Consider the following 70,022-nt stretch of genomic DNA (forward strand, 5'->3'; position numbering starts at 1 on the left):
AAGAACTTAAAAGAACTTAAATAAGACAAAAAAGAAGATTGCAAAAGTGGCATTGGTACAGTTGCAGCTAAGTGCAAAGCGGGCTGGGATGAGAGTCAGCACCTCCAAATACAGGGTCATGGTTCTGTGCAGGAAAACAGGGAGAGAGTCTCTACTGAGATCATGAGATTAACAGGTAATGTAGCCAAACTGCGGCCACCCTCACCTGTGGTCATGAGCTTTGAGAAGAGGTCACAGATACAAGCCAGCGGTTTTTAGACGTCACAAATAACTTCTTGTTATTTGTCTTGTTTGCTTTGGATTGTCGTAAAAAAGCAGCAATCTAATTGTAGTCTGAATTGTATCCATATAAAAGCTCCTCATGGGAGCTTTAAGCAGACTCTGTATCTTTCACAGATGTTATTTAAGGATCTGTATTTATCAGAGAGTTCACTTTGGTTTGGACAAAGTTCTCAGTGTCACACTCATTGTTGACATCCTGTCTGGGACTCTGCAGCTCCTCTCTGCAGGACGCTTCCTAACCAGCCCTCATACTTCTTCTCTTTCGGGAACACTTAATAAGGTGTCGGTGTTTTTAACATGACCATAAAATCAGAATCACCACTCCCTCAGTCTGGCAGTGAAGCAGCCTGTGCCGATGGCTCTGCTTACATTTTCATCTCTATTTTATAACATCCCTCTCTTATCTTAACGTGCAAATTGTATTTTCAGGCTTTCCCGAGCGAAGGATACTGAACTTCATCTCAACAACTCCAAACCTTTGATGATAGCAACTCAATCACTTTCAGTCGGTTCTGCTGCGTGATGGATCTTAATGAGGACAGGTTTTTTTTTTCATCCATGCAGTTAATGATGCTCTAACTTTATGTTCCTGAAAAATGAGTGAAGTTTCTACGGAGAGAGGGTAACAGACTAAACTCAACAAACTAACGACTAAACTTTCAGCTCAACTTTAGAGCTCCTGTGAGAAACTCAGCTGTGTTGATTCTGACATCTCCTGAGGACGAAGCTGTACCTCTAGTTTCTTTGCTGATCCAGTCGTGTGCATATTATAACAGATTTTGCTCCCTGTGAGTTTCAGGAATGGACAAAATTTAAAAAAAAGGCTGTAGTCCGTGCAAGCACCAAAAGTTACTGTATTGGGACAGAGGGCTGGAGGTGTGAGTATACATCACTGACACACTGGGATCCTGTCTTTCCCTCTCTCTCCTCTCTCTGCCTGTCTCTCACTTTAACTCTTCCTGTCCCATTAAAGTACTAACCAATAGACCTTTCTGGAGTCCCTGAGCTCCCTTGTCCGTAGGTTCCTCTGGATCTCTGCTGTAGATTCCTTTTTTGGGGGTCTGTCATTCATTCTTTCTTTTTTCTGTCTTTCTATTTTCTTTATTCCATTCCTTCTTTCTTTCCTTTTCTCATTCTTTCCTTTTCTGTTCTTTCTTTCTTTCCTTCCTTCTTTCTTTCTTTCTTTCCTTCTTTCTTTCTTTCTTTCTTTCCTTTCATTCCTTCTTTCTTTCTGTTCTTTCTTTCCTTCCTTCCTTCTTTCTTTCATTCATTCTTTCTTTCTTTCTTTCTTTCCTTTCATTCATTCTTTCTTTCTTTCTTTCTTTCTTTCCTTCCTTCTTTCTTTCTGTCATTCATCCTTTCTTTCTTTCTGTCTTTCTATTTTCTTTATTCCATTCCTTCTTTCCTTTTCTCTTCTTTCCTTTTTTGTTCTTCTTTCTTCCTTCCTTCTCTTTTTTTCCTTCTTTCTTCTTTTTCTTTCCTTTCATTCTTCTTTCTTTCTTTCTTTCTTTCCTTCCTTCTTTCTTTCTTTCTTTCTTTCTTTCCTTCTTTCTTTCTTTCTTTCCTTCTTTCTTTCTTTCATTCCTTCTTTCTTTCTTTCTTTCTTTCTTTCCTTCCTTCTTTCTTTCTGTCATTCATCCTTTCTTTCTTTCTGTCTTTCTATTTTCTTTATTCCATTCCTTCTTTCTTTCCTTTTCTCATTCTTTCCTTTTCTGTTCTTTCGTTCTTTCTATCATTCTTTCTTTCATTCCTTTTTCCTTTTATTCCTTCTTTCTTTCTTTCTTTCCTTTCATTCCTTCTTTTTTTCTTTCTTTCTTTCCTTCCTTCTTTCTTTCTTTCATTCCTTCTTTCTTTCTTTCTTTCTTCACTTCTCTTCTTTCTCTCTTTGTTCTGTCCATATTGCTTCGTCCTTTTTATCTCCTTTTCTTACCCCGTCCTTTCCTTCTGTCATTCTTCACCATTTCTTCTCCTCTTTTCTTTCTTCTGGTCTCCCTCTCTTCTCTCTTTTCTTAGACCTTTCTGGAGTCCTGAGCTCCCTTGTCTCGTAGGTTCCTCTGGATCTCTGCTGCTGTGGACGTGGTCCAGACTCCAGCTGCTACAACTACTACTATCCGTCTTCCCACTATCATCTCTCTCTCTCTCTCTCTCTCTCTCTCTCTCCTCTCTTCTTCATCTCCCTCTATCCCTCTCCCAACACGGTCTCAGCAGATGTGTGTCTAACATGAGTTCTGGTCCTGCTGGAGGTTTTTGCCCTGTTAAAGGAAGTTTGTCCTTGCCACTGTAACTTGCTAAATGCTGCAAAGTGCTCTGCTCATGGTGGATTAAGATGAGATCAGACTGAGTCCTGTCTGGAAGATGGGACTGGATCTGATCCGGTCTTGATGTGGGTCTTTGTTAATAATAGAGCATAGAGTACAGTCTAGACTGTTTGGAAAGAGTCTGAGGAGAACATTTGTTGGGATTTGTCGCTTTATAAATAAGATTGATGATTGACATCATGATGCAGCTTTCAGTTTGAGGCTGATCTGAGGGAGGTGGACAGTGTCACCACGTTTTGCATCATCTCATGCACGCTGTCTCTCATACATGCAGAAGCAGACAAACACTCACACACCCACCCCCAAACAGGACTCATGGGGCCGTGACCATGATGCCCCTGATAATAACAAAGACTGAGCAGTATCGCAAGTACCCTGAAATATACAGTCATGTGTCCCCGGAGTTAAATAAGTAATAACAGCTTACCTTTCTGTTGCACTGTCCTATACTTTTCCAATACGTGTCCTGAGTTTTAAATTATTAATGAAACGGCGCTGCTGTGTCTTGTGCGTCTGAACAAAATGGAAGAACCGAAGCTACACACGCCGACTGAAGCCCGATCTATGAAGTAGAAAGCTGAAATCCACTGTGTAAATAGCATCACACCTGCCTGCAGGCGCACCTGGCTCTCATGTGAAATGAAAGTGTCGTAGCTGATGTATGAATTGAACGGCACAGAGGGCTGAGACGTGTTTATTAGTGCATCACAATCCTCTCTTCAAAGTGATAGTGAAACAGAGATATTTTTATGTGCACCGTCTCGCGGGAAATGTTAACTGGCCTCTCTCTGGCACACATGTCTGTTAATGTCTTTGGAAAATATACTCTGGTATTATAAAGTATCCAGTCTTCCTGAGAACTGCAATCAAATCCAGTTCCCATGATGTTTATGAGTCAACATAGACCCGACTGTCAACGCTTTACTAGCCCGTCACGTCTTAATCTAATTTGTGCTTGAGATCGTGCGTGTTAGATCGAGCCCTTCAAGTATTATACGTTAGATAACATCATAGCTTGGTTCCAGGCAGCTAGTTAAATGTTCATGGAGTTCTCTTGTAAACTCTCCAAAAACTTGAGGTTACTGTCGTTTCAAATTACTGTTTTTTTTTATTGTTTTGAAAATATCTCATCCATGTTTGTCATGATGTCTCCGTTCAGACAAACCTTGACTTCTTCTCAACTTCTTAAATACAAATCCTTCTAATAAACATAATGAAAGGAGCAATGTGTGATTTCTCTCACCGGTGCACTTATTGATGAGCTGAGGGGAGCTGGCGTTGGCTAAAGTCTGCAGTAACAGGATGCACACTCTGTCTCTGATGGTGGCGGGTAAGGACTGACCCGCCAAGCCTCCAGCTGTCCTGAACAGTCTGAGCCACACGGACAGGACCGAGGCCTTCAGCGCTTCATCTGGGTACAGTAGGGCGGAGCACAGGTGATCCAGCAGCGGGGCTGGAGGACAGAGACGGGGGACAGGTGAGTAAACACAGAAACAAACTGAGGGCGGGTATAAAAGAGAAGGATGAATAAGTGATGTTCTTTCAGTTGGCACAAGATATGCAGGAGAGGAAAGGGTTATAGTTTGTGGGAGAAGAAGAAATTATCAGACACTGAAGGGAGACGGCAGAACAATGAAGACCGAACTGCAGAGAACAGAGCGTGTTTGTGAGTCTCACCTTAAAGAGCTCTCCAGCTATGAAGAAAACGCTTGAGCAACACTGGAGGGAGAGTTGCAATGATGATGAAAGGATCGAGGATGGGCTACTGGGGAGAAAGAGCGGTAAAATGGCATGTGGGAGAGGGGTGCAAAAGAGGTGGTTGTAAAAATACACAGAGAAGAGTCTCTTTTGGTGCAAAGCAGAAGGAAGCTGGAGAGTCCTAGATTCGCTGTCTGACGGAGGGGAGAATGGTTCAGAGTCACAAGAGGAGAAAAACATCAGAACGAGAGAAACTCATGCAGAGCGTGATGATGGAAGAGACAAAAATAAGAAGAGAGGAGCGGGTTAAAAGGACTGATTCAGTAAGAGAGAGAGCTGGAGGGAGAAGAGAGTGTAAGTTATTGAGAGAGGGCTTTCAAACCAGGTGTAATAATCAAATTAAATATCAGAGGTAAGAGTGACTCATTCCCTCTTTAACCGCTCTTTAAGGCTTCAGTACCTTCAAACCAATTTTCCTCTCGTTAAGTCAAAGAGGGTGACAGAAGTGCTAACTTCAAGTGCCAAGAATAACGGGGCGAGCCAGATTTAAATTATAAGTTTGATGAGGGAAAGAGAAGGTAGGTGTACAGCTTTAACACGTACATTTATATAAATTGTTTTTGCATTCTTTAACGTGCAGTTGACCCTAAGAGCCACGTAGTTAACAGGTTTCTTCTACACCCCCTGTCGCCACCTGTGCCATCACAGGTACATCATCATTCTGTGACAAACACTAGAGTCAGAACTAGAGTCATCATCTACATGCTCCCCCTTGGTCACATCATACGCCGCCATGGCCTCCATTTCCACTGTTATGCCGACGACATCCAGCTTTACATTTCAACCACATCCATCACCGCTGCTTCCCACACCACCCTCACAAACTGCCTCACTGAAATAAACTCCTGGATGCAAACAAACTTCTCAACTCAATTGTAATAAATCCAAAATTCTTATCATAGGCCCAAAATCCCTCACCTCCACCTGCCCGGACTTCTCACTCACTATTGATAAATCCACTGTTTCAGCATCCGCCCACATCGTAACCTTGGTATCATTTTGATCAGTCACTCAACTTTCAACAACTCATGAACAATATTTCAAAAAACGCTTTCTTCCACCTCAAAAACATCGCCCGTCTCCGCCCCTCCCTTTCCTTCACTGCAGCTGAAACTCTCACCCACGCCTTCATCACCTCAAGACTCCATTATTGCAATAGCATCCTCTACGGCAGGGGTTCTCAAAGTGTGGGTCTGGACCCTCTGGGGGGTCGCGAGACACAAATGAGGGGTCGTGAGATGTCTTCCAGAATTTTATTCTCAAAATAGTAAATTTTACACATTATAGTAGAAAATATTTAAACAAAAATAGTAGCTAACCTTGAAATAAAACCTTGAAAATAGAAAATGTAATGAGTTTTCTGCCTTTCTTTGTTGCCTGATGTCTCCTAAGTTTAGAATTAGTGAACAGTTAATTATCAAAAGCATCAGTAGCAGCAGGTTAATTCATAACAGCACAGGAAACACAGACACATGCTCATATAGGTAGGGTCATTTTCTGCAGACCAGCTAAATGAAGACACATGAACTCACTTTGAGGGACAGTGGGGGTCCCGAGTCTTTGCCACCTATATTTTGGGGGTCGCGGACTGAAAAGTTTGGGAACTCCTGCTCTACGGTTCACCCAACACCCTCCTCAACAAACTACAATACATACAAAACTCAGCTGCACACCTCCTCACTCACTCACTCCCGCTCCAGAGACCACATCACCCCAGTCCTCCAGAACCTCCATTGGCTTCCCATCCCCTCAAGAATACAGTACAAGATCCTCCTCATCACCTACAAAGCCCTCCACAATCTAGCTCCCTCCTACCTCACTGACCTTCTGCAGCCATACAATCCCTCCACCAATGCCAACCTCCTCTCCCCTCTCACAAAACCCAAGCACCGAACCTGGGGGGACAGGGCCTTCTCTGCTCTGTCGCTGCCCCCACCCTCTGGAACTCTCTCCCCCAACACCTCAGACTCTCTCCCTCACTCACCAAATTCAAATCCGGACTCAAAACACACCTTTTTACAAAGGCTTTTAAACTAGAATTGGTTGATTTTTTTCTTGTTTTGTTTTATTTTGCTGTCTTGCTCTTCTTTGCTTTTTTTTTTGCACTGCTTTTCTATTGTATAATTTTATCTTATTTTCCTGTAAAGTGCTTGGAGAATCTTTTAAAGCGCTTTTATAAATAAAATGTATTAATATTATTATTATTATTAGAGTACACATGATGTGAGGAACCACAGGCAGAGAGACAAAGAGGCGGCTTGGGGGAAATAAAGAAGAGGAAGAGAGTTAGTTCAGAAACAGAGAGAGGCTGGAAGAGAGAGAGAGAGAGAGAGAGAGAGAGAGAGAACAACGTACGAGAGCCGAGCCCAGCTGCTCTGTGAAGCAGATCAAAACCCATGTGAGCCAGGAGAGGCTCCCAGACATGTTTGATTAAACCAAAATATATGAGGCGTCCAAGATGAGAGTGGAGCTTAAAAGAGAAAGAGACTGAAGAGGGGAGAAGGGGAGGAGGGAGATAAGAGCGGGTGGTTAAAGGATGGGTGGAAAATGAAAGCCTTACTGTTTTTAACATGAGGCACGCAAACACAGAAACCGAGGCACGACAAACTGAATCCCATGAAACATTTCTTTCTCTGCGTTTGGAAACTAAGGATTTATTCCATGTTATTGTTTCATTTCTTGCTGTGACGCTCTGCACCCGCCACGCTTTGTTCCTCCTGTGATCTGCTCTCTACAATATTTCTCCTCTGATGTTTTCACTCGTTTCTTTAGCCTGATATCAAAACTCACTCTGAAGCTTTTTATACTTCCAGCTCTCATTGTTTCCTGCAAACAAAATGTGCGTTTGACGAACTAAAATATCCCTGCACACCAAACAAGTCCTTGTTTGTGTTTCTTTGAGGAGCCTTGAGCGAAAGCACTGATGTGGTGAATTAATTTGTAGCTAAAGAAAATATATTTGAATCAGTGAACTTATTTTTAATCTCCAGCTTTGAGAAATGTGAAAGAAATATGGCAGCTTGTAAAAGTGTCCCCTCCTCTCTCCTCTTTCATCCTTCATGTTATGTTTGTCTGCTTTCTTCTTTCTTATCTAAAAACCCTTCCTCTTCCCAGCTCCTGCGTTTCATCTGGATCCACTCCTCCAGGGGAATTTGGACACCAGTAATAACTAAGAGAAAGAGGAGGGAGGAAGCCAGAGGGACGCTAAGTTTTGAGACAAATGGAGTGAGTCAGAGCGAGGGAGTCATTTGTGTTGGGTGCTCTGGGCTCTTGTTATTGTTGGCGTGCTGTTGTCGTTAGTCCAAACAGCCCCGCGGAGGCACGATGAGTGACGGGCCGCAGAGAGGCACGCACAGTCAATAGTGGCGGCCCGCATCGTGCATCAGCATCACAACAACCTGCCGCTACCTGCGTCTGCTCAGGGGAGCTTTAAACTCACGAGGGGTGCACACATGTGGCACAGAACAAAACTATAACTCCTGCCTGCTGGGCTCAACGCTCACACTCACTCTCTTTTAAAGACAATCAGCTGATTAACGCCGCACATTAAACAGAGCGGTGTAATGTTTCTGCGAGGAGACATCACACAGGTGGTTGTAGCAGAGACGAGGGTGATGCGTACTCTGCAGCTCTGCAAACAGACATATAGATATAAACACACGGTGCATGTCAGGGGGGAAAGGCTGCGTGAACGTGCATTTGTAACTTCTGCAGCTCGTTCCTTTATTTGCAGAAAGAGCCGCCGCCACCGCCGCCGCCGCCGCGTCGGATATGCAGATGGAATTTAAAGTGTGGCCAAAGCGCGGATATCTCAAAGAAGCTGGAGCGTATTTGAAAGGTCGTAACAGCGAGAGAGAGATTGGATTGAAAAAGTTCAAAGAAGAGGATATTAGAAATAGAGTTCTTCTCATATCTCAGAGGCAGAGGGAGTGGAACCGGGTACAGCAGCAGCACCGGGAGAATAATTCAGGAGTGGATACAGTCGGACTACTTCTATGCATTATGGATGTTGTTGAAAAGGTCAAAATGGGCTGTTATGATTAAGTTACAGACTCTGCCCCCCACCCTCCGCCCACGATAAATAAAGTACCTCTGATTCTGAGTTGTGGATATTGAAGAAAGGATTCAGCTTCAGATTAAAGTGCTGCATTGAGCAAACATTTCATCTGTGACTCAGGCCGGTACGAATAACATTAACTTGACTTCACCCAGGGCCTGATTCACTAAGGTTTGTGCAGCTAAGCTTGTGCAGATGAGCCCAAAAGAGACGGTCTAATTCACAAACCACAGAGCAAACAGCGTCACTGTGCACCGCTGTTGTTTACAGACATTAAAGTGAGCTATTAAGTATTTCTCTGGGGTAGAATCAAGCAGCAAACTCCAGTCTAAAAATATGAGTCTAATGTGGAAGTGTTCAAAGCTGCGGTTCATCGAGGATCCAGAAGTACAGGAAGTCACATACACATGAATGGGAAACAGACGATCTCTACAGCAGAAATAAACAAGTTTACAGCCTGGTACAAAAGACCAGTGGAGTCTGTCTTTTTCATTCTTTCCTGCTTTCTTTCTTTCTTTCCTTTCATTCCTTCTTTCTTTCTTTATTGTATTCCTTCTTTCTTTCTTTATTGTATTCCTTCTTTCTTTCTTTCTTTCTTTCATTACTTTCATTCATTCTTTCTTTCTTTATTGTATCCTTCTTCCTCTTCCTTCTTTCTTCTTTCTTCTTTATTCTTCCTCTCATTCCTTCTTCTTCCTTATTGTATTCCTTCTTCCTTCTTTCATTCTTTCCTTCTTTCTTTCTTCCTCTCATCCTTCTTCTTCTTATTGTATTCCTTCTTTCCTTCTTTCTTTCTTTATTGTATTCCTTCTTTCTTTCTTTCTTTCTTTCATTACTTTCATTCCTTCTTTCTTCCTTTATTGTATTCCTTCTTTCCTTCTTTCTTTCTTTATTGTATTCTTTCCTTCTTTCTTTCTTTCTTTCATTACTTTCATTCCTTCTTTCTTTCTTTATTGTATTCCTTCTTTCCTTCTTTCTTTCTTTTGTATTCCATTCTTTATTCTTTCTTTCTTTCATTACTTCATCTTCTTTTCTTCCTTTATTGTATTCCTTCTTTCCTTCTTTCTTTCTTTATTGTATTCTTTCCTTCTTTCTTTCTTTCTTTCATTACTTTCATTCCTTCTTTCTTTCTTTATTGTATTCCTTCTTTCCTGCTTTCTTTCTTTCCTCTCATTCCTTCTTTCTTTCTTTCCTTTCATTCCTTCTTTCTTTCTTTATTGTATTCCTTCTTTCCTTCTTTCTTTCTGTATTGTATTCCTTCTTTCTTTCTTTCTTTCTTTCCTTTCATTCCTTCTTTCTTTCTTTATTGTATTCCTTCTTTCTTTCTTTCTTTCTTTCTTTCCTTTCATTCCTTCTTTCTTTCTTTATCATATTCCTTCTTTCCTTCTTTCTTTTTGTCTTTCTTTCTTTCTTTATTCCTTCTTTCTTTATTTCTTTCTTTTTTCCTTTGTTCTGTCCATATTTCTTTCTTTCTTTTATTCCTTCTTTCTTTATTTCTTTCTTTTTTCCTTTGTTCTGTCCATATTTCTTTCTTTCTTTTATTCCTTCTTTCCTGCTTTCTTTATTTCTTTCCTTTTTCCTTTCATTCCTTTTTTTTCTTTCTTTCTTTCTTCTTCCCTTCTCTGTTTTCTTCTTCCTCTCTTTGTTCTTTTGATGTTGCTTCGTCCTTTCCTTCTGTCATTCCTCCACCATTTCTTCTCCTCTTTTTCTTTCTTCTGGTCTCCCTCTCTTCTCTCTTTTCATAGACCTTTCTGGAGTCCCTGAGCTCCCTTGTCTCGTAGGTTCCTCTGGATCTCTGCTGCTGTGGACGTTGATGTTTACAGCCTGGTTCAAAAGACGAGTGGAGTCTGGATAGCTCATTTCTCGATGTGCTCTCACTGTGAGGGGGGTGAATTGTTTTCTAACGAGGCAATTTCAAAGATATTGCGATTACGATTCTTCCAATGAGAAGCACAGCTGACTGCAGGAACACTGCAGCTGTTGGCTCGGAGGCTCAAACTCCACCTCTTTATGTCACATTGGCTCAACATAAGCAATATGGCTGCCGCCGATTGCCTTCAAAACTGCTCTTCAGAAACAGATGGGTGACGTCACGGATACTACGTCCATATTAATACAGTCTGTGGGTAGAATCTGACCCTTTCTATGCAAATAACAATACAAATAGGAATTACAATCATGCATAGTTGGAGCTAAATTTGGTTGGTGGTAACTGTGCTGCAGATACCACATGTCATGACAACAACTCCACCTCTGGATGACCTAAAGATAAAGTCCGGTACGACACCCGCATAACTGCTGACGCTGTCGATCTCAAGCTCCATTTTACCCCCACTCACGAACAAGACCCCGAGATACTTAAACACCCCCACTTGGGGCAACTGGGTGAGTTTAAGTATCTCTGACATCCATCATTTGTGCGTATAGTGATGTCATGAAACACTGGTGCTCCTCTTTGCACTCAGTACCTGTATAACTGAGAGGTGTGTCTGTTGCAGAGTCTTACCGTAATGAGTAACCAGGGTGTGAGCCAGGTCGGGGACCGCTTCCACCAGGCTCCCCAAGAACTTGAAAACAGGCAGGAAGGCGTTCATACCGAACTGGTCCCTGAACTGAACAGAATAAAAATCAATAACAGAAGACAAATCAGAGGAAAGGAGCTTTTTATTGAACTCTCATTTGCAGAGCACCGCTTCAGGGCGTACAGGCTCATGTCAGATTTAACAAATGGCACACAGAGGCTGTCTGTGACACTGTGAGCTGCAGAGAGCATGTTATTTAAAGCTGATCCACTAAAACTCAAACCCTCACAGCACACCAAAGTACTTTAATGTTATTAAGGGAGGTAAAAAGTGACTTTAACTTCTCTAACTCCTCTTCTATATCAACCTTCGACATGAGCCTGTGATTCACTTTTATGTCTCAGACACAAACGTCTTCTCCCAGCGCTCAGGCAGACTGCTTTATGGTTCACAGATGGTCGCTTTAAATACATTTCCTTTGAATTTTTCTAATCAGGCTCCATTCTAGTAACATAAATGTGACCTGTCTGCACCTCCATATGGAGTCAAACCTCTGTCATCATCAGCGTAGTGGATTTACTCTCCTCCATCTGGCTCCTGATTGAGGCTTTTCCACTACTGCCTCTCCCAGAGGTGACACAAAAGAGAGGCACTCGTCTGTTTACCAAACAACCCGGGGAGGCTGTGTTGTTCCTTACACAAGTGCTGTTAAATATTTCAGCGTGTGTGATGAGCATGTTTCTGAGCCTGTGTGTGTAAACCAGCAGGAGTTTCTCTGCATGTCTGTGAATGTGTGCCTCACCTGTTCGTGTATCTCATCCAAAACAAAACGGTATGACGGCTCACTCTGGAGCTCCAGAAGCAGCTGAACCAGCACTGGAACACACAAACACATGTATACACAAAGACACACACATCAGACAGAAAACAGAAGATCCTGCATTAGAAAAACATCAAAGTTAAAGTCAGTTTCTCACATTTAGGAGAGGAAAAGAAAACAGCACAGCAGCGTTTCTACAACCTGGATATGAGTGAGCTTTCTTAAGTTGTAGATGTTTTTAAATCAGTGTTTATCTTATCTGAGTGATCCTGTCACGTGTGTTAGAGCTGATCTGATGTCAACAGTTCAGAAAGCCATAACTACTACCTGCAGATATTCCTCTGAGCTAAAATCCACCCCATAAAGTCTCCCGGTCATGTTGTTATAATTAGAGTCGGCACCATACCAGAATTTTGAACTCTGAAACAACACCAGTAAAAATCAAGTGATATTAAAAACCTGTTTCATTTCCACAACAACTATTAGTGAACTCCTGTGCACCCAAAATAGTTCACTTTGTTACCTTAGATTTTCAACCTGCACACTTTGATTTACATCACCATATCACCAGGGGATTATAGTCCCATACAAACACTGAGTAAATGCATCGAACAAATCAATGACTGGACCAGAGACAGAACTTTCTTCAGTTAAACAAAGAAAAAACTGAAATGATTGTTTTTGGAGGAAGAAAGGTTAAAGGTTACTGCTGTGATGGAATTCAGCAACAAACTGGACACTGGACACAGAAGACTCAGGAGACTCTGACGGCTTACGTTGAAATAGTTTATGTAGAACTTGGCCAAGGAGAAATAACATAACAGTACACAGGCAGGAGAGTGCAGTGCAATGCCAAGTCAGTTCTGACAGACAAAACCCTTGGCATGGTATTTATTCCCTCTGAAGACGACACTAAAGTTAGATAACCATGTTTGGACAATAGGAACACAACAAGTAAGAAGAAGACCTGTGCTCTAGTTCTGGAGACACATAGTGTGGTCTAGACCTCCTATGTTTGTAAAAGCGTCTTGAGATAACGTTTGTTGTGATTTGGCGCTATACAAATAAAGATTGATTGATAAAGATTGATTGATTGATTGATTGATTGATTGATTGATGATTGATTGATTGATTGATTGATTGATTGATTGATTGATTGATAACACATAGATAAAGACAGGAGCAGGGGGAGAGATCTTGACTACTACCCTGACATTATCTTGCCCGTAACAGATGACATAGGAATCAAGTTACTCTAAACATGACATTTAGACTGAAAGAATACAATAGTTAAACATTCTTATATACATATATAAGACTATGAAAATTCCACGACAACTGCTCAGCTCCAATCTGCACAGATGAAATGTTCAAACCAAGCCAGAAACCTTGGTGTAGTCTTAGACTCAGACCTTAATTTCAGCAGCCACATTAAGACAATTACAAAGTCAGCCTACTATTCAAATCCCAACTCGAAACTCACCTGTTCAAACTGACATATTCACTCTAAACTGGACTCTCTGCACCTCACTAGTTTTTACTTTTTATTTATTACTTTTTGTTTGTTTGTTTGTTTTTATGATGTTTTAATGATGTATGCTTTTATGATCTGTAAGGTGACCTTGGGTGATCTGAAAGGCGCCCAAAATAAGATGTATTTTTATTATTATTATTATTACGGCCGAGCAGAGACACACAGCCGTCAGGACGAAGCGTGACTTCAGCAGCAAACGGATGAAATCTGGTGTTTGTGCAGACGTGTGAATGTGTTTATAAGTTCTGTAAGAGCGTAACCGCTGTGAGATGATCTGTGAGAATAACTTGTCTTTTCTACCATTTCTTCTTCTTCTTCTTTCTCTGTACTTTGTCTCTATGTTGATCGACCTGTTCTTCTTCCCTCCCTCTCTCTCTTTCTTTTCCTTGCAGTAGCTTTGGATTGAAAGCATGTCTTCAGTAGATCTGTCTTTTCATCAGCTTTGGTGCTTTTCAATATGATCAAATGTAAGAACAGGTTGTATCACGAATCAGAGTACCTTATTTTTAATATTGATAGATCTTTGTGTCTCCTCTCCTCACGCATACATTATGACTGCCTTATTCTTAGGATGGAAATGAGTCTCAAAATGTGTCAATCACTTCTTTTAGCAATCAGCGGGAGCTGTGTCACATTTTAAGCACTCCACTAACTATTACAGCAAAGTGGTCCCCGAGGCGTTTTCCGACAGCTTCCATAAAATCACTCTGTCGTTTGCACTTAGCAAAACATGTCTGCATTTAAAGCAGTTAGCTGCAGTGAGGAGACTCCGACTGTGCATGAAAATGTGTTAGTTCACTGAGAGGAGAACGTTACGACGACACTGAGAAATACCTGCAGGTGACAGACTGAGCTGATCACTAAATATGGACAGGTAGCTGTGCACGGCTTTGAACGTATACAAACATGTGAAGCTCAAAATGTTACTCTAAATATGAGGAATCAATGCAATCACATCAGTAACCAGCTGTTTCTGTTATCACAGAGAGAGCAGCGTCTTTGATTAACAGAGGGAGCCTTTTATTTGTGCTCTGTTACAAAGTTAGTTCCAACATGAGTGAGAGGAGAATATGAGCAGGACGTCTCTGTTTGTGCTTGTGTTTGTTTATGCACTCCAACATCAACACAAATACATTACCCTGACTACAAAGAGGCATCTCCTCACCTTGCTCAACCTTTCCCAGGGTGGTCGGGTCCTCCTTGGAGCGAAGCATCCCTGGAGACAAAGCAGCAAAGGCGGGCTGGATTTAAAAAGCAGACTTCAAAAACCGTGATGTGCAGAGCTCCCTCGGAGGTCGGATAACAAAAATAAAGACACAGAATTAACACTCAGGGAGGAGACAGGGACAAACAAAGCAGAGGATACAAGGTACAAAGACATTACATGTAGAATTGTGTTGTTGATCTCATGTGAGAGTGATAAGAGGTGCATTCTTTGTAACTTTGATTAGATTTGCTGCACTTTCAAAACACATAGCTGCATAAAAAGCAAAGACAAACACGACATTTTCTCACATGCTTTTTAAATTTGTCTTTTCAGAAATTCAGATCTGAAGGCCGGCTCTTTTGTCCCCTTTGCAGCTTTATTTGTGTGGATTAGTCATATCTTGTTTGCACAGAAAGGAGTAAGCCCAAAAATTTGGATTTCTAGTTAACAAAAAGAATCTGAAAAAATGTGATGCAATTTTCAACCATTCAATTATCCCTGCACTGACAGTGTAACTACACATTTGATATGTTTCAGCTGTCATGATAGGAAAAATGACCAACAGGAATAAAATGGAGAAATGGAAATTTCTGGACATTTCATCAGAGGATGATTCCAATGAATTAAGAAGTAGATAAACTTCATGTTCTATGTGTCACAGCTTGAGCAAACCAGAGCTGATGAGAAGTCAATGTGAAGCTGAGGGTCAGTGCAACACCCTTCTAATGACGGCCTCTCTTCATCTCCCTCTATCTCTCTCTCCAACGCGGTAGGTCTCAGCAGATGTGTGTCTAACGTGAGTCTGGTCCTGCTGGAGGTCTCTTTTCTTAGACCTTTCTGGAGTCCCTGAGCTCCCTTGTCTCGTAGGTTCCTCTAGATCTCTGCTGCTGTGGACATGCCAGACTCCAGCTGCTACAACTACTACTATCTGTCTCCCCACTATCATCTCTCTCTCTTCATCTCCCTCTATCCCTCTCTCCAACACGGTCTCAGCAGATGTGTGTCTAACATGAGTCTGGTCCTGCTGGAGGTTTCTGCCTGTTAAAGGAAGTTTGTCCTTGCCACTGTAACTTGCTAAATGCTGCAAAGTGCTCTGCTCATGGTGGATTAAGATGAGATCAGACTGAGTCCCGTCTCTAAGATGGGACTGGATCTGATCCTGTCTTGATGTTAGGTCTTTGTTAATAATAGAACATAGAGTATGGTCTAGACCTAAATAAAGATTGATTGATTGGCAGAGGTAAGGAGTGAAAGGTGAGTCCAGTCCTTCCTCCTCATCCTGACTCTAATGTTTGAAGTCTCTGAGTCTCACCCAGGAGAGAAGCTGTGAAATGCAGACAGACTCTGTGGTCCTGCTGGAGCAGCCCTCTCAGGACCCCGGGGGAACACCTCAACACCCCGCTGATACTGGACAGGACAAACGATTTCCTCACAGACTGCAGAACAGAAAGAAAGGAGGAGAGAGAAGATGAGAGGGAGTTTGTGCTTCAAGGGGAATATGTGTAGGCTACTTTCTATTAATTGAATCAGGTCGTTCCTCAGATGTACCTGCATGGAGGAAACGATGATGTTTGGAGGATATTTATTGAATTAAACTGACTCTTGTGTGTTTCTTACCGCTACATCCTCCCTCTCCATCATCTCTATCACACAGGTCACACAGAGCAGCAGGCCGCCCCCCTCAGCAGGCCCCAGGCGCCCGCTCCACCTCGGGTCGTGTCTGAAGTGGGTCTTGTCGTGGATTATGTCCCCACCTGTCATGTTTGTTGCTCCACCTGTCGACAGGAACACGTCAGGTGGACTTAATTATGATGTAAACACTGTAGAAAGTGAGCAAAGGCTAGTTAGCATAATGTTAGCTTAGTCGTTAGCCTGTATCAAAATTAAAGCTCGCGATCAGGATAAACGCGGGAATGTGACGGTTCTAAGTATTGGTGAATAAAGTTATATCACATTAAAATACTCACATTCAATCTATATTGCTTAACTTACCGTTAAATAAAGGAAGAAATAGCAGTGGATGAAAACGTTAGCATTTCAGCTAAAGTTTAAAAAAAAGTTAAATTTTCGCGCCTCTTTTTTTTTAAATACAAACTTTATTGAAATGATGAAAAAACACAAACAAAAAAACTTGGTAACAAAACATTTAAACATAATGACATTGAAGCATTCTTGAAATTAATGTTTAAAATATAGAAAGCTAATAAAAATGTATTTCTTTCACATTTAAAATATTATAGGTTTCCCTAAATGTGTTTTTTCATATTTCAGGAGCAAGAGAATAACTTGTGCACAAAATGTCATTATCTTGTTGAACCCATAGACTGTATAAATATATATATAAATATATCTTGTTGGACCCTTATTTATACAGTCTGTGGTAGGACCAAGTTATTATCTTGTTCGTATTAGCACAAAATAATAACTTACTTCCAAAAGATATTTATATTGTGCACACAAGTTATTGTCTGGAAGGAATAAGTACATTATCCTGTGTGCTTAAGATAACCATATGCACACAGGATAATTATCTTGTGGTGACAAGTTATTCTCTCGTGTGCAAAATATAATTATTTCGTGCAGTTATGAACATCCCACAAGTTAATAACTTGTTCCCAGAGCATAATTATATTGTGTGAACAACTTCTGAAAAACTTCTTTTTTTATATTTGGTGGACTAGATAATATCTTGTGCACACAATATAAAGAGATGTGTCTTTGGGACCTCAGTATGATTATACTCAGGGCCAGGGTTTGGCTTGCTGTTACTGTGCCCTTAGATTTCAAATAGTAGGCTTTCTCTAAGAAACTGTTTCTATAAACCGTTAATGCATTGATGTTTTTTAGAAAAAGAAGACAAAAAAGTAAGGTAAAATACCAAAATTAGATTATTTTCAATCATATTTACTCTTACTTATTTCATTGTACTACACTGTCACATTAAATGTGTCTATAGGTAAATACACATCTGAGGGGATGAAAATGGGGTGTGGAGTACCTCAGGGATCCATTCTGGGGCCTCTGCTATTCAACATCTACATGCTCCTCTTAGGTCAGATAATAAGAAACAACAAAATAAAATACCACAGCTATGCAGATGACACACACATTTACATCACCATATCACCAGTCCCATACAAACACTGAGTAAATGCACTGAACGAATCAATGACTGGATGAGCCGGAACTTTCTTCAGTTAAACAAAGAAAAAACTGAAATGATTGTTTTTGGAGGAAGAAAGGTTAAAGGTTACTGCTCAGCTCCAATCTGCCCAGATGAAATGTTCAAACCAAGCCAGACACCCTGGTGTAGTCTTAGACTCAGACCTTAATTTCAGCAGCCACATTAAGAGAATTACAAAGTCAGCCTATTATCACCTTAAGAATATATCAAGGATTAAAGGACTTGTGTCTCAGCAGGATGCAGAAAAATTTGTCCATGCATTTATCTTTAGCAGACTAGACTACTGTAATGGGGTCTTTACAGGACTCCCTAAAAAGTCCATCAGACGCCTGCAGCTCATACAGAATGCTGCTGCTCGAGTCCTAACAAGGACCAAAAAAGTAGACCACATCACTCCAGTTCTTAGATCTCTATACTGGCTTCCTGTCTGTCAGAGAATAGACTTTAAAATCCTGCTGATGGTTTATAAAGCACTGAATGGTTTAGGCTGATCTGCTGCTACTTTATGAACCACCTCGGCCTCTGAGGTCATCAGGTCCTGGTCTGCTTTCAGTCCCTAGAGTCAGAATGAAACATGGTGAAGCAGCGTTTAGTCATTATGAGCCACATATCTGGAACACACTCCGTGAAAGCTGCAGGTCTGCTCCAACTCTCACCTCTTTTAAATCAAAGATTAAGACTTTTTTATTTGCCACTGCCTTCCTATCTTAGCTCATTTTAACCCACTTTAAATTTTAATGTAATTTTTAATATATTTCTAATTTTCCTTTTCTTTCCTGTTTTATTATATTTGTCATTTTAATTGTGCTCTTTTATGCCTGTCTGAATGTTTCCAATGCTTTTAATGTTTTAATGTAAAGCACATTGAGTTGCCCTCATGTATGAAATGCACTATACAAATAAAGCTGCCTTGCCTTGCCTTGCCTATCACTTTCAATGTAAAATAATTAAGCCAGTGCAGAAGTATCACGGACTGCAGTTCCTCAAGTGACCACTTGAGGCTGGCTGCAGGAGTGAAGTAACCCGCATTAACACCCATGTTAAAATGCGCTTAGTTACTGCAGAATACAGCCAGTTAACAGCTTGGTTCAAAGAATGGTTTTTGGTCTGAATAACGAATTTCTTCATTCACAAACACTCAGATATTAAGACTCAGAGTTGTGCATATATTTGCACAATTAGGGTCTGGGTTGAATGGGTGTACAGGCGGGTGCTGTGTGGCTGTTTTCCAGGCGTCTTACGGCTCACATTAACTCCACCTCTTTTTCTGTTTCTTGGTTAACAGGAAGGATGAGTCGTATATGAGGACCACCATCATTGGGTCCTCCTCAGAAACCCATATGTGATGTCACTAAGACCCCGTCCATATTGCAAAGTCTACATGTATCACCCTCTAAGAAATGTCATTGCTGAAAACTGTTAAGTGTGATGATGAATGAGTTTTTTTTAAAGCAGTTTGCAATGAAGGCCACAATTTGGTTATCACCATGACAACAAAGGCCTCAGGGCAACCGAGCAGCTATCCAATGACAGGAAGTGCGGGGGAGAATTATCAGCTGCTACCAACTTTTCAATTCGTCATATCTCTCTTCTAATTCACCAGAGTTCACTGCACATCAAAGTAGAGTCTTAAAGTGCAGCCGGTTCAGCTCCGTCTCAGTGTGTGTTTCTGTGTGATGATGAGTCGGCCGATCTCTCACAGAGCAGTGTGTGCTGCCTGTGACTGATCTGTTGTGCTCCACAGAACATATTGGCAAAGTGTTCTGCAGGAAGTTGTCAAAGCCTTATTTGGCTGATTGAAAAGTGCTGCAGGTGTAAAATATTTGTTTTTAAAGTAATCTGTGCCGGGGTAGGAGCTGGATCCATCAGCTTCAGAGGTTTATTGGCCCCTGAGAGATGCAGAGAGCCTCTCTCGCTGCACAGGTAGGAGGCAGCGCATATCTATCAGCTTTATTTGACAGCTTCTCACACAGACGATTCCTCAGGGGCCAATAAGACGACACAAATGGACCCACCTTCTGTCCAAGCATAACTGGAGATGCTATGCACACATTTTTCACATCATACCTGGGCCTCTGCTTTCTCACTTGGCGTGGTGTATGTTGAACCACTTCCTGTGCATAACACTCCCCCCCCCACACACACACAGATCAACCTGCAGTGTGAAATAATGATGCAGGAATAGATCAAGAATATATCCTGTTGATTTTATTCCACTGATGGTTTACTAAGCCTCCAGCAGCCCTCACTGGGGGTGTACAGCTGCTCTAAATATAGCTCCATACCTTCACAGTCACCAACCAGAACTTCTCTCTGATCACATGATTGTTTCCATGGGTGACGACATTTACAGGTCAAGCAGCAGCTTCCTTTTATATGTTCCTCCTGTTATTAAAAGCCTGCATGTTTCACTGAAATGAAGACTGAAACAAATAACAAAGGTTAAAGTTATGCAATGTTTACACACCTTTAAATATAAGAGATTAGATGAATTTTAAAAGGGCATCAAATATAACCATGGATTATAAATGAACCACGTATCGTCTACATATAAATGCCTTTATGTAACTATTAATATTAGAGAACACCACTACAAGTTGCTCTCTTGTGACAAATCGAGAGAACCCTTATTGAAATCGGATTGGCCACCTCTAGGACTACCCAAAAATCCTTCACTGTGATTGGTTAATTGCCTTTTGAGAGGCGGGACTTATGTCAAAATGAATTATTTGTGCTGTATTATTGACTGTATTAAGACATTGACAGCCACAGATACGTCACACATTGGTTTCTGAAGAGGCGTAACGAAGCCCAAAGATGGCGGTCGCCATATTGGAAATACCAACTCCAATTACTTTAGGATTATTCTACAAAACAGGCTAGGTGGATAAATAAGAAAATTAATGCATCGCTCTTAGGCCTGATACAATCAAAAAGGATAAGCTATAAGACAATAGAACCTCAAAGTATTTACATATAGATAAATAAGTCATAGAGAGGATAATGTTTTTGTTCTGGTTTAATTTTGCTGTAAAAATTAACATTTTAATTTTAGACTCAACAGGGAGTTATTTAGTTTTGCAGCCAACTTCAAATGAACATTTAGAGAACTACATTTTTTTTTGCATTGGTGTCATTTTTCAACACCAGACATTCCTACTTGACTTTATCATGGGACCTATAGGCTTAAAGCTTTCCTCAAGTGGCCACTTGTGGTATTGCAGCTTTTTGCACTTCTTTTTTTTAAGTTATATTTTGGGGGTTTTTGTGCCTTTATGATAGGACAGGTGAAGAGACAGGAAATGTCGGGTCTCTGCGACGAGGACCACAGCCTCTGTATGTGGGGCGCTTACACCGCTAGACCACCAGCGCCCTGGCTTTTTGCACTTCTACATTGGCTTTATTTTTCAAAACAAGAGGTTGCTGCTTTCTTGTAGCAGATTTCTTGAGGTGTAAACTTTTTTTGCATTTTAAGCACTGAGGTCAACAAACCAGCTGCTCCTGGATGTGCCTAAAAGTCGCCTTAAAACCTGGGGAGACCGAGCCTTTGCAGCAGCGGCCCCCAAGCTCTGGAATGGCTTGCCACTCCAATTAAGATCGGCCCCAACTGTTGAATGTTTTAAATCTTTGTTGAAGACCCATCTCTTCTCTTTGGCCTTCTACTCGTGAAGAGGACAGTAATATCCTGATATGTTGTTGTTTATTGTTGTCTTCATGTAATTTTTACTTTTTACCTTGTAAAGCACTTTGGACAACACTGGTTGTTTTTAAATGTGCTATATAAATAAAGTTGACTTGACTTGACTTTAATTTGACACATTTTCTTTTGTTGGTACTTTAAATGGGGAATTGGCACAAAGATCTCGTATTTGAGACTATTTAAATGTTGCCATTCTGACGCTTTAGTTTCAAGGTATAAAGGAAAAACACACACAGGGATAAAACATCTTTCAGATACTTCAACTTGTGGCCAGCTTCTGTTCAAGTTTTGGGAAATATGCACATTGAAGATAAAAGTGTAAATGATTGAATTCATCAAATCCAGCTTTATTTGTGTAGCATCTTTCATGCATACAAGAACACAGCCCAAGATGCTTCACATAGAACTAACAGACAGAAAAGTTACAGCGATCAATTAGTGTTAAAAGAGTAACGCAAGAAAGATTCAGATAAAATGCTTTACAACAAAATAAAATCCAAAAAATAAAAATTGTTTGAAAATAAAGAAAAAGTGAAGGACATTCTTTATATGGAGAGTATAACTGCAAGATTACAGTTAAAAACAGATCTTTTCCAGATAAGGTGGGCGCCTGTTGCTTTGTTTCTTTTTGGCTGATTTGGGATATACATAATTATTACTATTTTATTGACTTATTTTCTTTGAAGTTCACTGTGAGGATTTTTGTATTATTATTATTATTATTATTATTATTATTATTATTATTATTATTTATACAATTATTCATATTATTGTTATTATTACTATTATTAATATTTTTTAATTTTGTGTTAATCATTGCAATCTAATATTATTATAATTTTTTATGTTTGTATTCACTTATTTTTAATTGTGTACTATCTATTTATTCATATCTTTACTTTCTGACAATGGACAAGGTGTTTTCAAAGATGTTGGCTGAATCTAATAAAAACGTTCAAAAGATAAATAAAAATAAAGGAAAAGTTAAAAAAAAGAATAAATAAATGCCTTCCAAAAAAATAAGTAAATAAACAAATAAATGAGAGCACATACTCCTCCATAAATTAAACCCCCTGTTGGGCCACTCGGTCCTACAGTCAGGCTCCGCCCCTGCATTCATGACGTACAGTAGGAAGGGGGCGGGGCCTGCCAGAGGAGTGTGTGGTTGTGAGCACTCCCTTGCGCGTGCGTGTTGCTGCAGCAGTAACTCTGGTCTAACTTTCAGGTGAGCTTGAACAAGAGAGATGAAAACTCCTGCAGTCTGAAGTCAGCATGATGGATTATATCTGAGGTTGAAACTCTCCGGAGAGAAAGAACAGAACTTTAAAGAGTGAAGAAGGTAAGAAAACACTTCTTATAAAGTGACTCCCCGGGCTGCTGGTCACCTGCTGGGTCCTAATAAAGAAGCTGCAGGGTGTCGTGATATTAACTTTAATGTGGAGTTAATCAGAAGTTGTTATTTTCTTGCTTCCTGTAACATAATAACTCTTGTTTTGACTTTTAGAGTTGCCACAGTTTGTCTGCTTTTAAAGCTTCTTTTTTTTTTTTTGACAAATATTTTTATTGCATTTTCTCAAAACGCAAAACACACAGAACTGCTCAGACACGACAGAAAAGAGAAATGTGGGTACAGTAAATAGAAAATAATTATGAAAATAAAGATAAATGACAGTGGGCACATTCTCCATCCAGCCCCTTTCATTCTCCTGCAGCAAGACAGGGCAGCTTCCAGATGACAATCAATACAGAGCATACACACATAGCAAGGCTAGAAGGTGTTTGTCAAGTAGTGAGCACTTAAAACAAAGTCACAAAGACAGGCTAGGCTGATCTGGGAAATCCACGAAGCAAAGAGGATGACAGCGTAGGCCCAATATGCTGCAAGTAAGGGTCCCAGACCTTATAGAAAGCATCTATTTTGGAGTGGAGCATGCATGTGATGTATTCACTAGGAATGCAGTCCATAACAATGTTGTGCCATGATTTTTTTGTTGGAGCAACATTCTTGATCCAGAAGAGTAGAATGTTCTTTCTAGCAGCAAAAGTCAGTATATTGAAAAGTCTCCTGTGTTTGCCGTCAGTGATCTGATCATCCGGGAGACCAAGTATCAGGCACATAGGGTCCATCCGTATTGAGACACCAAAGATAGCAGTCAGTTCATTCACAATACTAGACCAATACCTTTGTAACTTCACACATGACCAGAGGCAATGAACATAATTACCAGTCTCAGAATTACATTTCCAGCAAAGCGGGGAATTATTAGCGTCCATTTTGTTCTTGACAACAGGTGTTATATGCGTGCGATGTACAATTCTGAACTGTACGGATTTGGTGCGGTTACACACAGAAATGTTCATGGCCTGAGACCAGACTTCCTGCCAGTCAGCATCATCTATAGCAACGCCAAGATCTTTCTCCCATGCTTGCTTGGTGGTTTGTGAGGTAAGAGGAGAATTGGAGTTCAGGGCTTTGTAAAAAACAGTAATGCATTTTTTACTAATCTGTAAAGACAGGGCCTTCTCTACACATGAAGTGGTGTTATTAGTCATTAAGGTGGTGTCTTTAATTATGAAATCTCTAATTTGTAAATATCTGTAGAAGTCGCCTTGATTAAATAAACCAAATTGCTGTTGCAGCTGCTGAAAGGATAGTAAAATCTGGCCTTTAAATAGATCACCTATTTTCTTCAGCCCTTGGGTGTTCCATACTTTAAAGCCCTGGTCCTTACAGCCTGGCAGGAAGTCCGGGTTATCAAGAATGGGAGTGAGAGGAGATGATAACTGAGCCCGGCCTTCTACAGAGCGAATGGATCTCCAGGCTCTGATGGTACTGAGAGTAATAGGGTTAGAGCAGAGTTTTTTGACAGATTCAGGGTTATTCATAAACAATAAATTCAACAAGGGACACTTCGACTGAGAGGATTCAATATCATGCCAAATTGAAGCTGGATCACAGTTGTGCCAGCTTGAAATCACCCGCAGGTGTGATGCCAGTTGGTAAAATCTAAGATTTGGTACATCTAACCCTCCATCACAACCTGCCATTTGAAGTTTTGTCATCTTGAGACGGGGCTTCCTTTTGCTCCAAATGAATGAGCTTAGCCAGCCTTCAAGCACCTTAATAACCTTGTTTGATAATAAGATAGGGATCATTTGCAGTGGGTATAGCAGTCTGGGCAGGACGTTCATTTTTATAAGAGCAACCCTACCTAGCCAGGAAAGAGGGAGTGGGGCCCAGCGGTCTAAGTCTGCCCTTATAGCATCCAAGAGGGGGGGGAAGTTGGACTTAAACATCTGACCAAAAGTGGGTGTTACATGCACTCCTAAGTAAGTGAAACCGGTGGGAGACCAGCGGAAGGGGAAGGGCTCAGCCATATCTGGAACACATGTTAATGACCCCAGGGGCATAGCCTCGGATTTTGCAAAGTTAATTTTATATCCCGAAAAGACGCTGAATGACGAAATGACCTTAATCAGGCAGGGAACAGAGGTTTGGGGTTGCGATAAATGTATCAAAATGTCATCAGCGTATAAGGTAATTTTATGTTCCCTTTCACCAACAAAGATACCAGAAATTAAAGTGTTTTGCCGTACTGCTTGGGCCAGCGGCTCAATAGCAATATCAAAGAGCAGGGGGCTGAGGGGGTCGCCCTGCCTATTTCCGCGGTGGAGGGGGAAGTTGTCGGATCTCAGCCCGTTAGTCAGAACCGCCGCCGTCGGAGTATTATACAGAACCCTAATCCAATTCACAAAATTATTGCCTAGGCCAAATTCCTCCAAAGCGTAGAACAAATACGACCACTCGACCCGGTCGAATGCCTTCTCGGCGTCGAGAGACAGCACGAGGGCCGGGTCCTTACAGCTCTGGGTTAGTTGGATGATGTTAAGGAGCCTCCTAAGATTATCACAGGAGTTCCGACCCTTGACAAAACCAGTTTGGTCTTCCTTGACAATATGGGGCAGAACCTTCTCTAGGCGCAAGGCCAAGATTTTGGAGAGCAGTTTTTGGTCAGAGTTAAGTAGGGCTATCGGCCTGTATGAGGCGCAGCTATCCGGGCATTTTCCTTTTTTAAGGATGAGAGAAATGTTGGCCTCCCTAAGGGATTGAGGTAGGATCCCATTTTCAAATGAATGATTGAGCATAGACAGCAGAGGGTCTAAAAGAATACCACTAAACTCCTTATAAAACTCACATCCAAATCCATCTGGCCCTGGGGCCTTACCGGACGGCATAGATTTCAAAGCAAGTAGCGCTTCCTCTCTAGTAATTGGGGCATTTAGTTGTAATTTTTGATCCTCCGTAGCTTTGGGGAGTCTCAAATCTGCAAAAAACTGACGCATAAGGGTCAGGGCATTGTCAGGCTGTTCGGAACTATATAGGTTGGAATAAAATGATGCAAAGTGTTTATTAATGGTTCTAGTATCAAACGATCTAACACCATTAGAGTCAGTAATAGAGACTATATTTTGAGAATCTGCCCTCTTCTTGACAAGACTAGCAAGATATCTTCCAGGTTTATCCCCAAACTCATATAGTTTCTGCCTGGCAAACCTAAGGGACTGTTCAGAGTCCTGAATCAGAAAAGTATTCAATGCAGCACGTGTGGATAACAGTTCCCTAAGCAAATCAGGACTCGGGATAGATATGTGATTTTTCTCCAATTCAGCTAGTCGAGATTCGAGAAGTTTACGCTGATCATTCTTCCCACGTCTTTTAGATGCAACAAAAGACATAATCAGTCCACGGGAGTATATTTTACACGTCTCCCAGAGAACAGAGGGATTATCTGTGGATGGTGAGTTGATAGAATAAAAAATCTTAAATTCTGAAGTAAAGTAGGAGACAAACTTGTCATCTTTGATGAGACAAGGTTGAAGTCTCCAGCGCCGCGACAATGCCCTGTCCTCAGCGAGAGAATATACCAAATAAAGGGGGGCATGGTCAGATAACACAATGTTGCCTATAGAACATGATAAAGCAAGAGACATTTTTGAGGAGGGGATGAAAATGTAATCAATTCTGGTATAGCTTTTATGTGGGGCCGAAAAAAAAGTGAACTCTGAATCAGTAGGGTGAAGCTGCCTCCACACATCAGAATATTCAATATCATGACATATATTAGTGAGCACCCTCGCTTGCTTAGAAGGGGGGGAAATGTCAGATGGAAATTTGTCAAGAGAGGGATTAAGGTGACAATTAAAATCTCCTCCCACAAAAGAGTCCCCTGAAGCCCGTTCCATAAAAACTGCAAAAGTCTTGGAGAGAAAATCTGGGGAATAGGCTGGGGGACAATATAGATTCATAAATGTTACCTCTTTTCCTGCGAGTATTCCTTTAACAATTATATACCGGCCCTGGCTGTCTTTAACACAATCAAGAGACCTAAATGCCAGTTCTTTACTAATCAAAATGGCTACGCCCCTACTGAAAGAAGAATAAGAAGTAGCAAAGACCTGCCCCACCCAACTCCTTTGCAATTTAGCATTATCATTGTCCTCCAGGTGAGTCTCCTGGAGGAACGCAATAGATACATTTTCCTTTTTCAAAAATGATAATACTGCCATCCTCTTGGCAGGCTTTTGGAGGCCACGGACGTTCCAAGAACAGATCTTAATATTATATAAATCAGACATGGCCATAAGACACTATTTGCCATAAGGGCAGGATAAAAAGTCAGGGCCGGTTACACCTGCACACATCCTGTATATGCATCCCATGACCCACACTATCAGATACCTAGGACAGTTACATTTAGCAGGAATGGAAAACGCCACACTGATACCCCACATGAATCTTATGCACATGTCATGTCCTGAGCTAAACACATGAACTACACTAAACAAGCATAACAAATATACAACAAAGAAAAACAAACTGAGGGTCTTTCCCCAAATAAACAGGGACTGTTCACCATACAAGCACCTTTCAAACTCACCAAGAGCAAACTGACAGCAAATGATGAATAGCGTGCCAAGAAAACTAAAAGAGTCCTCCCTGTGGGAGTGATCAAAATAAGGTGGAAACGTAGTATTCACGTAACGAGCAGCCGTGCCACTCGGTTAGGAAATGTTCAATATGTTTAAAATGTTCAGAGTATTCAAGAGTGGTCGACGTTTAGAGAATGGAGCATGACCTACCAGCATGAGTGGAAAAACTACGGCTGTTACAGCAAAAGTGTCCCAAACCAGACAAACGGAGCTCCGTGCTCCGCAAAGTTATCATCCAGGCAGAGATTCAATGAAAGCGCGTACCTCCTCCGGGGTGGAAAACCTCTTTTTGGAGCCTCCGTGTGTCACCTGTAGAGTAGCCGGGAACAGCATAGCATATGGCATCCCTCGCTCTCGCAGCCGCTGTTTCACCGCATCGTATGCCTTGCGTTTCTTCATCACCGTCGAGGAGAAATCGCTGTAGAAAGAGACCTTGGATCCATTGTAGGTTAAGCCACCGTCCTGGCTCGCCCGGCGCGCCGCTTCCATAACCCTCTGTTTGTCTCTGAACGCGTGGAACCGTAGCAGCAGCGACCTGGGGCTCCTGTTCGGGTCCGGTTTTGGTGCAAGGGTGCGGTGGGCTCTCTCCAGCTTTATGCGGCCGGCCTTTGTGGTCATCTTTAGGACACGGGGTAGCCATGACTCGAAGAATTCCACCGGCTGTCCAGTCTCCGTATCCTCCGCCAAGCCGACGACTCGAATGTTTAGACGCCTGCTATAGTTCTCGGCCATGTCCAAACTCTCCGTGAGGGCGCTGACCTGCTTCTCCAGCTCCACAATCCTCGGCTCTTGTGCTACGGCGGAGTTTTCAACTGCTAGTAGCCTAGCCTCTGCTTCATCTAGCCGCTTGCTAGCGGTCTGTAGCTCCGTAGTATGCTTGTGGATAGTCTCGGCCAGAGGGCTAAGTTTTTCATCAATAACTTTAATAATGTTGTGAGTCATTACGCTTAGAGCTTTAGCAAGGGCAGGGTCGAGCTCATCTGCAGTTTCAGATCCGGCCTGGTCGCCATCTTGTGTATCGTCGCCGGACACAGACGGGACGTCTTTTTTGTCTTTACTTCCTCTGGTTTTTCCCATCTTGTCGAAAGACTGTGGCCAAAAGTTTTCCAAGGACATAGCCTGTTATGTTCATAACAAAAATGGCTTATAGCGCCCGGTTGTTGTCAGGATAATGAGAAAATTAGCACCGAGTGGCACGGAGCTCTGGCAAAAGCGTCTGCTCAGCTCACCGCCATCACGTGACCCCCGCTTTTAAAGCTTCTTGGTGTTTCACAGTGTGCAGAAACTTTCTGATGATTTAAGCTGAAGACTCATTTAACCAGCTGAGAATCCCCTTTGTGTCCTTCATTCTGCCTGTGCCACTTTCTGTCCTTTAAAATCTCTTCAGACACAGAGCTGTGCAGGATGTGTTTCCATCCATTAACACTGATGAGTGTGATGATGTGCCATGGCCCCTGCGGTTTATTTATGCAGATAATTCTGTGCTTTTCATTCTGGGGATTAAGATATTAGTCATCAGAAGTTTCCATCCACTGCTGAACACGAGAGCTACAATTAGCAGACACAAAACAGAAAGTTAGTCTGCAGATATACGTCATGATGTTTCCAGCAAGAGCCGCAATACTGTGAAGAAATCACCACAGACTGAGAGACTGAGCAAAACCACAGTGATCTACAGTGTGTGTCTATTCAGGGGTCAGCGCATGTTATTATCACAGTGGCTGACACTGCTCGTATAACTTTCAGTCTCTCAGCTGCAGTCTGAGAAAAAGACAAAAACAAGGTTCTCACTGATTCATACCAAGACTTTGGAAGAATTAGTTAAAGGTTTTAGTCCAGGAGAAGTCTAAAAAGTCTCTTTAAAGGGGAAACACTTACTGAGACATGTGAAAATAACTCCTCAAGTCCACATTTATCACTCTAATCTGAGGGCAGATTATCATCTCTCAGTGGTTATAAAGCTCCTGTGAGGAACTTAATGTTTGTGTTGAATTTGGCGCCCCCTGTGGACAAAGCCTCACTTGAACTTGTCGCATTTTCTGATATAAACATTCATGGTTTCTTTTGGCAGTGATGTATATTGCTCATTGTGACTATTTGATCTGGAAAATGTATTATTATTATTTTTTGATAATGTCAAACAGTCTTTTTTAAAGTCATATTTCGGGGAATTTTCGGCATTATTAGCTAGGACAGAAGAGAGACAGGAAATGTTAGAAGTAGAGAGAGGGGGGGAAGACATGCAGCTGATGGTCGAGGCCAGAAGTCAAGCGAGCGACTAATGCAACAAAGACTAATAGATTCTGTACATGGGGCACATGCTTTAACAGCTAGGTTTACAGCACCCCCCTGAATAGAGCTGTAAAAAAAAGTTGTATTTTCAGCATCTCAACTCAGATTTATTTATAAAGCACCTTTCATACATATAAACATACAGCCCAGAGTGCTTCACAAAATAACAGAGACTGAAAACAACAGTAATGGTAAAATTAAAAAAGCATTATTATAAATAAAATACTTAAAGATGAAATAAAATAAAATCAATGCTGCAAAATTAATAAAATAAGTAAGAGTGGAAAGAAAGTATTACACGGTGGTTAATGAAATGTCTCTTTGCTTGGCTCTGGAAAAGATAACATATACACTTAAGGACAAACAAGAATTATTTGATGGTATCTGGGGCATATTTATTAATTTTCCTCAGGAGGAGGATTTGTCACACATATTGAACTAGACGGGGAAAGAGTTGGTAATGTCTGTCATATTGGTCGTTTTTGCAGAAACTGTTTTCAGACAGAATATTCGTGATAAACAAATCATCTATTGCAATGTCCTCCCTTTGGTTATCTTTACTTAATACAGGCAATAATAATGTAACATTTTGTAATTAAGGTTTTGTTTGTTTGTTTGTTTTTTCCCTTGTATTCTTATAGATCTTTCCCTTTTTTTTATACATGTGTATATATGTGCATGTGTATGTATATAGATTTTATTTATTTTTTCCTTAGAATTTCTTTAATTGTAATTGTGTGTCTTTGGAAATGACTAAAAAAACTCAATAAACATCTTGTTTAAGAAAAGAGTGGAAAGAAAAGTTAAAAATAAGATAGTGTTTACAAGATCAGATGAATGAATAAATAAAGCAATGATTAAAATAATAATGCAAAACAGGGCTAAAAATAAATTACTCCAAATTAAAAGCCAGATTAAAAAGGTAAGTCTTAAGTTTGCTTTTAACAACACTCAGAGAGCTCGCCGTTTTGATGTCCAGAGGCAGAGAGTTCCACACCTTAGGGGCGTAAAAACAGAAAGCTCTCTGGCCGCTGCTCTTCTCCCCTCACAGTGGTTTTACTGTATTGAAACAATCAATCTTCTCCTTCCTGGTCTTGTTTGTTTTTTCAGCTCATAACGAGGCATCATTGTTAATTTCAGTCTGTTTCATAACAAGTCAAAAAACTCCCTACTGGAGCTTTAAAGTGTAGAAGCCCCTTTATGCAGGTTTGGACCCCGACAACACAACATGACGTCAAAGTGCTGTGGTTGCATTAAAACATTCAGTTTAATGACAGGAAGTGTGTTACTAACACATCCTACAGAAACTTGTAGTTTCACCACACACTGGATTTAACACTGTAATTATTCCAGAGTATGGAAGCTGATTAAAGAAATGAAGAAGATTTTTAAAAATGAAAACTGGAGGATATCGGGTGCTCATGTGTGGCAGACTGCAGGTAAATGCAGGTGTGCTTATGTCTTCTTTTGCTCTCATTTATTAAAGCTTTTTAACTGAATCCTCAGTAAAGACAGCCTCCCTTCAGTCATCTGTGTTTTAAAACATGACTCTCTCGGTCTTGGAAACCTAATAAATTAAACATTTAAAGCTGCTGTGAGGAACTTTTGGTTTGTATCAATTCTGGCGCCCCCTTGTGGACAACATGATACCTCTTATCTCTTATCCTGTACATGCAAAATTTGTATCTTCAGACAATAACCTCATCCTGTTGCGTTTAACATACAAATGTACCACACGGTTTGATTATTTGCCATGAAAACAGACATAACGGGGTGTTTCTAAAGCGAGATGTCAATCATCTGATCTGACACCTACCCCCTCAGAGTGGTGTCAGGCATTAAAAATGACAACAGAGAAGCCAACAGTGTTGTTGTGGATGGTCTTGTTTGCTTTTGAGGGTCATAAAGAGGCATCAGTATCAGTTTCAGTCTGTTTCTCAACCACTTAAAAACTCCTCATAGTGCCTTTAAAGCAAGTGCAGAAGTGCAAAAAACTGCAGTACTTTAAGTAGCCACTTGGGGAAAGCTGTAAAAGCAAAGGAACCCCTTTAGGTCCCATGGTAACATCAAACAGGAAGCTCAGGTCATGTTTCTTTTTCATTTATTGACTTTCTTTGATTCTTAAGTTTGTATTTAAAGGTTTTAACACTTTTATTCAGAGACAGGAAAGATGATAGAGTAGGAAACTGGAGGACTACAGCCTTGTACGATTTAAACGCTGCCACACCTGTATTAGGGTGCTCTGGTTTAGCTTCAGACATGTTGTTGGGGTTTTTAAACGTCCTGAATTAGAAATGTGAAAGAGTTCAGTGCCCTCAGCAGACGCCTCTCTCTCTCTCTCTCCCTCTCAGGTGTTCTACCTGTTCCTCATCATGCAGGCAAACAGTGCAGCTAATCTCCTCTCTCTCATCTGTTCCATCAGCACTTTCCACTCCTGATGTAAGACATAATAAACAAACAGGGGCACCAATAACACGGACTGGTATTACCACTACACTGATCCCGCGTCCCCTCATGCAGACAGTGCAGGTACTGTTCAGGCCGGTGAGTCACGCTCTCAGGAAGCGGGCGGTGTTGTCACTGAGAGGAGGCTGCTCTGTGTCCTGTTGTATTCTGTCCTCAGCTCGCTCTAACCAGGGGAGTATCCTCTGTCACACGAGGACAGAGGACCACAGAGGACCACAGAGGACCACAGAGCACCACAGAGGATCAGGATCTGACTTGTTAGATAGAATTAGAAAGGAGGCTGAAATTTGAGGCCTCCTTTCTAGACTGGAGAGAGGGAGGCGATGAAGTTTGTGTAGCCCCCTTCACAAAGATGCTCTTCAGATATGACTGCTCGGGGCACAGAAGCCGAAGCAGCGTGTAAATCACTCCACGCTGTGAAAAGAGAGGAGAGACAGAGCGGCAGAGACAAATGAAAAGAGGGCAGAGAAAGAGAGCAGACTACATTCTGCCTGGAGTGTTGAAAATCAAATAGCTGGGCGAGATTTTGAAGCAGAAAAGTGAGTGATTGTAACGCTGAATAGGCGATGGGACTGATAATGAACCCTCATTACAGCCGTGGAGACGAGGACGGAGTCTGAACTTCAATCTGACGTGATGAGGAGATTCATGTTTATCATGATTCTGCTCCTCTACATGAGATCGCTTCTCTTCAGTTAATTAGATTGATGGGACGACGGCTTTGTGCGCCGAGTCTCCATTCAGAGCAAATGGAACTTGTGTCACGGAGAAGAAGGACAAAGGGAGAGAAAGAGGCGTAAAAATAAATGCGTCAGGGCTTTTTTCATCTGCTGTGCTCAGGCATTGTAACTTTTATCCATTTATCCACCCACCGCTCCGCTCAGCCTGCAAGTCTCCAGAAAATTGCCTTTACTGTAGAGGAATCTGTGAGCCTGACTGTTTACTCTGTTGTCTCCTCTCCCAGGTTCCTAATGACTTTCCCCTTCCCTCATGCTCTCTTCAAACTCCCATTCTCCTGTTTTTCTGTCTCAGATTCCCCTTCCTCCTCTTCTGTATTGCTCCTGCTTTAGCCTGAGGGTAGTAATCTTTCTTTCTATGAACTAACTAATCTGTCACAGCGCTCTCTGTGTCTTCCTCCTCCTCAGCTGTCCTCTGTTTCCCTCCTCTCCTCTCCTCTCCTCTCCTCTCCTCTCCTCCCCGGTCATGTCTGTATCCATGAGGAACCCTCCCCAGCGCCGGCGCTCTCTGGGTCCCGTCTCCCCAAAACGCATCTACAGGAACCTGTCGGTCAGACTGCGTGGAGGAGAGTCATCTGTTGGCGGGGAGACTGACCCGCCAAAACACCTCAGCAAGTCTGCAGACGCTGTGAGATATTTTGGTTCCTTTTTTTAGGATGTAACAAATCACTCAAGACACTCATAAAAATAGAATAAGATAACAGTTAAATTGCAAAAATAATAAAGCAACATTTAAAGGTGACATACCACGCTTTTTTCATCAACATATATTGGTCTAAGAGGTCCCCAAAACATGTCTTTAAAGTTTATGCTCAAAAAAACACTTTGAAATCAGATTTTGGTCTGCCTGAAAAGCCCTCTTTTTCAGTCCTCCTCAGAACAGTCTGTTTTCCCTCTGACCACGCCCCCTCGGGAAGTGGGTGTGGCCTCGGCTGTCCAGCACGTTGATCTAATGTTTACATGTTGGCTGAATATACACGGCTGCTCACAGACCTGCGTTTCTTCAACCCTCTGAATCTGATCCAGAATCTGATCCTGACGGAGAGGCGCCTGCAGCAGGACCTTTCTGAACCATTGGTCACAGATTTAGTGTTTCTTGTTGTTTTATTTATCAGTATGTCGACGTGTGTCTTGGTACACAGCTACCAACATGTAGCTATGTGGCTATGCTAACTAGCGCTAGCACTTTTCCATGAAAACTGAAAAATCATCCACTAGATCTTCAAATCTGCAGACGTGGGGAGTAAAACCGACCTTTGTGTTTATTAAGACAGCCTACAACTAGCATGCCTCCCTCCTAAGCTCCTTGTTAGCACACATGTGTGCAGGGAATGAAAAACGGAGGAGGGGTTGAGTTGTATTTTATACAGTCTATGGGCTGAACAAGCTCCGAGCTCTGACTTCCTGTTACAGACCGGATGGCGTTGTGACGTATGAAAAACACTGAAAACTGAAACGGCTGGTTTCAGCACACATTTACAGAAAGGTGGAGAAATCAGAACAGGGGCAGAATGGAGTCTTTTACTTTTCAGGGGGTTTGGAGACAGGGACACATATTTCAGGTAGAGAACCATTAAAAAGAACATTTTGCATGATATGTCACCTTTAAATCAACATTATAGCAAAAGGTAAGTAATACAATTGTTAAAGCCTACATAAAAGCCAGACTGAATAAATAAGTTTTTAGTCTACATTTAAAAGTCTCTTTATCTCTGTCAGCTCCTCTCAGATCCTCCTGCAGGCTGTTCCATAGTTTGGGAGCGTCGTGTCTGAAAGCAGCGTCACCTAATGTTTTTGTTCTCCTCTAAGGAACAGCTAACAGAGAGGAGCTGGATGATCTGAGAGGCCTCCCTGGTTTATACACTAAAAGCATCTCTGAGATGTAGTCTGGTGCGAGGCCATGCAGCGCCTTAAAAACTAGTGAAAGAATTTTGAAATCAACACGAAAAGCAACAGGCAGACGATGTAAAGATTTTAAAATAGGCGTAATGTGTGCTTCTCCTTAAAACTAATGACTTTTATTTTGAAAGGACACAAATGATACTTACCCTTGATTGTAGATTTACAGATGTAAATAAGAACATCTGAAGGAAGGATAAGCGTCTCTCTCTCTCTGTTACCTGCACAGGTAGATATTACATATGATGAGCACGAGGAGTAAAGAGGGAGAGAGAGAGAGAGAGAGAGATTGTCCGTCTAATTAAAGAAAAAGAAAAATGTAAGCAGAGTTAAGATGTCAACAACAAATCAAACACAGTTAGCGCCCCCTGCAGTTTAAAGGAGGTATCACGGTTCATTGGTCATCTCTCTGATTTGAATCGTCTCCTCTGTCTTCTGATCCTCGCTCTGAGGCGAGGCGCCGTTTCTTATTTTAGTGCTCAATCTGACTAAAGTGCTCTCCTGTCGTCTGGCTGCGTTTTGATTTAAGTTATGAGTTCTCATCCTGACACATCATGCTGACTCTGTTACCATCAACGCATTCTCCCAGACTGCACCTCTGATTTATGATGAGATTTATGTGCTCTGTTTCACCGTCTTGTCCACGGCCTCCTCCTCCTCCTCCTCCTCCTCCTCCTCACAGCAGCTCCCCTCCTCTGAGTAAATAAACCTCTCTCCTCTGTCTGTTTTGACCCTCTCCCTTGCTCCCCATTAGTACAAGTCCCTGTGGGAAGCAGTGGAAAATGAAGATACTCTGGCCGTGCAGAGCCTGCTGTCCAGAGACCACACCAACTGTGGAGGAGGAGGAGGAGGAGGAGGGGGAGGAGGAGGAGGAGGGGGAGGAAGCTTGTGGGAGAGAGGAGAGAAGAAGAGCAAAGACTGGGAGCGAGAGAGGGAGAAGGGGGTGAACAGGGTGAGCGATCAAGGCCTGGTCCCCCTGGACGTCGCTGCCCTTACCCACAATTCTCCTCTGCTGCATGTGCTGACGAAGGCGGGAGCCCGACACAATCCCGTTTGTGAGTGTTTGATTTCAAATGTGATTAAAAACTGCGTTCAAGTTTAATTTCATGCAAATGATATTCATCTCTCTGATGCCTCTGGGTCTCTCTCGGCTGTCTCTCCTCTCAGTGTGTCGACCCGCTGAGTGGGAGCTCAAGCTGGATGCTCTGGTTGCTCTGGCGGGTAAACGGGTGGAGGAGAAGAAGAAGGAGTTGTTGAGGAAGGCCGGGGCAGGGCCTCAGGCGCAGGCTGACGTCCACAGACACATCCGCCTCTGGAGCCTGAGGCTGCAGCTGTACTGCAGGATGAGGGAGAACTTCCAGAGAACAGGTCAGTGGACCCGGGTCAGTCTGTGGTATTTCATGGAGTACAGAGTCAGACACAGACGAGGTCACAGGCCCCCTCTCTCTCTCTCTCTCTCTCTCTCTCTCTCTCTCTCTCTCTCCTCCCCCTCTCCTGCTCTGTATTCTTCTCTTGTTTCAGTCCTCTCTGAACTCAATCACAACAACTAACTTTCACATCTCTCCTGACCTGACGACACAGAGCTTAACTGTGACCCGTTCTTGTTACCTGGTTTGAACTCTCGTTTGAGTCCCACATATTGGCTCCCCATCATCTCTTCTAAACTCTGCACGCCGTACACTCCCTCATCTTTATGCTCCCGGCTTCCTGCAGCTGATTTAAAGTCCTGCAGCTGTTGAAACGTCGGACACACGATCATAAAGCATCTGTGTTTCTCCAAACGGTCTCAGGTCCTCCTCCTCCCCCCCGGCTCTCCTAAGGTTCAGGATCTCGCGTGTGTGTTTTTAATAATGACGTGATTATTGCTTTAATTGCTCAGCATGAAACCCTGGGTTTAGCTCTTATTTTAACTCTTCCAGCTCTCTGACTGTTTTATGAGCACAGTGTTATTGTGAGGGCAGAGGGAACATGCTCCTCTTCTCTGTGCAGAATAATTAAACCGTCTTTGTTACAGATCAGAGTATGAAAGAGAGAGAGAAAGGCTTTAAATTTAAAATATTGATCTGCTTCAGCCTGAAGGCCTCAGTCTTAATCTCTTCACTCAGGGTCACCATGACTTTATTCAGATCCTTCATCTCTGTGGGGCTGGAGCCGAGGTCAGCGTGGTAAGAGTTACATTATGAAGCAGAGGGCTGCAAACTTTTGTGCAACATGGACCGGCTTCATGTGAGGCATGTTTTCATGGACCGGCTTCATGTTAGGCATGTTTTCATGGACCGGCTTCATGTGAGGCATGTTTTCATGTACCGGCTTCATGTGAGGCATGTTTTCATGAACCAGCTTCATGTGAGGCATGTTTTCATGGACCAGCTTCATGTGAGGCATGTTTTCATGAACCAGCTTCATGTGAGGCATGTTTTCATGGACCAGCTTCATGTGAGGCATGTTTTCATGGACCAGCTTCATGTGAGGCATGTTTTCATGAACCAGCTTCATGTGAGGCATGTTTTCATGAACCAGCTTCATGTGAGGCATGTTTTCATGGACCAGCTTCATGTGAGGCCTGTTTTCATGGACCGGCATTTAAATGACTTGAATATGGATCTGATATAAACACAAACATTACATACATTATAAATCAGGATCAGTGGGATCTCTAAGCTTGTCTCCTGCAGAGACACAGTCTCATCTTCAGGAGACTCTCATGGGATCTCCTCCTCAGCGTACACTGTAAGCAAGGCCTGCACCTCCGTACCTCCTCCATCTTCTTCTCACTCATCTGAAATGAAAAAGTAAACACTGCAGCGTGCAATTGCAATGTTTTAAACATGGCGGGTTGCCTGACCAATCAGAAACGTGCAGCTTGCAGGCCCTGACCCCCATGGTCCCGAGACCTTCCAAAAGTACAACCCCCCTAGCAGCGGCTTTTTAGGGGGGAGATTTTCTACCCCTGAACTAAATTTACACCCTGGGTCCTCCGGTCGAAACGCATATAGTTCCTGGGTAAAGTCCCTAGTTCCGGGGTAAAGTCCCTAGTTCCTGGGTAAAGTCCCTTGTTCCTTGGTAAAGTCCCTAGTTCTGGGGTAAAGTTCCTAGTTCTGGGGTAAAGTTTCTAGTTCCGGGGTAAACTAGTTCCGGGGTAGAGTTCCTAGTTCAAGGGTAAAGTTCCTAGTTCCGGGTTAAGTTCCTAGCTCTTTTCCATTATTTCATCATAGGTGCTGTCTCTGCAGAAAACCTGCTACAAGAAAGTGAGGTCGTTGGAAGTGGGAGCAGAGTTTTCAGAGCTTTCACTTTGATTTTTATCCCAAATGTCAACAGAGTCTAAGTTATCTGTAACGTACTTTTAAGGCAGCGATATTTTAATACAACTACTCTGATATTTCCTGCTAAATGCAGCTTTCTTTGTCTTGGAAGCCTGTCTCATTATTAAGTCAAAGAAGTTCTCCACACGTTTGTTTTTTACTCGCTAACCAGGTGAGTTTAATTTTTGAAGCATTCAAGTCGATCAAGACACACAGAAGGATGTGATGGACTGCAGACTGACCCTGCAGACTGACCCTGCAGACTGACACTGCAGACTGACCCTGCAGACTGACACTGCAGACTGACCCTGCAGACTGACATTGCAGACTGACACTGCAGACTGACACTGCAGACTAGGGGTCAAAAAAGGGAAGTAGGATAAGTTATTTATAATTCAATGTTGCCTGGTAACAAATTATCCCTGACCTTGGACCGGTCCTCTCTGACTCACATTCTACAGATTAAGCTGTCTCTGGTGTGACATTTCTAAACAACATGCAAACACACACAATCAGGAAGTATTGCACATTACTCATCATGCACCAGTTCTGCAGAAAACACAACGTTAATAAGTGACAAAGATACGAACACGTTGACGCTGCAGCTTTAAAGAAACGGTGTTCAAGTTTGAATCAGACTTTAGTTTGTGTTGGTGAACGCTGCATCGTCTGCCTGAGAAGCTGAAGATGTGAGAAGGGTCAGATTATACTCTGTGCCTGTCTGAGCTGCTGATTCCTGCAGGGGAAGTATTTTCACTGATTCGTCGTGTAATCAGGTGAAGGTTAACAACAGCTACATTAGATATTTAAAGGGTAAGACCTGAACCTGAACAGCTTCCTGTTGCTTGTCTTTCCCCCACAGAGCTTCCAGGACCTCCCACTCACGTGTCCATCGTGGTGACCAGCTCATCGTCTCTGTTTCTGACCATCAAAGAGCCAGAAGGAAACGCCATGGGGCTCATCACGCGCTACAGAGGTGAGAGGGGAATTACACCGCTCTTATGTTTCAGAGATGGAACAGTGAGTAGATGGAGTCAGGTGGAGCGGGAGGTGTGCACAGAGATGTGATGGATCAATAAAGAGATAATAAAGTCAAGGTCTCACACATCAATACGGCTGCAAGGCATGAAAGCTTTATGTCCAAAGGCCTGCAATCGTTTAGCTCCCTGGTTTTTGAAGCTGCATGATCGTCGCTCTGTAGAGACAGTGTAAACACAGGAGTCCTCCTCTCCCTCCATGGAGGAGTGATGAATTCACAGAATCCTCTTCAGAGAGATTGTTTTGTGTTCTCAGTGGAGTGGAGCACCTCAGCCAACTTCAAACGCATCCTCGGCTCGGCACAAGTTACAGAGACAAAGAACCCGTCCCACAGTGTGAAGGGACTCACAGCGGTGAGTACTCACAAACACAAACACACGCAGGGAAGCATCAGGGCGGCCCGCACTGACAGTTACCTGCAGGTTTTAACGGTTTAAGGACATGCACACACACACACACACATTTACAGCTCCTCACCCCTCACTGAAGAGATCCCTCTCCGCCGCCTCACTTCACCAGATGAATTAATAATGAGAGCGGCGTGTGTTTTATTTGCCCTGGATGATTCAGGAGGTTAATGCAGGCTGATAATTTGGACGTCTGGTGCTTCTCCAACTGCAGGGAGTTCATTACTTTGTAAGAGTGAGTGCCTTCAATATGAGAGGATGGGGGCCGCCTCAGTGCTCCGCTCCAGTCAGCGCTGCCCCCTCCAGTGAGTATCCTGAACTGCACGCTTTGATGAATGTGTGTTTCATGCTTGCTACAGGCTTCATTCTTCTCCTCTCTGTGTCTGCGTAATGAAATTACTTTACTGACATGTCGCCTGATGTGAGAACGAGGGATCCACTTATGGCTGCGAGATAAAAGATGTATTCAAATATGGAGAATTAACGATGTCACTGTGAGTCAATCCGCTTTGTGCCCATGCTGCTGTGAGTTTGAATTCAGCTCATAATCTTTCTTGCATGTCATCCCCTCTCGCTGCAATGCATGCTGTTACTCTGGATTCTAAATCTGCCACAGTATGTTTCTAAAATGAGAGACGACGCCAAAAAAAAAAAACAAGAATCAGGATCCAAATATTCATCAGAAGAAAGTAGTGAAGGAGCTGATTTCAGGATGTTACAGAGTCCTTTTAGCAACACTTCTCAAACTCAACTTTATTTCTAACTTTAGAGGAGGCGTCGTTTTTTAGTAGGTCAGAGTGAATCAGCACAGAAACTCTCCCAGTCACAGCGCACAGATGGTCTCTCATGCAATCTCTCTCTCGCCTCCTAATCACCATGATAGGAAAGAAAGCAGCACTCAGACTCTTCTGCAAATGAGCTCTTGATGTCTTGAATGATTTTACCTAATTGCAGAGAAATGAAAGTGATGATTTGTTTCTCTCCGGGGTTTTTCTTCCAGGTTGGAGAGAGTGCAGCGGTGTGAAGTCACAGCTCAGGAATCACGAGGGCCTCGTGAGGAAGCTGCTGGAGGACGCACGAGAACCGACCTACAGAGGGTTCTGCATAGGTGACACTGGGACTCTTTAAAGATGGTTTTTGGGGCTTCTGGTGTCTTTATCGAGAGGATGGGACAGAGGATAGAGAAGGAAACATGGAGGAGAGGGCGGAGGGATAAAGCCTCTGTACATGGGGCGCTTTATTTAACATCTAAGCTAACCCTGCACCCATTTAAGAGGAAATAAAACTGAATGTATTCACTCTTGTTTGTCACTTCTTGTTTTTATAGTTACACATCAGCCGTTAAATGTAATCAAACAAAGTCCCAGTTTCTTCTCTGACTTCCTTTCTAAAGGCCTCTGCATACAGCATGTAAGTTCAGCTCTGAGGTCAAAGCACGCCCCCCTCAGATTGAGGCTTTAGTCCTCTCTGTGGTGGTTGCTGGACTCCTGGCTATGACCCTTCGCTGCATCACATCCCTCCTCTCTGTCCGGTCTCCCTCCAGCTGTCCTCTCTGGTTTTATTTCCTGAAGCTGGATGTGTAGATTGAAGCAGCAGTCATGTTTCATTTTCACCTTGTTGAATCTGTGTTGTGTCTCAGTGAATGCTCTCTGGCTGATAAAGTGACTCATCCGATCTGATCCTCCTCTCCTCTTCTCCACAGAGAGCTCGAAGCCCCAGAGTCCCAGCAAGCGTCTGTCAGTGTCCCGCGGCATCAAGCAACTCTTCCAGTCCGCCACCAAGTTTGTTCGTCTCCTACAGAGGTAGTGCTCCATCTGTCTCACCTGTCCGCTGCACCCTGAGGGAGCGGGGGGATTAAACGTGATGTGATTACAGCAGTGTGGACTACAAAGCACAAGTCCAAGCTCTTAACTGTCACGGTTATTGAGGAGGAACAGTAGAGACATAAAGGCAGCTCCAGATTAGAGCTGAGCGCTTTTGAACAGGACCATGTTTGAAATCAGTGGACTGAGGAAAGTGGCACGAGGCTGATCAAAGCTTCAGTGTTCAGTGGACCACACTCACCACAGCAGCTACAGGCAGACACATGGTGTTCCTGAGAGTGGAACAAATAGAACCACTGCACTGAGACCTGCTGGATTAAACAAAGAGCTGAGGGGGGGTAGCAGTAATTACTTTCTGAATGCAGACACAAACATTGTTTACATAATTTAGATTAATAGCTAGTGTTATTTAAGGCTGACTGTAAACACTGCAGTGAATATTTTTTTTTTTTTTTTTTAAAGTTATATTTTTTGGGCTTTTTGCCTTTATTTGATAGGATAGTGAAGAGAGACAGGAAATGTGGGGAGCAGAGAGGGGGGAAGACATGCAGGAAATGGTCGACCAGCCGGGAATCGAACCGGCAACCCCTGCGACGAGGACTATAGCCTCTATATGTGGGGCGCTTAGACCGCTAGGCCACCAGCACCCCATGCAGTGAATATTTTAACCTGTTTAATACTGGACTTAGGTTTGGTCTGCAGAAACCATGAGTCAGGGGTTATGTTGAGCGAATGGGAGGTTATGAGACGCTCACATCTGTGCCCGCCGCTAACTGTCATTATTTCCCCATGACCAAGACCAGCCTGAGACCACACTAACGTCTTACCCATAGACTGTATATAATGTGGACGTAGTATCCGTGACGTCACCCATCTGTTCCTGAGTGCTGTTTTGAAGCCAGTCGACGGCGGCAGCCATATTGGAAATGCTGAACTCAACCAGGCAGAGTGTGACGTAAAGAGGCGGGGTTTGAGCCTCCTAGCCAACAGCTATGTGTCCCCGCCTGTCAGTCAAGTCAGTCATGTCCTCATTTGTGCAAAAACTCGTAATCTTAATATTTTCTGAACCGTCACGTTAGAAATAAATTCACCTCCCATGAGATCAGCTTCGTAGAGCACAGCTGTTTTTTGAACCAGGCTGTAAACATGTTTATTAATGCTGCAAAGATCGGCTTTTTCCCATTCATGTCTATGTGGTTTCCTGTGTTTCTGCAGCCAGCCTCTAGTGGATTCTTGATGAATTGCAGTTTGTAACACTTCCACATCGGCTTCATCGTTTGAGACCGGAGGTTGCCGCTTGGTTTTACCACAGTGTAAACCGGCAGAGAGGGAATGAGACGGACTACTTTCTGTGGATTGATCTGATATGATGAGTGATCAGGTTGTCTCTGCCGTCACTTTTGCTGTTGAGCATAGATTAGCGATGTTATGGTCATTTGACCAAGTGGCATCCTCCAGATTTGAGGATTGATGCCAGTGTGGAAGTTCTAAAAGCTGCAGTTCCTCAAGTGTCCACTGGAGGCTGGCTCCAAAAGGACTGGAAACCACATACACACCCATTCAAAACAAGTGTTGATCTTTACAGCAGAAATAAACATGTTTACAGTCTGGTTCAAAAAATGAGCTTGATCTGAATGGCTCATTTCTCAGTACGGGGGGGATCTGATGGGGGGACGTTGTAGATATTAGCGAGGAGGCTAAAGGCCCGCCTCTTTGCCTCATGCTAGGTCGACTGTAAGTTAGCTCGAGTCAGCATCTCCAACATGGCGACTGCTGGCGGTAGGCTTCAAAACTCAGCTACAGAAACAGATGGGTGACATCACGGAGACTATGTCCATGTTTTATACATACTTTGATTTTGACCAATCAGAACCGAGTGTTAATCACAGCCTTGTTATGATATCTGGTAGATGTTGTTCAGTTACTCTCTCTTTATTCATCCCTCTCTCCCTGCTCTCCTCAGAGGTGTGTACTTGGCGACTGTGTTCTACCACAAAGAGAACATCCTGGTGACGGCTGAGGATCAGATCCCCCTGGTGGACATCCAGTGCTGCTCCACGTCCATCACACACGACTTTGCTTGGTTTGCTAAGGTGAGCGTGTTGTAGATCAGACCGGCACCTCTTCAGTTCTGATTATACATATATTAAATGATCTGGTGCGTACGCTGTGACCGTCTGAAGTTGGTGTATTTGTTCTGGTAGTTGTCGTGTGCGTGGCAGCAGGTTCCCTGGCTCCAGCAGGCCCTCTCCTCCGCTCACTCCTCCGCCTCCTCCCTCCTTCAAAACAGGCACAACATATTAAGAGCCGTCTCCCAGCTGCAGGTAGGAAGTTAAGCCTCTTACTCTGCGTGATAAGAAACACCAAAGGGTTAAATACTCTTTTAATTAACATGTAATATTCTTTCTCCCTCCCAGGAGGAGACGTGTTTCTGTTCTTTCTAATCCTTCATGATTTCATATTTGTTCCTCTGTGTTCCTGTCTGCTCTCTGCAGTCCTCTCTGGGAACCATGGACCTGGGCCAGGTGTACTACGAACCTCTGAAAGACCGGCAGGGGAACGTGTTACTTGTGACTCTGAGGGAGTTCCCACATCCTCCTGGGTGAGACGGAGTCTTTTATTTTATTCAGACGGATGTTTCATCCTCAAACAAAGAAAAGAACAAATGAGGCTTTGACCTCCATCCTGTGATTGAAGGACAGCTCCTCTCTGAACTCCACGTCTCAAATGTTTCACTGAAACAAACCTTTTAAATTCAACTACACTGAGTTTCTATCCGTCTGCATGACTCCATTAATCTCTGTCACTCTCAGGAGAGATGAAAAACCTAATCAGGCGTCAGGCTGAGCAAACATTCACAGTGATGCTTTCAGGACGAGCAGTCCGTCTTTGTTTCTGTGTTTGATGAACTCTGTTTAATAACTGTGAACTGTTTCATTCTTCACATTTTCACGCCCCTGCAGTCCTCCTGACCCGCCGCTCCACTGGCTGCCTCTGGCCCGCCTGGAGAAGAACCGCAGCAGGACTCCTCTGCTGCCGGAGCCCACCGCCATGGACATGCTGAGCGAGCAGCTCAAGGTGAAGCTGACAGACACAGAAAAAGTCACCTAACAGAACTTACCTCACAATGAGCTGATGGAAAATCTGTGTGCAGACAGATCAAGAGCTCAGTCAGGAGGAGAGTGCACAGCTCAGCTCTGTGCAGCAGAGAGAGGAGATGCTGACAGCTCAGCTTTGCAACCAGACGCAAAACAAGAGCAGACTGCACAGAGCTGCAGAACTCTAGAGCCTGAATATCATGAGTGTAGCATGAAGGAGCAAAATGATGCATAGCTCTCGGTGCTATAAGCGGTCCCTATCCAGTCTTAGTGGATTCTCTCCTCTGTGCACTGACCTTTCTTTCTTTATAACTTTATTTATGTCGTTTTATAACAAACAATACAGAAAACATAAGACAGGTGGGGTCATCATGAGTGAGGTAAAATGTTTGACATGACATACCATAATAAGGGAAGTATATTAATAAATAAAGTAAAATAAAAGATAAAATGAAATAAAATATAATTAATTAAATCAGATAAATAGAATGAATATAACACAATTATATTAAATTAAATTAATAAATACAATAAAATAAAACAAAATCAATTGAATAAAAGTAATTCAATACAATTAAATTAAATTAATAGAATTTAAAAATATATATCAATTTTTAAAAAAATGACTAGATCCTTAATATCCAATCATTTATTTAATTCTTTAATAATGATAATAATAATAACTCATTTATATAGCGCCTTTCAAGAAACCCAAGGTGGCTTCACAGGGTCAGGTAGGGGGTCTGGGGGGTAGGTGGGGGAAGGCCTTGAGGAAAAGGTGCGTTTTAGTTTTGACTGCTTCTTTAAAACCGTCCAGGGTCGGGGCGCTGCGGATGTCAGGAGGGAGAGAGTTCCACAGAGTAGGGACTGCCACACTGAAGGCTCTGTCCCCGAAAGTCCACAGCTTAGTCAGGGGGATGGAGAGGAGACCCAGGTCTGAAGACCTTAGGGTCCAGGATGGAGTGTGTTGGTGGAGGAGGTCAGCCAGGTATTGGGGGGGCGAGGGCATGCAGGGATTTGTAGGTGAGGAGGAGGTCCTGTTAATTCAAGAGAGTCCACAGGAGAAAGAAAGTACAGCAGAATACATGAAAATATCGACGTCATCGCAGGTTCAGATACGTTTTTTCAATATTTTTTCCCCTTTTTTTGTTGCTATAAAGAAAGTATTTCCATTCAGTGGTTATTGGGGATTCTTGATTCAGCCGTTTCCTAGTGAAGGCTTCTCTTCCACCTGCTGACAGTATTTATAATAAATATCTGTCCTGCCTTTGTAGCCCAGTTGGCACATTTCTACTCTGACCTTTCTGATTTGATTATTCAGCTTTCTTTTCCTCTTCAGTCAGAAAATAACTTCACATGAATTCAGCCACCACCTGAAGCTCACCTGCAGTGTTCCTGTCTGTCTCTGTGTCTGCAGGAGAGACTGTCCTTCCACAGGCACAGCACTCAGTGGGCTCAGCCGGGTCTGTACGTGGGCATCCTGAAACTGTGGAGCTCGGTCGAGCAGATCCGGGTCCTGGTTCCTCAGAGGCTCCCCAATCTGCTTTGCCACACTCGAGTCCGACACAACGCCCACGTCACCAGGTAACACGGGGGACACAGAGAGGCTGAGATCTCCTGTCAGCTGATATAATGTCAGAACAGAGTCAGAAGATTCATTAAAAAAGAACATTAGATTATCTGTTGTGTCTCAGGACTCGTATCTTAGAGTATCCATGCTCAGTGTGTCGTCTTGTTTTTGGTTTCCCTCACAGAGAGGAGTGGGAATGGCTCCAGAGTCATGTTTACACTACAACCAACGACAGCGCTCAGAGCCTGCTGGGCGGCGAGGACGAGAGCCTGATGGAGAGCAGCGTGCTGGCAGAGTTCATCATGTCCGTGAGAGCCGCCGCCACACATCTGCTGACGAAGCTCAACATCCCCCTCTACAGGGTAACACACAAACTGCCTCCTTTACACACACTCTGAAGGTGTATATGTTATATTTATGTGTGTGTGTGTGTTCCAGGCGTATCAGTACGGCGTGTACACCCGGGAGCTGCTGCAGTTTGGAGACAAGGTGTCCATGATCCTGCTGCTCCCTCCCAGCGAGGACTTCAGCTCCAGTTACTGGCCTCTGGTGGGGACGAAGGAGCCGGGGCTCACCATGCCTCTGCAGATCTTCGAGCTGGGTGTGTGGAGGACTGAGTCTGCATGAACACAGGATCTGTTTAGTAACGCTGTAGAGCCTCAGTGTTTATGAGACCTGCTGAGAGAGAGCTGAGTAAAGACAGTGAGGACCTGAGGTCAGATTAACACCTGACTGCGTTACTTTAATTAAACTCAGCGTGAAGTCGAGGAGCTCTTTGAATTTAAGAGAGGACGTTAAGAACAGAGGGAACATATTTTATACGTCTCTCTAAAAGCAAACCTGTTTCATCTTCAAAGCAGCTCAGAGGGGAAATAAAATGACCCCGAATATAACCGTGAAAGCATTTCATCCATCACAGGTATCAGGTGAGGGTGTAATATGTGTAAAACACACCGAGGAGCATTTTCTCCTCTTCATGGACACGATTACGTCTTTGATCTGCGTTCATCTTCGCGTTAGGGTTTGTTTTCTCCTCTAATTTAAATCCTCCGTGGTTTCACTCGCTCTGATAATGAGATCTGTTTTCCTCGCCGCTCTGTTCTCAGTTCACTTCTGGACCTACGAGCGGGACTTCCTGTCCCAGTACTGCCAGGCCTGGGTGAGGCTGGAGCTGGACACTCACCTGGCCCAGCAGGCTCTGAGGGAGGCGCTCGACACCAAGGAGGTGCAGGAAGCCCGAGAGCGCCTGAACCACATCACAGAGTTCTCTCAGGTGAGATGGAGACGAGACTGAAGCACACTCTGGCTCTGCATCCTCTCTTTGTTAGCTCTTCTCTCCCTGCACCTTTAAAGACTTTAATGAAGGAATAAGACTTTGGATCAGCTCTCTGTTGATCCTGATGCTCGCTGCGACTCCTGCTGCTTCGTATTCCTTTAATACGTCTTTGTTGCGATGACGACTCTCAGGTGTTTTAAAGATTTGTTGAGTTAAAGCTTGAGGACTTCTCTCCTCCTCTCTGAAAACTTGCAGCTCATGTTTTGTAAATTACAATCCAGTTCTCCTCTGAAACAGAGAAAAACATCCACATCGGCGACGCCATGTTTGCTCTCTTGTCAGCTTGTTGCGTCTGCGCTTGTTCTTCTCCTCTGCATCCTGCATCTCCATCAGAAAACAGAACCTGAACCTGATTTCAGTCTCACCGTGTCGTCCTCTGCCCTCGTGTGTCCGTAGCGTCTGGACCTGCTGTGGAGGGACGCGCGGTGGATCATGGACTGTCTGCAGTGCGTGCGATCGAAGCAGTGGGTGGGGGCGGTCCCTCTGGGTCTGGTGATGGGAGGAGACCCGCCCGCTCGTCCTGACGGCGAAGAGGAGGAGGACAGTTTGACCGCCAGGCTGACGTGGCCTCAACGGATACAAGCTCAGAGAGCAGCTTCAGGTAAAAGACGGACTCATCTCCAACCCCCAAAAACTGCACCAAAGTGAAGCCAAAATACCCCAAAACATGTGCTGACATGTTTCACATTTGAAGCCAGAACCTGAGCTGTAAAGATCCTCGACAGGGACAGGATCCTGTAACCACACTGAGACATATTTAACTCAGCTGCAGGTTTAACCTCTGCAGATATTAACCCTTTAAACCTGCAGAACTACATCAAGAATCTTGTGCACATCCCTCTTGAATATATCATGCATCCTCTAAGGCAGGGGTGTCAAAATCAGTTCAGTTCAGGGACCACATAAAGCCCAATTTGATCTCAAGTGGGCCGGACCAGTAAAATCATAACATAATAACCTATAAAGAAGGACAACTCAAAATGTTTCCCTTTCTTTTAGTGCAAAAAAAGTAATGTTAACAGCAAAAGAACAGATAGATTATAATAATGAAGAAGGTAAAGTTGACTTGTATTGACCCCGCTGCTCCAGCATGAACAGTTTGGTTGCTTGTCCATGTTGCATGCAGGGGTTTAGTGCTAGTGCTTGTAGTGACTGAGCGCACCTATGACGTATGCACATGTATGGTAAGCACGCGCACAATAGATGGGTCCACCGCTCCTGCTGATACAAGTCTACATATGTAAAAAGTTTAGTGTTGGATCTTGAAGTGCTCTAAAAAGTCCATGAATTTTCACTGGATTATGCAAACTGCACATATTCTCAGGTGCGCTCTATCAACACTATGATTGTATGCGACCCCCAGAGGACAAATCTGAAATAGCAGCTACTTTTATTGAAAAGTTATAGCTAATGTCTCCTCTGTCATTTTTTCACTTTGGGAAGTCATCCATGGGCTGGATTGGAACCTCCGGCGGGCCGGCTTTGGCCCGAGGGCCGAATGTTTGTCACCCCTGCTCTAAGGAGTTACAGTGAACTACATTTAAAACATCACAGCAAAGAGTCAGCTGAAAGGCTAGTTAACAGCTGTTCAGAGCAAAGACTGTAACTGACAAGAGGCTGAGATAGCATGGGGAGTTTTCGTCTTAAAACTCTTGATTTTGGTGTTTCATTCATCGCCATCTTGTTTATTTTGTAGCCTAAAGTGGCCGTGATTGGACGATAGGAGGATTAGCATCACTACGTTTCTCTCCTGTTGGCAGCTAAAGTTAACCTCCCTGTATCGTCTGTTTGTCTCTGCATGAGAGTAATTTACTAAATTAATGTTTTATTCAGGAAAACTTGTAACCATTGATCCTCAGAAAACTGCTCCCCCTGCTGGACACGAGAAAGACTGCAGGTTTAAGAAACTCCTGCTTGGGGGCTTTAATGTTTATCATCTTCAGCATGTTCAGATCAGAAGATATAAAACTTTATTGACTCAAAACAAAGACAACAAAGAAACAGCTGATCGTGGTGTTGCATACTGAAGCTTTAATATGACTGTTCCTAAAGATGAGTTTGTTTCTGTGATTCTGAGGATCAGGATCGTCTGCAGCTCCCTTCATCTCTAATGAGGCTTTGATTTAAAGATCAACACGACTTGATTAATTTGATGTTTGATTTCTTCTTCAGAGAGCTCAGTCAGCGCGACGCCTCCTAACGTGGTCACGGCCGAGGTCTCTGCTCCCTCAGGCGTCACGTCCGTCCCTGAGGAGGCGGCCCTGGTGTCCTCTGAGGGCGTGGCGAAGGGAGGATACCCTGTAGACATCACGTCTCAGTCCACCATGGACCTGACGAGCATCGGGCAGACGGACTTGGAGTGTGCGAGCGCTCTGATTGAATCAGGACTAGAGCCGGCGGCGGTGGCCCAGTTAGACGTGGGCTTCACGGTGCTGGACTCACAGGTGTCCTGTGAGGAGGAGGTCTTCCCTCCCAGCATCACCGAGGTGATCCGGCCCATGGAGATGGCAGAGCTGGTGGACATTATACCCACGCTGAGTCTGATCGAGGAGGAGACCCCGAGCGGGCCGGCCTCCCCCTCAGTCATGGACATGCTGGAGAGCTTCGGGTTGGGGATCGGAGAGAACCACACCTTCTTTGACCTGGACAGCTCAAACCTGGTCCACGGAGCTGGGTTTCAGGACTGTAACAGCACCAGCAGCGTTACGGCACACTGTGAGAACGCTGTGTTTGCAGGGTCAGACCGGTCCACCTCTCAGATCGGAGCCGGCAACGCTCCTGCAGAGAGCTCAGAGACTCACAGCAAGGCAGCCAGCTTTCCTGTGAGGAACCAGGTGGAGTGGGAGAGACCCTCTAACAGCTCGTCCTGATGTTCTCTCGGGAACCGGACTACTTCTTAAAACAGTCGACCAATCAGCAGCCTGTAGCATCTCTCTCTGTCCATCAGAGCTCACCTGAGCAGCAGGAACCAGGAAAGGAGAGGGAACGTCGAGGTCAAACTAAAACCTGCTTCATGTGACAGAAAACAAACTCAAGACTTCTTCTTCATGTTTCTGTTTGACGGTCGGTCTGTTAGAGCGCCCCCCTGTGGAGGATCACGGTACAACAGTTTATGAATAAAGTATCATCAGTCGCTACGACACACAGCTCAGAGCTCAGAGCAGGTAAACTGAAGCATCAGGTGAACTCAGCTCGGTCACATTCAGAGTTTGTTCTGTGGATATAAAAACAGCACTCAGACCAAAACAGGGACGAGATTTAAAATCGACTTTTTAATGGTTCTCTACCTGAAATCTGTGTCCCTGTCTACAAACCCCCTGAAAAGTCAAAGAATCCATTCTGCCCCTGTTCTGATTTCTCCACCTTTCTGTAAATGTGTGCTGAAACCAGCCGTTTCAGTTTTCAGTGTTTTTCATACGTCACAACGCCATCCGGTCTGTAACAGGAAGTCAGAGCTCGGAGCTTGTTCAGCCCATAGACTGTATAAAATACAACTCAACCCCTCCTCCGTTTTCATTCCCTGCACACATGTGTGCTAACAAGGAGCTTAGGAGGGAGGCATGCTAGTTGTAGGCTCTCTTAATAAACACAAAGGTCGGTTTGACTCCCCACGTCTGCAGATTTGAAGATCTAGTGGATGATTTTTATTTATCATGGAAAAGTGCTAGCGCTAGTTAGCATAGCCACATAGCTACATGTTGGTAGCTGTGTACCAAGACACACGTCGACATACTGACAAATAAAACAACAAGAAACACTAAATCTGTGACCAATGGTTCAGAAAGGTCCTGCTGCAGGCGCCTCTCCGTCAGGATCAGATTCTGGATCAGATTAAGAGGGTTGAAGTAACGCGGGTCTGTGAGCAGCCGTGTATATTCAGCCGACATGTAAACATTAGATCAACGTGCTGGACAGCTGAGGCCACACCCACTTCCTGAGGGGGCGTGGTCAGAGAGCTCATTCTCATTCGTAGCCTGTTCTGAGCAGGGCTGAAAAAGAGGGTTTTTCAGGCAGACCAAAATCTGATTTCAAAGTGTTTTTTTGAGCATAAACTTTAAAGACATGTTTTGGGGACCTCTTAGACCAATATATGTTGATGAAAAAGAGTGTAATATGTCACCTTTAAAATCCTGTTCAGCTGAAACCTGAATATAAACGAAATACACACATTTAAATATTTAAAGACAAACGTTTTTGCTCAAAAGATCCCTCACAGAGCAGCCCTTTGTTAGACTACTGAAGAGTTTCTCTTATTCTCCTCCTGATTTGGCTCCCACAGAGATATCATCTTTATTTACCTTTACCTCCTTCATCCACTCGGAGCCAACAACAGTCTGAGGCACAGCCGGTCAATAACAGAGACGAGGAGTCGTGCAGACTGGATGAAGAGTTTGTGATTATCCGTCTGAGCTCTGAAGACTGAAGTGACTGAGTTTTAATCTTGTGTAACTTGTGTCAAAGTTTAAAGTTTATCCTATTTGAACGTAAACGATGGAAGTATTTAAGATGATGAAGATATTCAAACATGAACGTGTTGAAAACCACTTTTTAAGGTCTTTATTTAATGAAGTGTTCAGAGGTTTAAACTGCTGTGACAGGTGTTGAGATCTTATTAAACTGTACCTTACACACTCTGATTTATCATCCTGTGTTTTATTTAAAGCTCCTGTGAGGAGATCTGTTTGTGTGTGGACTTTGGTGCCCCCTGTGGACGAAGTGAAACCTCGTCTCTGTCCTGGTTTTTGTGGATGACGTCCTCTCAGGGCTGTGTGGGCTGTACAGACCGAGCTTTAGACTCTTCAGCTGCAGGATGAAAACACTGTTCTATACTTTGATGATCTCTAAATCTACAGTTCACTGTTTCTTCAAGTAGAGTCTAATCAACATGTTTAATGAAAGGATGAATGTTTCATATTAAAGTAGAGGAGCAACATTTTAACCGTCATAATGTGAGATTGTGAAGATCAAATCAGGAACAAACAACCCCTTCTTAAGGAGATACCAAACCCCCAACACGGTCTCAGCAGTTGAACCTGAACAGGGATCCTGTCTTTCCCTCTCTCTCCTCTCTCTGCCTGTCTCTCACTTTAACTCTTCCTGTCCCATTAAAGTTACTAACCATAGACCTTTCTGGAGTCCCTGAGCTCCCTTGTCTCGTAGGTTCCTCTGGAGCAAGACATGATGAGGTAACAACCAGCAGCTCTGAGGTTTCAAAGCTTCGTTAAAGAGACTAAAGTGAAGTCTGTGGTTCCTGCTCAGGTTTGGGTCTCCTCCACGCTCAGCTTACTTTCACATTGGAGGAAATATCTCGGTAAAAACTTCTCAGACAAAGATGAAGTGTTGAAGCGTTGTAATTCTAAATCTTTGTCTCAGGGACCCAAGGTGCCGTTCCAAAATCCTCAACTTTGATTGGCTATTCATCTTGTTGGAGGCGGGACTTAAATTAACATTTGGGCTATAGTGCAGCTAAAAACTGCGAATGAAAACATGGAGGTGGGATCCTGTCTTTCCCTCTCTCTCCTCTCTCTGCCTGTCTCTCACTTTAACTCTTCCTGTCCCATTTAAGTTCCTAACCATAGACCTTTCTGGAGTCCCTGAGCTCCCTTGTCTCGTAGGTTCCTCTGGATCTCTGCTGCTGTGGACGTGGTCCAGACTCCAGCTGCTACAACTACTACTATCCGTCTCCCCACTATCATCTCTCTCTCTCTTCATCTCCCTCTATCCCTCTCTCCAACACGGCCTCAGCAGATGTGTGTCTAACATGAGTCTGGTCCTGCTGGAGGTTTCTGCCTGTTAAAGGAAGTTTGTCCTTGCCACTGTAACTTGCTAAATGCTGCAAAGTGCTCTGCTCATGGTGGATTAAGATGAGATCAGACTGAGTCCTGTCTGGAAGATGGAACTGGATCTGACCTGGTCTTGATGTTGGGTCTTTGTTAGTAATAGAACATAGAGGACGGTCTAGACCGGCTCTGTTTGGAAAGAGTCTGAGGAGAACATGTGTTGGTATTTGGTGCTTTATAAATAAATATTGATTGACTGAGAATAAAAGGCAGATGACAATAACTCTGGTCTCACGTTGAACATATGAACTCAGTAAGAAGATAGTAAGTCATGTAATATGATCATGAAAGCTGATAAATGTAAAGAAACTAGTGTTTCTAAAGCTTTCACATCAGTAAGGTAAAATAAAGATATGTCTATGATGTAACCTTCTTAATTTGGAGGTGTTATAGTAAGAAAAGACTCCAGTGCATTACAGGTATCTGATATCAACACTCAGTAAGACAGTCCTTAATTTTGTGGATTCAACTTCCTGAAAGTCCTATAAAAATAAAGACAAGTAGAAAGTCTCTTTAATATTATTCATGAACCTGAAGTAGAGACATTTCCAGAGTCAGTGACCATGGTGACCTTCTTTATGAGCTCTTTAACATGAAACTCAGTCCTCCATATTAACTGCCTTTACTGTATGGTTGTAGTTTCTCAAAGCGTCCACCAGGGGGAGCAGTTCATGTTCAGTTATTACAGTAAGAACTTATTTAACCCTCATGTTATGTTGCGGGTCAAATTGACCCATTTTAAAGTTTAAAAATCTAAAAAGAAATTGTTAATAAAAAAATAAAATGTAAAATTAAAATTAAAAAAATCTAAGTAATTTAAAACTACTGTATTTATATTTAGGTCTTTCCAATGTACATTAAAAAAAAGTTTTAACATGAATTTTAATAAAAAAACTGAGTGAGTGATCCTCATTGAACCGTGATCTGTGAGGATTAAAAAAACACCAATGCACTAAATATTGATTTAAATGGTTAGTAATGGAGTTAATAATGAGATTAAAAGAGTGTTTATTGGGATTTTTTGGGATGTTCTGACAGTTTTAGATTAAATTAAATATTTAATATTAATTAATTAAATATGCCCCGGGTCAAATTGACCCAGGAACATTATTAATGCTCCTGAGAAACAAACATAACAGGAGGGTGAATCAGTTAAAGTGAAATAGACGTGTCCAGATAGAATTTCTTCAACATTTAAGACTCTTAATATAATTAAATTATCTTTATGTTGTTTATTATAAAGGGTGACCTGATGACGTCCAAGCATTTCCGGTTGGAATTTCAAATTAAGGTAACCAAGCTCTGTGAAATACCTCTTTCTATGTCCATTTTAACTCTTAATGACATTACAGTATATAAAAAAAAACTTATGATTGATTTTTTAAAAGATTTATATCAAAATATTCTCTTATAACTGAGTTTTTCTTGAGTTATTGTTGATTTAAGGCTCAAGAAATGTAAATATGGCTGTTTGCTGCCCTCTAGTGGTCATAATGAAGAACTGCGACTCACATTATTAAACGTTCTTGATGAAGGTTGATTATCCTGCAACGTGCAGCGACATTAACAGCGTTTATAGTCAGGTTTTAAAAGCTTAAGGTGGACTTTACTGTCTTTATTTAGATGTTGAAATAAGTAAAGGGTCTCTCCTTGCAGCAGCAGATCCGGACTGCAGCTTTCTGAAGGTCTCTGCGGTCTGAAGGTCTCTGAAGCTCTCTGCGGTCGGAAGGTCTGCAGGTCTGCAGGTCTGAAGGTTGTGCACTGTGGAGGTTATTAAACTCTTCTGGATCTGTCAGTCGCAGGGACACAGGAGGAACTAGTCTCTACATTTCTTTTGCAGACTAACCTGCAGGACCAGGTTTTTACCCTGACATGACGTCACCTGCACATGCTGCGTCAGGTGAAGGTATGTGTGCTATTTATATCACATGTTGGAGCTCCACAGGCTGCCATCCTCTGAGTGATGGTGTTTTAAACATGTTAGATAATACTGCTGAGTCATGATGTCTCTGTGTCTCAGTCTGTGCAGCGTCTCCCTCCTCCCCACAGACGGATGGAGGGATGAGGATCGTGCTGCTGGGGAAGACCGGGTCAGGCAGGAGCTCTTCAGGTAACACCATCCTGGGCAGGTCCGCCTTCTGGGTGGATGTCTCGCCCTGTTCTGCCACCAAACACTGCCAGAGGATGAGCGGGACAGTCGAGGGACGGAGGGTCTCTGTGGTGGACTCTCCAGGATTCTTTCACACTCAGCTGACTCGTCAGGAAGTCCTGACAGAGGTGGGACGCTCTGTGGTCCTGTCCTCTCCTGGACCGCATGTCTTCTTGGTGACGGTGCGGCTCGGCAGGTTCACCCAGGAGGAGAGAGACGCCTTAGAGTGGGTCAGAGCTACGTTTGGACCTGGATTCTGCAGGTTCACCATGGTGCTGTTCACCTGGGGGGACCAGCTACGAGGGAAACCGGTCCAGGACTTCTTTGAGGCGAGCGACGAACTGTCCGAGTTCATCAGCTGCTGCAGAGGACGGTATCACGTCTTTGATAACAGTGAACAGAAGGCGAGCACAGAGCAGGTCTCACAGCTGATGGAGAAGATGGAGGAGGTGGTGGCGAGCAATGGAGGCGGTTGCTACAGCAACGAGATGCTGAAGGAGGCGGAGACAGCCATCAAAGACGTACAACAGAGGATTCTGGGAGAAAAGGGACCCACGCTGGAGTCTGAGCCGAGAGAGAAAGAAGGATCAGAGTCAGAGAGGAAGAGGGAGGAGGAGGAGACAAGGAGGGAGGAAGAGGAGGCGAGGAAACGAGCAGAGAGGCTCTTCTGGTCTGAGCTGGTGACGGCGATGGGTAAAGGTGCTGCAGAGGGGGCGGGGCTTATGGGGAAGGACAAGGGGAAGGGGAAAGCGGTGACGAAGGTGAAGGTGATGGAGAAGGCTGCGGCTCTGGCGGCGTCACCGCTCTCCGTCACCTCGGCGGCAAAGGCGGTGAGCGGAGCCGTGAGGGAGGGGAGCAAAGTCCTGTTTAAACACCGCAAGACCTTCCTGCACTGAGGGACACCGAGTCCAACGTTCCCTGTCCCCAATGTGTGTTTAACATCTATACAACTACATGTGTGTGTGTGTGTGTGTGTGTGTGTGTGTGTGTGTGTTTGTGTAGCAGTGTAAACATCCTGGTGTGCTGCAGACATGAGGATGAGGAACAAAGAGCCACACCTTCCTCGTGTTGTAAAGTGTGGAGCAGGTCGTCTCTGATCATGGAAGTCATGGACACACAAACACACTTTCAGTCAGAGACTCGAGACACACTGAAGGTTTATCAAATAAAAACTTCAAACATTCAGTTTCAGCTTTGGCTTCATTAAGACGAGACAAAACGTTGAGCCCTTTTTTGAAGAAGTACACATTAAAAAAGACGAGACACTCGGAGGAAACACAGACAGTAACGTGATCAGCAGAGAGAGGAAGAAACACCGGGATCCATTCAGGGAGTGTGAGGAGACTCTGAGGAGGAAGGAAGTCGCTACCAGAAACCATCAAACGTTTAGTGGACCTCTGAGATCAGGGTCTGAGATCAGGGTCTGAGTCTGCACCCTGTGAAACTGAACCTACAGAGTGCTGCACACACACTACAATCTCCTGAAGGTAAACACACACACACACACACACACACACACACCCCGTCTGCAGAGAATCGCTCACTCAAATTCAAGTTCCACACTCACCTCAGAGACACATCTCCAGTGTCACATTACATCTAAAAACACACACACACACACACACTCTCTCTCACACACACACAGAAGACAGAAAGTCCTTTTCCACAGGTGCACACACACACGTTGGTCTCCATGATGACGGCACTCTGTCGGTCCTGCTGCTGAATCCAGGAGGCGTTCAGGGACTGTGTTCAGGTTCTGGACTGAAGCAGGCACAGGTGGGTGGCTGAACGGGTCAGGGTCCGGGGTTAGATCGGCATCGGCAGACTCATCTTTCCTCTTCCTCGAAGGACTGCAGAGAGGACGAAGGAGGAGAGAGACGCAGGGTTAGACTCTTTGATCTCAGGGTGCAGGTTTGGAGTAGAGGACAGAGTGTGTGTCCCGTGTAAGGAGACCTGTGCCATCCCTCGCTCTCTACTCCCCACACTTCCTGACTTCCTGTTTGTCTTCAGTTGTCTGCTTCCTCTTTTCACATGTCGGTGTGTTCATCATGCAGACTGAATCAGTAAATCATTAAAGTCTTAATTTCTAGAGTTAAAACAGAAACATGAAGATAACTCTGAATTTAAAAACATACATCTAATGTAAAAACTACAACCACACTCCTGTCTGACTCTCCATCAGAGAATATAAACTATATGAACTATCAACAGCAGCTGAGGTTACTCTACTTAAAGCAGGTTACTCTACTTAAAGCAACTTACTCTACTTAAAGCAGCTTACTGTGGTTACAGCAGGTTACTCTGGTTACAGCTAGTTACTGTGGTTACAGCAGGTTACTCTGGTAACAGCAGGTTACTCTGGTTACAGCTAGTTACTCTGGTTACAGCTAGTTACTGTGGTTACAGCAGGTTACTCTGGTAACAGCAGGTTACTCTGATAACAGCAGGTTACTCTGATAACAGCAGGTTACTGTGGTTACAGCAGGTTACTGTGGTTACAGCTGGTTACTTTGGTTACAGCAGGTTACTCTGATAACAGCAGGTTACTCTGATAACAGCAGGTTACTCTGGTAACAGCAGGTTACTGTGGTTACAGCAGGTTACTCTGGTAACAGCAGGTTACTCTGGTAACAGCAGGTTACTGTGGTTACAGCTGGTTACTTTGGTTACTGCAGGTTACTCTGATAAAAGCAGGTTACTCTGATAACAGCAGGTTACTCTGGTAACAGCAGGTTACTGTGGTTACAGCAGGTTACTCTGGTAACAGCAGGTTACTCTGATAACAGCAGGTTACTCTGGTAACAGCAGGTTACTCTGGTAACAGCAGGTTACTCTGGTAACAGCAGGTTACTGTGGTTACAGCAGGTTACTGTGGTAACAGCAGGTTGCTCTGGTAACAGCAGGTTACTCTGGTAACAGCAGGTTACTGTGGTTACAGCAGGTTACTCTGATAACAGCAGGTTACTCTGATAACAGCAGGTTACTCTGGTAACAGCAGGTTACTCTGGTAACAGCAGGTTACTGTGGTTACAGCAGGTTACTGTGGTAACAGCAGGTTACTCTCCAGCTCTCAGTACTGCCACCTCAATTTAACTCTTGATGCATCAGGGCTTCTTACCAGCTGCTAGCATCCTCTGCATGTCACAGTTTCTCTCTGTGATTCATGATAACACTTAAACTACATTTCCCATGATGCATTTTGTAATGCTTATGTCTTTTTGCATCATGTAACAACCACAAAGGATACAAAATGACACATGCATCACAAAGTGCACCATGGGAAATATATTTTAGGTGTTATTATGAAGAAACTGTGACATGCAGAGGACAGGAGAGGATGCTAGCAGGTGGTTTGAAGTCCAATTTAGAGGTGGCAGCGTACCTGTCCTACTTAGAGAACCACTTCAAATCACAACATAAAGCTTTAACTGTGTGACTGAAACATGCACAGACTCAGTGAGCACCAACCGCCTCCACTGCCCTAACACCAGACTCTGCACTATGGGAGACCGGGCTTTTTCCTCTGCTGCCCTGCGACTGTGGAATGTTCTCCCGACCACCTGAGAGCCCCACAGACCACCGACTCTTTTATAAAAGGGACTAACAACGTTTCTGTTTCAGAGAGCATTTCCCTAGTTTTTATTTCCCTGGTTGTATCCATAGTTTTTATCTGAGCTTCCACAGAGTCTTTAAGTGTCTGCATTTTACAGTTTGTTTTTTAACCCTGGTTTTATTCTTACTGCCCTTTTATTATGCCCTGTAGCACTTTGAGATTTGCTCCAAATGTAAAGTGCATGATAAATAAAATGTATTATTATTATCATTATCTGTACTTTACATTCCTCCTCATTTCAAAGAGAAACTTCCACAACTGAGTCCGTTCACGTGATCTTAAAGCTCCTGAGAGAATGTTTGTGCCTGAGAGTTTGGCGCCCCCTGTGGACAAAGAGGTACCTCTGCAGGGGGTCACTGTCAGACTTTTAATATACAGCACGCTGAAGAAACTGACACTGTTACATGTTTCACAGCAGAGATCCACAGAGAGGGAAACATTTCACTGTGCAAAGAGTGCAGGATGAGATTATTTCATACATGCACATGGCAAGACCAGCAAAGAGGTCAGAGGTTACAGACTTTAAAACTGTGATATAGGAAAGGTTTATCTTCCTCCTGGTGGTCTGGTTTATTTTTATAGCTCTTAAAGAGACTTCACTGGTAGTTTCAGTCTGTTTTTAAAAAGAGAAAAATTCCTTACAGGAGCTTTAATTCTAATTTAGCAGCACTAAAGGTTTCATCCCCTTCAGAGACTGTAAACATCAGTTCAGTCTGAGGTTAACACAGCCTCAGTTTCAGCAGCTGAACTTACCTCTGGTGACGTAAAGGTAGAAGAAGTCGCAGTAGAAGATGGTCTGCACGACTCCGGACACCACGGCGATCTGGTCGAAGAAGCCCTCGGTGTGGTAACGCCACACCCAGTTAGCGATGTAGAGCGCTCGGTACAGACCCAGGAAGAACAGGTAGTGTGTGGTGATGGACTCCGCCTCGCCCGTCTTTGTGATCATGAAGAGCTGCGGCATGATGGCCACCGCCTCCAGGAAGATGGAGAAGGTCCACAGGATCTGGAGGGAGGAGGGAGACGCATGAGATCAGGAGAGACTTAGACCACCAGACCGACGGCTCAACAGATTTAATCCGGATCAGAGGGAGCGGGATCTGGTACTCTTTTACAATCAAGGACCAGGAAGTCTGGATTGACCTGTTCTTTGTTTGAATGAAAAACTGGACTGGATGGTCCTGGTGTGTGGTCTGAGTGTTTACCTCCAGCGGGGTGAAGGCGTAGTTCTCCAGGAAGGACAGCCCGATCACAGGAACCAGCAGGAACTCAATGCGGAAAGTGTCGTTCTCCGCGTCGTACGAGTTCCTGAAGCGCATGTAGATCAGGTAGACGGTGGCGTAGGCCAGAGCGAGGAACACCACCTGAGAGCAGAGAGGAACACTGATCACCTGATGGAGCACGCACACTGAAGCTCTGCTGTCAGAAACACACCTCACACTGAGGGTTCAGAGTCTGATTTTAAGAAGCTGCTCTCTCTCAGAGCTCATGGAGAGACACTGGATTGAGTTTTCTCTTCTCTAGTTCAGAGATAAGAGATAAAGGTGTGTGTCAAAGTGTGTGTGCTCTCTTACCTTCATGACCGTGTTGTAAGGAGAGATAAAGACGGTGAACAGGTCGAGGTACCTGGTGGTGAAGACGAGCGCAAACAGCACCTGAGACTTCCCAGAGATCCCTGCAGAGGAAACAAAGACATGAACCGGGTGAAGAACGGGCTTCAAACTGCAGCTCAGACAGCAGGAGGGTCTTTGGACAGACCTCGGACTTTAAGGGAGTCATTTGGAGCTTCTCAGTAAATCATGTATTTCCTGTCATCACTGCAGACACACTTTTTAAAATCACTGGAAAGGCTCTCAGAGTAAGTGCAAGGGAGGAAGCATCAACTTCTGGGAGTGTGCATGATAGATGAGGTCAGAGTCAGGAGGAGGAGGAGGAGGAGGGGGAGGGGGAGGGGGGGGGGGGGGGGGGGGGGGGGGGTCTCTCTGGGGCTGCTTCAGGAAATTACATCAAATAAGAGATCAGCTGAGGTTGAAATCAGTCCCCTCAGGGATCCTGAAGTCCAACTAAAAGATGGACACATGTTACATTTCCTCTCTCTGCTGTGGATGTATTCCTCGTCCCAGAATCCTGGACTGTGATTGGCTCTGAGCCTTGTCAGCAGAGGGACTTTAAACTTTCATTAAATGTGACTTTGTCCTTCAAGCACAAAGCGATACTGATACTTAATATTTAAAATAAAGACAGGATCATATTTTAGAAACATTAATGTTAGTCACAGTAGATTTGATCGGCAGGGACAGAAGGAGGACAGAAATGCTCTCCAGACTCAGACTTTGAGGCGTGTTCCCTCTGTGTGTGTGGTGTGTGTGTGGTGTGTGGGTGTGTGTGTGTGTGTGTGTGTGTGTGTGTGTGTGTGTGTTTAGTGCTCTCTCTCTCTGACACATCACCAAGTGTGTGATCTCTGTGATGCAGGCTTTACAACACAGAGTCCACATTTCTGCAGACTTCTCTGTTGGATTTACCCAGAGTTCATTGCAAACTTGGTGACATGAAGGATGTGCTCGCCCCGCCCCTCAGGATGTAAACAAAGGATCATACATCGAAGTGATTCTCAGTAAAGATGTCAACTCTGGTTGTTGTTATTTGCACGTTTGCAGAGTTGCTTTTGTTTGTTTACATCAGACTCAGGATGAAGATCTGATCTGCATCAGTTAAAGGAGCTTCTTGTTTGATGTCACACTCACACTCACACACACTGCATGCTTGAAGCCTTTAAAGTCTATGGGACCATTATGTGTGTGTGCAGATATATTTCATACCACTCCTGCATAGGTAAATATCCCACTTAGGCCACCCTAGCCCAAAAGAACCTGTGGACCCGCCCCTGCTGACTTCATGATACATACTTTAATATGTTCAGTTTCTGTGTGCATGGCAGAAAACATGCAGTATGCACCCCATGTGTCTCCCTTTAACCCAGCATAGTTAAAGGGAACTACAGATGTGGTGCAGGGTCAGTCTGTGTTTGGTTCTAGGCTGCTTCACTAAAGGAGGAGCAGGCAGGACTTTTGCCACGTCGCTTCTTCTTCTACACAATCTGCACTACTCCCTCCTTAATGCATCTAATATATATGATCACTGACTTCCCTGCTGTATGATACATGCTCTATGATAGATGTGCTGCTAGCTGCGCAGGAGAGTCTGCACGGGGTCAAAGGGCAGGGATGCCCGGTGTGTGACAGTCAGCCTACCTGAGCAGGATTTGGACCTCCAGATCTTCAGGAGCAGGATGATGATGGCCAACAGATGTGACACGTCACCCGCCAGGCGAAACACGTTCATGTTGTTAATGTCAGGCTTCAATAAATTAGTAAGAAAGAACTATTAAAGCCCTTCGACAGGCCTGTAAGGAGACGGGGCAGAGCAGAACCCCGAACCTGAACCCTCCCGGACTCAGATTTACAAAAAAACACGCGTCAGAAAGCTTCAAAGCAACAAGCTAACAGAGACTCAGAGTCCTCCTCTGCTGCTCGGCTCTCTGGTCTTAAAGTTTGTTACATAAATAAACTAGATCTCACATCTGGAGTCCAAACTCAGCTCCGGGTCTGCAGCGGCCGAGGGGAAAAGTTAATTCGGGGAGGTGACGTGGCTGACAGCTCGAGCAGCAGCGACAAGCTACCCGGACACAGCTGAACGGCACACTTCCGGTTATGAACTTTCAAAGTAAAACATCGACTAGCAGAAGTAGGGTGTTTTTTGAGAGTTTATCACGATTATATTTAGAATTTATATTTTATATTTTTAAGCCAATCATATAACAAACATTGATGACTGCGGTGAGGGTTGATGTTTCATTTGAATACGCGCCATCCTTTTATTTTGAAGTCAAATCCGAGTTTCCGGGTTTTGCTCTGCTCTTATTGGCTAGCTTGACGCACAGCAGGAAGCCTCGCTGTGTGTTGTTGGAGATAAGAATGCTTATCACCTGTTTGTATTACTCCAGACAGACAATTAAATACATTTTTATCAGTCTATTTATATTAATTTTTAAAATTTAATTAATCTTTTATTTATCTCCCTATTTTAGCTTTCATTGAACCCTTGTAATCTCAGTTATATTGTCTTATAAATTAACTAGAATTAAATTATTTATATTTCTGCTTGAGGTTATCCTGCTTTTGAAATGTCCGTTCTACATCAAAGCATTAATAGATATCATAAAGACATATAACACCAACTGCCTGCAGATGGCGACAGAATGTAAAGAATAAATAATAAACACTGAAGTCTTTTTAATAGGATTAAAATAATGTTGGAAGAAATGAAATTTATTCACCTTATTACCCAAATTATTGTCTTTTTTTTCTTCCAGTTTTTGGGTTCTGATAGTTTATTAAATTCATAAGAAATCACAAACAAAGTCAGCTATATTTTTTACAGTTTTTATTCCCCATCAAGGGCAGAAATTCTGAACTATAAGCCAAATCATGTATTCATATAGATGCTTTTAATCTAGTTATACCCATACTTTTAATGTGATAGTATCTTACACTTTAGTGTGGATAATAACATCTTATTTTTTAATGTTTTTATTAGATTCAGCTAACATCACAAAACAACAATGCAGCCATCAGACTCAGAGACAAAAAACAACAAGATTTTTGAAAACACTTAGTACATAGTCAGAAAGTAGAGATACAAATAAATAAATAGTACACAATTAAAAATAAGTGAATACAAACATAATAACAATAACAATAAGATTGTAATGATTAACACAAAATTAAAAAATACTAATAATAGTAATAATAATAACAATATAAATAAGTGTATAAATAGTTATTAGGATAATAATAATAATATTAATAACAACAATAATAATAATAATGATACTTTAAAAAATCCTCACAGTAAACTTCAAAGAATTAGCCAAAAAGAAAAGAAGCAACAGGCGCCCACCTTATCTGGAAAAGATCCGTTTTTAACTGTAATCTCTCAGTTATACTCTCCATATAAAAAATGTCCTTCAACTTAGATAATAACATCCTATAGAAGGTATTTGCTCTGTATTTAAAGCTCCAGTAAGGAGTTTTAACTTGTTATGAAACAGAATTAAAATTGTGCAGAGCATATATATGACCTGCAAAATGAAAATAAAAAGTTCTACAGATGGATCTACCTTTTAACCAATCAGGGTGTCTTACATAAACCATAAATACTGATTGTTATCGTGCTCAAACATCTTAGTTTTCAGAACCTTCCCGTGGTAAAGTCTGCTCCTACAGTTTGCGTTCTTGTTTGAAAGTGTAAATTTATCCTCACCACTGTTGGACACATATCACATGTTGACTTTGTGTGAGGCTAAAATAACCGTATCAGTTTAGCACATGTGTTTCATCATCCTTAAATAGTCTCCACCTGCTCTGTCTTCTGCTCTGAATCGTGGTCAAAACCTTAAACCACACGCCATCCATATCTCATGCCTCAGCGTCTCCCCTCCCACCACCTCCATCCCTCCTTCGGCCTCCGTCTTAATCCAGAAATTGCCTCTGAATTCTGGCACCGCACACATCCTGCTCCCCTGCAGCCTACACTCATGTGTTTGACAGCAGTGAAATCAACACAGGGCAACTGAGATTACACAGAAAACGCTTTCAGCCTACTTAGAGAGCATCCGCGCTGCAGAGAAGTGAGGGGGCCTCGCACACCGACGAGGAGCCCACAGCTTCTCCATGCAGCCCTGCAGCATCCAGAACAGCCTGGTCCCTCTCTCTGTCACTGGGGAGTTCAGGCTGAGGGTTGTTCTCAGGCAGTGGAGCTCATGATGTTTAGAATCTGATAAGACAGGCTGTGAGCTTCAAGAATGAACAGTAAAAACATATAATAATGTACAAAACCTTCAAAACTCTGGGTTTCATTTGTGTAGAGAGTAAAGCAGCGAGGGGGTCACAGCAGCTCGTACACGTAGACTACTTTATGAGTGTGTGCTGAGTAAAAGGTCGAGGGATCTAATCTGACTGTTCCTGATTAGCAGGTACTTAAACACACACAGAGCCGGGTGTCAGCTTGCTCGTCTGTTCCTTGGATGCTGGACTGTCTGATCAGTCTGTGTACAATCCTTATCTCCTTTTCCTCTGACATGCACAGGCCTTGTTTTCACTGCAGTGTGTGATTATGAACGCTTCAGGGTAAAGGCCTCTCTGAGCGTGAGCACGGACACCGCAGCAGCTAAAAGCCTTCATTATGAAGGTAACTGATAAGTACAATCACTGAGACAGTCATGCAGAGCTCACCTCCAGCTTCTTTTCAAAGTTTGAACTATCACAACTTTTTTTTACAGTTCGAGTCATTTTAAAGCTCCTGGAAGGAATTTTTAGTTCTCATTGATTTTGGCTGCCTCCATGAACAAAGTGTAAAACATGGACAGAACAACGGCTATCCAGAGTGAAGCGGGAACCTTTAGAGCTCCCCCTGCTGACTGTCTGCAGAATAGCTCATGAGCCCTGCCTCCTCCATATTAACAGGTGGGACATGGGCCAATCTGTAAAATCAAACACAGGTCTTTAAATGTTTGTGAAACATGGTTTCTGTCGTTATAGTTAGTTCTTATCGTGCTGATTTATGTCTCAGTGTTCATGTTTCAGTTCACTTTTAATTATTATTGATGATATAAAAAGAGGGATGAAGCAGGATCAGTTTAGATCTGACTCTGCTTTAGAATGTTTAGAAAGACAGAATTATAGAATGTTGTCTTTGATCTCAAAGATAGAATTCTAGAATGTTGTCTTTGATCTTAAAGGCAGAATTCTAGAATGTTGTCTTTGATCTTAAAGGCAGAATTCTAGAATGTTGTCTTTGATCTTAAAGACAGAATTCTAGAATGTTGTCTTTGATCTTAAAGACAGAATTCTAGAATGTTGTCTTTGATCTCAAAGACAGAATTCTAGAATGTTGTCTTTGATCTTAAAGGACAGAATTCTAGAATGTTGTCTTTGATCTTAAAGACAGAATTCTAGAATGTTGTCTTTGATCTTAAAGACAGAATTCTAGAATGTTGTGATGATCCTAAAGACAGAATTCTAGAATGTTGTCTTTGATCCTAAAGACAGAATTCTAGAATGTTATCTTTGATCTTAAAGACAGAATTCTAGAATGGGATTGTTAGACGAAGTGGTTTAACGTCAGTCCAACAGCCTGGTCACTTCTGTGCATGTCTTGGCTGCAAAACACATCACCAGAGCAATACGTCAGCTCCCATGGAGGCGATATTTTGGCTTCACTCTCTTACAGAAGCAGCAGATGCAGGCGTGTCGTCCATGTTAATGTTTGTAAACCATGGACAGGCTGTCAGGGATTAAGGAAAGCATTACGTTGAGTTTAGAGTGATGGGCTTATATGGTTGTGATCATCATCACGTTTCAACCTCTTCCCTCTGTGAGCCTCCATGTTTTGTCTCCCACCTGTTACAGAGTCATCTCTGTTGTTCCTCAAAGAGTCGTAATCATGACTCAGACGAGCTCTCGCTGGCTGACACGGACACATCAGGCACTATTCAACACCTACACGTGCTTAGAAAAGAGGAGACCCCTTTAGTCTCATCCCTTTTCCATACTCTCCTCTCCTCTCCTCTCCTCTCCTCTCCTCTCCTCTCCTCTCCTCTCCTCTCCTCTCCTCTCCTCTCCTCTCCTCTCCTCTCCTCTCCTCTCCTCTCCTCTCCTCTCCTCTCCTCTCCTCCCTCCCTCCCTCCCTCCCTCTCTGCAGAGGGGAGATTGACACAGCGTTTTCAGCTCCAGGCTGAGTGAGGACTCACATCAGGAGAGCGTGCACGGACAGGATTACAGTCAGTGAAGGAGGCAGCAGAGGATGGGAACAGATTAAAAGAAAGAAAGAAACAACAGGGATGAAAGAATGGAGAAGAAACTGAAAGAAGAAACTTAAAACTGCAGGCTGCATGAATCCAGGGATGTGACCTGCACAATGACAGAGGATCATAAGAAGTGACATTTCAACCAAGAGCCAGAGGACGAACTTCAGGGTGAGTATGATTTATGTTAAATACTAAGAGGCAAACAAAAAATCTACTTTTAAAGTAAATCTTTTAACTGTTGGATGAATTTCTCCCCCTCTGGTGTCAGGCGTTAATATTTGTTTACCTTCAGTCTGAACGCTCTTCATGGTGATAACAGTAAAATAAGTTCTGTGTCAGACCTTTAAAAGCTCAAGCATCAAGGAAACTGTGGGAACTTCTCTCCTCTCTGAACAGGTGATGCTCAAACACTTCACCTGGAGACTTACAGAAAATTATCACTCCATCTTGAATCTAAAACCTCCCTCTGTCCTCAATTTTGTCTCTTTTTCAATCAAAGATAAGATAAGATAAGATAAGATAAGATAAGATAAGATAAGATAAGATAAGATAAGATAGTCCTTTACTTGTCCCACAACGGGGAAATTCAAGTGTCACAGTAGCAAAGTAGACAGTATATATATAAAGCAAACAAGAGCCTATAAAGTAACAAATATTAAAAAGTAATTTAGTAATTTAAAAGATCAGTTTATTAGAATTTTTACACATTAAATATAGAATATCAACTGAACTGTAAAAGAACAAAAATAAGTAGATAAATTAGTAAATTAGTTCATGAAAAAAATATATATATTCAATTATTTAAAATAGAAAATAAATAAATAGAGAAGAGAAAAATTACAAAAATAAATAGGTTAATATAAAAAAATAAAGAAATATGAAAAATTTAAATAATAATTTTAAATCATTTCTAACAGCTTTTTCAGAATAACTTCTAAAACAGCGCCAAACAGATTAAATAAAAGTACTCACTGAGGAAATTCAACAAATAACCTCAGAAATAAAATATTAATCAGAGACGTAGAAGTTTTTTTCTGTCGGTGCATCCAGTAAACAAATATTTATCCCACACCAAACCAGTCAGGTCTGCAGTCAAACATGGATCAGAGTTTATGAGCAGGAACTGAAGAAACTGAAGCATCACTGTAGAAATGAGCTGAGAGGATCTGTTTCTCACTGACGAGGCTCAGATTTCAGAGGTTTCCTTTTAGATGCTTTGTATTTTATTTATTGTATTTTATTCATCAAGGATCAGAAAACAGTAAAAAGATAACACTGAGATGAAAAACAATCTGAAGCAGAGCGACGCAGAGAGCACGGTCTGGGCGGTGAGGGCAGCGTGGGAATGCCTCTCTGCTTCTCTGTGGGCTGGCTCGTGATGAGCTGAGGTGAAGGCAGGCAAGGTTTACATCGATCAGCTTTACATGATCACAGGAACCGCTGACCCTCAATACCTGGCTTAAAGCTGTCCCCTTTAGATTCACAACACAAAGACTCAGATTCCTCTGCGCTGGATTACATCACAGATGTTTAGCCGTCCTGAGCTTCTCTCCAACATTTACTGATCTACATTTTAGTGTTCTTCAACCATCATGTTATCTGTTTTATAACGCTGGCAGTAAACCGTACGTTTAGGCTGCATTTAAAAAAGTTTAAATTAAACACAAGGTTCATCTCACCTCATCTCATCTGCCTCCGCTTATCCGGGTCTGGGTCGCGGGGGCAGCAGTCTCAGCAGGGAAGCCCAGACACTCCTCTCCCCAGCTGAGAGATATAATCTCTCCAGTGTGTCCTGGGTCTTCCCTGTCGCCTCCTCCCAGATGGACATGCCCGAAACACCTCCCCAGGGAGACCTCCGGGAGGCATCCTGACCAGATGCCCAACCACATCATCTGGCTCCTCTGGATGTGGAGGAGCAGCGGCTCTACTTTGAGTCTGAGCTCCTGACCCTCTCTCTAAGGCTGAGCCCAGACCCCCTGCAGAGAAAGCTCATTTCGGCCGCTTGTATTCGAGATCTTGTTCTTTCGGTCACTACCCACAGCTCGTGAGCATAGGTGAGGGCTGGAACGTAGATTGACCGGTAAATTGAGAGCTTTGCCTTCTGGCTCAAGGTTCATGAAAAGGATAAAGAAGTGGAGAGACTCTCCTCATTTCCCCTTCATCCAAAACTCACAGACCTGCAGCGAGGGCTAGTGCATCACAGGTGACATCAAGTGGGCCCCTTCCTTCACCAAAGCCTCTTCAAGTTAGGCCCCAGACGACTCGGGACGGCTCAACAGTTAGCTGTAGAGGACCACCTCCCCCCATGTTAGCTCTCACCTCCTATCCTTTACCCACACACCAACATAGAGAAGAGAAAAACAGAGACAGGGAAGGCAGAACTCTAAGTTAGAAGCCAGTTTGGAGTAGGACTTCTCTGGGTTAGTCTGTATGCTCTACCTTCCCCCCTCTACGCAACCATTTTCAAAAGGTAGAGCAGAGAGAGTGTCCGTAAAGAGATGTTATCCCCTCCTGGTTCGGCTGTACACTCTACCTCCCCCCTGCTCCCCCCGTAATCATGAAGGAACAGAGGAGACATAAGAGAGAAAGAGATGTGAGACAGAGGGCAGAGCCAGGGTTGGTTTAAGACTCACTGAGCTGGATTAGCCTGCACGCTCTACCGCCCCCTAACTCCATATTTAAAAGGAGAGCAGAGAGAGTGTCCGTAAAGAGATGTTAGAAAGAAGGCAGGGATGGGAAAGCCAGCTGAACTCATCCCCCTCCTGCTCCCCCCGTAATCATGAAGGAACAGAGGAGACATAAGAGAGAAAGAGATGTGAGACAGAGGGCAGAGCCTGGGTTGGTTTAAGACTCACTGAGCTGGATTAGCCTGCACGCTCTACCTCCCCTAACTCCATATTTAAAAGGAGAGCAGAGAGAGTGTCCCTAAAGAGATGTTAGAAAGAAGGCAGGGATGGGAAATCCAGCTGGGTTAGAGGCCTGTTTGGGGTAGGACTCACTCTCCTGGATTAGCCTGTACGCTCTTACCCACCCAGTTTGAAAAGGTAGAGCAGAAAAGGAGTCTATTTAGAAGTATTTAGAAGCCTGTTTGGGCTCTGACTCATCCCCTCCTGGTTCGGCTGTACACTCTACCTCCCCCTGATCCCCCCATAATCATGAAGGAACAGAGAGGACTCATAAGAGAGGAAGAGATGTGAGACAGAGGGCAG

At 43.3% G+C, this 70,022-nt stretch overlaps 5 protein-coding genes across 8 annotated transcripts in view; 3 read left to right on the plus strand and 2 right to left on the minus strand.

Moving 5' to 3' along the window:
* LOC117832823 (meiosis inhibitor protein 1-like) overlaps positions 1-16,588 on the minus strand; it is a 72,314-nt gene extending 55,726 nt beyond the window's left edge. Inside the window, exons 1-7 of one of the 3 annotated variants that reach the window (XM_034712110.1) lie at positions 16,491-16,588; positions 16,116-16,273; positions 15,811-15,934; positions 14,457-14,507; positions 11,740-11,813; positions 10,922-11,027; positions 3,844-4,053 (exon numbers count right to left, since the gene is read on the minus strand). In XM_034712110.1, the coding sequence (XP_034568001.1) occupies positions 3,844-4,053; positions 10,922-11,027; positions 11,740-11,813; positions 14,457-14,507; positions 15,811-15,934; positions 16,116-16,259 (709 nt within the window). In that variant the 5' untranslated portion in view covers positions 16,260-16,273; positions 16,491-16,588. Of the gene's footprint in view, positions 1-3,843; positions 4,054-10,921; positions 11,028-11,739; positions 11,814-14,456; positions 14,508-15,810; positions 15,935-16,115; positions 16,319-16,490 lie in introns of all 3 variants that reach the window. The other 2 variants (XM_034712108.1, XM_034712109.1) reach the window with 2 other exon arrangements.
* Positions 16,589-22,547: 5,959 nt separating this feature from the next.
* On the plus strand, positions 22,548-51,978 carry LOC117804616 (ankyrin repeat and fibronectin type-III domain-containing protein 1-like). Its single transcript, XM_034672932.1, has 19 exons — positions 22,548-22,721; positions 33,096-33,496; positions 35,522-35,822; positions 35,935-36,135; positions 38,932-39,045; positions 39,363-39,460; positions 39,729-39,819; positions 40,515-40,622; positions 41,217-41,316; positions 43,301-43,430; positions 43,542-43,661; positions 43,833-43,939; positions 44,301-44,415; positions 45,853-46,019; positions 46,190-46,367; positions 46,444-46,606; positions 47,112-47,278; positions 47,738-47,942; positions 49,514-51,978. Exons 2-19 carry the CDS (start codon positions 33,335-33,337, stop codon positions 50,209-50,211), a joined length of 3,225 nt encoding a protein of 1,074 aa, XP_034528823.1. The 5' UTR covers positions 22,548-22,721; positions 33,096-33,334; the 3' UTR covers positions 50,212-51,978.
* A 2,904-nt stretch (positions 51,979-54,882) lies between these two features.
* LOC117832887 (GTPase IMAP family member 7-like) lies at positions 54,883-56,515 on the plus strand. The gene is made up of 2 exons (XM_034712204.1): positions 54,883-55,087; positions 55,202-56,515. Exons 1-2 carry the CDS (start codon positions 55,054-55,056, stop codon positions 56,224-56,226), a joined length of 1,059 nt encoding a protein of 352 aa, XP_034568095.1. The 5' UTR covers positions 54,883-55,053; the 3' UTR covers positions 56,227-56,515.
* On the minus strand, positions 56,470-62,634 carry kdelr3 (KDEL endoplasmic reticulum protein retention receptor 3). Of its 2 annotated transcripts, XM_034712206.1 has the most exons (6): positions 62,525-62,629; positions 62,198-62,303; positions 60,521-60,621; positions 60,152-60,310; positions 59,700-59,952; positions 56,470-57,183 (listed from the first exon to the last, which is right to left on the minus strand). In XM_034712206.1, exons 2-6 carry the CDS (start codon positions 62,286-62,288, stop codon positions 57,140-57,142), a joined length of 648 nt encoding a protein of 215 aa, XP_034568097.1. In that variant the 5' UTR covers positions 62,289-62,303; positions 62,525-62,629; the 3' UTR covers positions 56,470-57,139. The 2 variants fall into 2 exon arrangements, with proteins under 2 accessions (XP_034568097.1, XP_034568096.1); XM_034712205.1 differs by having other exon boundaries at positions 62,198-62,634.
* Positions 62,635-66,936: 4,302 nt separating this feature from the next.
* Positions 66,937-70,022, plus strand: part of LOC117832326 (ATP-sensitive inward rectifier potassium channel 12) — an 11,421-nt gene continuing 8,335 nt past the window's right edge. The window contains exon 1 of the mRNA XM_034711417.1: positions 66,937-66,981. The gene's annotated coding sequence lies outside the window, so the exon portion shown is untranslated. The remainder of the gene's footprint in view (positions 66,982-70,022) is intronic.

The sequence above is a fragment of the Notolabrus celidotus genome, chromosome 20 (assembly GCF_009762535.1).
Source record: "Notolabrus celidotus isolate fNotCel1 chromosome 20, fNotCel1.pri, whole genome shotgun sequence".
NCBI lineage: Eukaryota > Metazoa > Chordata > Actinopteri > Labriformes > Labridae > Notolabrus > Notolabrus celidotus.

Excerpts from the sequence above, each read along its gene's own strand:
- LOC117804616 (XM_034672932.1), top strand. The coding sequence starts at position 33,335 with ATGTCTGTATCCATGAGGAACCCTCCCCAGCGCCGGCGCTCTCTGGGT. Across the intron at positions 39,046-39,362 it reads GCTCATCACGCGCTACAGAG|TGGAGTGGAGCACCTCAGCC; the intron begins GTGAGAGGGGAA and ends TTGTGTTCTCAG. Across the intron at positions 43,662-43,832 it reads GAGCCGTCTCCCAGCTGCAG|TCCTCTCTGGGAACCATGGA; the intron begins GTAGGAAGTTAA and ends TGCTCTCTGCAG.
- LOC117832887 (XM_034712204.1), top strand. The coding sequence starts at position 55,054 with ATGACGTCACCTGCACATGCTGCGTCAGGTGAAG. Across the intron at positions 55,088-55,201 it reads ACATGCTGCGTCAGGTGAAG|TCTGTGCAGCGTCTCCCTCC; the intron begins GTATGTGTGCTA and ends TCTGTGTCTCAG.
- kdelr3 (XM_034712205.1), bottom strand. The coding sequence starts at position 62,288 with ATGAACGTGTTTCGCCTGGCGGGTGACGTGTCACATCTGTTGGCCATC. Across the intron at positions 60,311-60,520 it reads CTTACAACACGGTCATGAAG|GTGGTGTTCCTCGCTCTGGC; the intron begins GTAAGAGAGCAC and ends CTCTGCTCTCAG. Across the intron at positions 57,184-59,699 it reads CTACCTTTACGTCACCAGAG|TCCTTCGAGGAAGAGGAAAG; the intron begins GTAAGTTCAGCT and ends TCCTCTCTGCAG.